General features: G+C 48.7%; 1 protein-coding gene across 1 annotated transcript; it reads left to right on the forward strand.

Annotated features, from left to right (window-relative positions):
- Positions 1–12,427: 12,427 nt before the first annotated feature.
- On the forward strand, positions 12,428–51,247 carry LOC139228902 (transmembrane protease serine 9-like). Its single transcript, XM_070860402.1, has 10 exons — positions 12,428–12,745; positions 15,871–16,021; positions 19,859–20,131; positions 26,976–27,168; positions 28,416–28,558; positions 35,499–35,604; positions 37,940–38,084; positions 40,652–40,796; positions 42,004–42,270; positions 51,006–51,247. The coding sequence occupies exons 1-10, from the start codon at positions 12,447–12,449 to the stop codon at positions 51,147–51,149; spliced, it is 1,866 nt and encodes a 621-aa protein (XP_070716503.1). The 5' UTR covers positions 12,428–12,446; the 3' UTR covers positions 51,150–51,247.
- Positions 51,248–72,089: the final 20,842 nt, after the last annotated feature.

The following is a 72,089-nucleotide window of genomic DNA, read 5'->3' on the forward strand; positions in this document are numbered from 1 at the left end:
AGGGGAAGGAGTAGAGGTGGGGAGGAGAAGCGGGAGGAGGGGAAAAGAGTTGTTTTGTACAGAAAAACCGATGATTTCAGACTAATGTTCGGTTTAAATGTTTTTTATTTACCAAAACCTTGTAGCACATTGGCTCAGATAGCTGCACCATTACATGCTGGTGATTCCTTAACATCAAAGGGTATAATCACACTTAACTTCAGTCAACCTAAACTTTAACTGTCACCAAGGTGATGCCCACCATTGATGTATGACCTGCACACCCAGCAGTGTGTCAACCTTGTAAATGACACCAACGTTCTTTCAGGCAAAGCGATCATTGACATAAGGCTCTTACAGTTTCATGCCACCATGGGCCCTTTCATGCGGTCTACAGGGGGGTGACGGCATGGCTTCAGCGTCAGCCTGATTGTCTGGGCTGGTCAGTGTCCGCCTCCTCATCCTCCTCCTCCTCTCTCTGGTGAGGTGGACTGCCAGACTCATCAGGCAATTCTTGCCCCCTCCTGATAGCCAAGTTGTGTAACATGGAGCACACCACCACGAATTGAGCTACCTGCTCAGGGAGGTATTGGAGCTTACCTACTGAGTTGTCCAGGAGCGCTGCTTCAGCACTGCAATGGTTTTCTCCATGATATTGCGAGTTGCTCTGTGGCTCCCGTTGTATCGCCTCTCGGCCTCGGAGTGGGTGTCATGCAGGGGGGTCATCAGCCAGGTGGCGAGGCCATATCTTTTGTCACCAAGCATCCAGCATTGACTTTGTGGCTCATTGTTAAACAAGTCAGATACAGTGCTCTCACGCAGGATGTGAGTATCATGGATGCTGCCCGGAAATTGAGCATTCGCTGCCAGTATCATTTGCTGGTGGTTGACAACCAGTTGGACATTCAACCAGTTGAATCCCTTGCAGTTCCTGAAAACCTCTGCATCCTGAAAAGGTGCCCACATCGTGATGTGCGTACAGTCTATTGCTCCCTGCACCTTAGGGAAGTTTGCAATTCTGAAGAATCCTAGAGCCCTCTCACTCTGAGCCTCCCTGGTCATAGGGAAGCTGATCAAGTCCCTCCTGTGTGCTTCCAGCGCTTCAGTGACCTGTCTAATGCATCGATGTGTGGCATGCTGAGAAAATCCGCGAATGTCGCCAGCTGTGGCCTGAAAAGAACCTGAGACATAGAATGACAGTGCCGCGATGACTTTGACCTCGACAGACAGTGCAGTACTGATGGTGCTGGCAGGTTGCAGATCTGCCCTTATCAGCTGGCATACCTCAGTGATACCCTCTTTGTGGAAGCGCAGTCACTGAAGGCAGGTGATGTCGGGCAAGTCGAGGTAAGAATGCTTCTCCTTGCACTTGCGGTGGGTGTAACGTCTGGTCCTCCTCAGCTGTCCATCACGTCTTACATTCGGCGATGTCGAGTCTGCTGCATGTATTTGGTCACCAAGAGAGGGTGAGAAAGGACAAGCCCCATTGTAGTAGCTCTCTGTTTTCCACCGATTGGTCGCAAACAAGGAATGTCCCGACGAAGACACCTCTTCAATTCCAATCGGTCACAGTATGGTCAAGATGTTTTTACAGATGTTCACATCAACTCCAATGACCTGCAGAGTACATCCAGACTCCGCCGAGGTTGAAGCACAGTAGCCTTTTAAAGGACGCGACATGTGATCTAGAACATGGCGTTCATAATGCTGTGATTCGTTCCGGTTAGTTCCACTTTTTCTGGGCGGTTTTTTGGGCAAGCGATATTGTGGCCGATATATGTGTGAGGTGGTGAAATTGACGATGGCCGATCTCATGGCCGCTAGTTTCAGTAAATATGCTCTTTATGACAAAAAAAAGTGGGCGGGTGTTAATATTGAATCTCGGCGTTAAATCCATGTGGAAAGTAATGCTGGGCGATATTATGGACGATGAATTCACCTATTCTGCTAATTCCACCCAAAAAAAGTGGGCGGGCAGTAATATTTTTTCTCGGCGTTAAGCACATGGGGAAATTAACGCTCGGCGATAAGTTTCCGAAAATTATCCGCCAGTTTCCATTTTGTGCCATATGGGTGTTATACGTCATTTCAGCGGTAAAATGGGTGTTAAGTGGGTGTTAAGCATGTAAAAAAAGTGGTGGTTCGAGCCCCATATATCACCAAAAAGGTAGGCTATTGCCCATTTTGCTTCAAAAGTGGAAAGTTGGGCAGGAACATCGCCGGAAAATTGCCAGCCCAACTTACGTGTTACATCGCCGAGGCCATCGCCCACACATCGCCCAGCGCAACTTTCGGCACATTGCCCACACATCGCCAGGCTGATCGCTCGCTGAGAAGATCGCTGGACATCGCTGGAGAAAAGTTGCTTTTACCTGGCCTTCCTCATAGAACTCGGCACGACGGACGCCATTTTAAATGTCGGAGGAAGTGAGGAGGCTGCTTAAACATGGAGCTTATAATTTGTTGAAGGGCCTTTTACTGATAGATCCATTCACACTTATACTTATATTTATATATATGTTTATAATTTATATTTTATTTTTTTTTAGTACAAAGAGCATTTATAAAAACAGTGACAGTGATAGTGATAGGGCCTGTAGCTTCTCTACCATTACTTGTAAATGCTCGCATGCTGGCGTCTGAAGTTGAGTTAAATGAAGGGTTTAGCGAAGGGGCCAATCGAAGAGGTGACAGATTAATGCGGAGGCGGAGGAGGAGAACGTACAGCTGACGAACTTACAGGGAAAAACAATCTTACCTCAACTTGTCTGATAACGCGTGCCTTAGGAGGCTACGCTTCTGAAAGGAGGTCATCGATGACATATGCCAGCTCATCAAGGGGTTCTGCAGACTACCAGCACCATCAGGACCGCACTGCCCCTTGAGGTAAATGTTACTGCGGCATTATCCTTTTATGCATCGGGCTCCTTTCAGGCCTCAGCTGGCGACATTTGCAGTATCTCTTAGCACGCCACACATTGCTCCATTCGACAGGTGACTGAAGCCCTTTACGCTCACAGGATGGACTTTATAAACTTTCCTGTGACCAGGAAGGCACAAATCAGGACTGCTTTGGGTTTCTCGAGAATAGCAAACTTCCCCAAAGTGCAGAGAGCAATAGACTGCACACACATTGCCCTGAAAGCATCTTGACAGAACGCAGAGGTGTTTCGTAACTGAAAGGGATTCCACCCCCTGAATGTGCAGCTCGTTGTTGACTACAACCAAATAATCATGGCAGTTAATGCTAAATTTCCAGGCAGCATCCATGATATGCACATCCTGTGTGAGAGCACTGTCTCTGACCTGTTTGGCAGTCAGCCACAAGGTCATGGTTGGATGCTAGGGAAATAAAGGATATGGCCTTGCCATGACCCCCCTGCGTAATTCCTGATGGAAGCCAAGAAGTGTTACAATGAAAGCCACATAGCTACACGCAATATCATCGAAAAGACAATTGGAGTGCTCAAGCAGTGCTTCAGATGCCCGGGCCACTCTGGAGGCAGCCTGCAGTACCACCCTGACCAGGTCACTGAGTTTATTGTGGTGTGCTGCATGTTGCATAACCTAGCTATAAGGAGAGGACAACAATTGCCAGATGGGGCTGCCTCAGGAAGGAGTGAAGGCGGAAGAGGCAGACGACGAGGAGCAGGAGGAGGAGGAGGAGGCTGATGAGGACCTCGGGGAAGACAATCAGCTTGGCGATGAATCCATGATCCCACCCCTCCCGGAAGACTGGAGAAACCTTGTGGGAGTTACGCAGCTTCAAAGCTGTTGCACCAGTCACAGTCACAGTCACAGTTACAGTTATAGTTACGGTTAGACAACAGTTGCATTTGCATTGAGTTATGTTTCATCCTTGTCTGGTCTGGCCTGGCCATTGTTGTATTACAGTTGCATTCATGTTTTACCTTAACTTATTATTAGAAGACACTGCATAACAATTGTAAAATTCAATAATTTTTTAAATTAATTTAACAATATTGTAACACATTTTTTGGAACTGTAACTCCCACCCTCCCCCCACCCCCAACAATCGCCCAACAACAATAAAAAAGAACAGTAACAATAACAATAACAATAAAACACCCCCCTCCCTACCTGCGACTACGTTTCCCTTCAGAACCTGTACCCCCCCCCGTCCCCCGTATCTTAACCCCACCCCGTTTTGGTCCCAGGGTAATGCGCCGAGTCTAGCGTGCAGTGGGCGACGGCAAGACTTCCTGCTGTGGTGGGGGTGATGGTGGCGCGATCGCCTGTTGTGGGGGTGTTTGGAGGGGAAGACGAAGCTGGGGTATTGTCTTCCGAGTAAGAAGGAAGTGCTTCCTCCTGCTTGTGTGCTGGTGCTCGTGGTGTGTCTGACGGCGGCACCTTGGGGTTCAGTACCACGTCCACAAGGCATCGATGGAGGCGGGTCTGTGCACGCATCTCCACGAGTGTCTGCTGCAAAACCTCCGCTTGGCAAGCACACACCCGGGACATATCTCTCATGAATACCACGAACGCTTGGAGACGCTCACGACTAATCGCAACACTCTCCTCGCACAGTCTGGTCAAGCCCTCTATCCAATCGGCCAGAGGAGGCATGTGCTGACCTCGCTGACCTGACCGCCGTGGGGTTGGTGTGTGCATTACTAAACGCCTTGGTGTCGCCGGCTGCATGCCGCTTGGTCCCGCTACCTCTTCAGTCGAAAACGACAAAATGGCTGCAAGTTCAACTGTCAGAGGGATGCAAGGGGCATCCTCCTCTGTTTCCACAACATCTCCTTCCTCCGCTGGGTCGGTGGTCTCCTCCTCTTCACCACCCATGGTGAATAACACCTGCAATGGGGCAGGTGCAGGTGAGGGTGTGGCCTCTCTTTGCGCCTCTGGAGCTGGGAGGCCTGCAAAACACAATTGAGCTTATTGAGCTTATTAGAACAGAAGGGATTCTTGCGCTGCGCTGGCATATGTGGGAGGAGCAGCATTACTACAGTAAATGTGACCGAAAGACATTACATATTAATGCATCATATGGTAGTACATATGGTAGTACATCAATGTGGCATTCACTGCCCCAGAGAGCTGTGGGGGCTAGATCAGTCGGAGGTAGACAGAATGATATGGGAGTGAAGGTTCATGGGAAGCGGGGAGAGAAGGGGACAGATGGCCAGATGGCCTGCTCCTGCTCTTATTTCTTATGTTCTTATGTTGTCAACCTAAGAGTAGCACAGAGGCTGCATGCATAACATGACATCATTCGTATATTATAATTAAATGACATTACATTACTTTAACACTCGTTGACACATTACTCACGTGATACATGGGAGGGTTTTGCAACATCACGGGTGGTGGCTGAGTGACTGTGGGTCCCCATAAGTGCCGCTGCTGCTCCTCGATGGATCAATGGCTACACCTGACCAGGGTCTCCTCCAGTGCGTCTCTGCTCAGAGCGGTTGTTAGATATCTTCCTCTGCAAATGTGAAAAGAGCATGACATAAGCTAATTGACTAGGTAATATCATGGAAAGACAACAGTTTCCAACGTTATATGCCAATAGGGTTTGTATCCACAATTGATGCACGGTTATAACAACGATCGGCGTGTTTAGGAGCTAATGCTTGACACTTACATCTCTCTCGACTACGATCTCCATTGAACTCGGCAATGACAGGAGCTAATGTACAAAAGTATCCCAGGGCAGACAGTGAGCAAGGGCAGCTCTCCCCCAGTCCAGGCTGGGTCACTGTGTAAGTGATAGCAGCCAGAGAGACTTAAAAAGGGCACAGGTTCATAGCCCTGTCCAGATCTTAGCAGGGAATATATATGTAATATATGTAAGAATAACAAGCTTAAATTCAATCCAGGAGATTTATTATTATAATTACAATTTGCATCATTACAATATAAAATCTATACTTACGCTTGCCGAAGCAACCAGGCTGTTCCAGCGCTTCCAGCACTGGCCGGCACTGGTCGGACCCCCTCGCCTCATGGGAAGCCGAGGAGACGACGTCCACAATCTCGGCCCAAATCTCTCTGTAGACCCGGGGTGGAGGTTTCCCACGCCTACCCCGGGTTAATTGGGCCCACCGGGAGTGCACCTCCTGGACGAGGGCCGCATTAGCCTCGTCTGAAAAGGGCGTCGCCCTCCGCCTCCCCCCACCCCTCTCCACATCATGCACACTAATTTCACTGTCTGATGATGACATTTTCACTTTTTAATCTCTTTTTATCTCTTTTGTATATCCCTTTCTCTCACTCTGCTTTCCTATCTTTCTCTCACTCTAGGTTCCTCCTCTCTCTCTATCCTCTCTCGCTCTCTCCCTCCCTTTGCCTTCTGTGCATGTGTGGATGACCCCTGACCTCCCGAAATGCGGGAAACCTTCGAGACCAATCTTCCATGTGGGACCTTATCAAAAGCTTTGCTAAAGTCCATATACACTATATCATACACACTACCCTCATCGACCCTCCTAGTTACCTCCTTGAAAAATTCAATCTTGTTAGTTAAACAAGATTTCCCTTAACAAATCTGTGCTGACTGTCCCTGATTAGTCCTTGCTTTTCTAAATGTAGATTTATCCTGTCCTTCAGGATTTTTTCCAATAATTTTCCCACTAGTGAGGTTAGGCTGATAGGCCTGTAATTACTTGGCCTATCCCTTTCTCCCCTCTTAAACAGGGGTACCACATTAGCAGTCCTCCAGTCCTCTTGCACCCTGCCTGAATCCAAAGAGGACTGGAAAATTATGATTAAGGCCTCTGCTATTTACTCTTTTGCTTCACTCAACAGCCTGGGATGCATTTCATCCGGGCCTGGGGATTTATACAATTTCAAAGCTGTTAAACCCCTAAGTACCTCCTCTCTCACTATGTTTATTTCATCCAGAACTTCACACTCCTCTCGATAACAGTATCTGCATTGCCTCTTTCCTTTGTGAAAACAGATGTAATGTATTCATTAAGAACCATACCTACATCTTCTGCCTCCACACACAGATTACCCACATGGTCTCTAATAGGTCTTACCCTTTCTTTAGTTATCCTTTGCTCTTAATATATTTATAAAACATCTTTGCGTTTTCCTTAATTTTACTTGCCAAGAATTTTTCATGCTCTCTCTTAGCATTCTTAATATCCTTTTTAATTTCACCTCTGAACTTTCTATATTCCTCCAGAGTTTCTACAGTATTTAGCCGTCGGTATATGACATGACCTTCACTTTTTTTCTTTATCCTCCCCTGTAAGTTCCTAGACATCCAGTGGGCTCTAGAATTGTTATTCCCACTCTTTTTTGAAGGGCACATGTTTGGCCTAAGCCCTCCAGATCTCCTCCTTGAATGCCTCCCACTGTTCTGACACTGATTTACCCACAAGTAGCTGTTTCCAGTCCACTTTGGCCAAATCACTTCTCAACTTAGCAAAGTTTGCCTTTCCCCAATTTGGGACTTTTGTTCCTGGTCTATCCTTTTTCTTATCTATAACTACCTTGAATCTGACTGAATTATGATCACTGACACCCAAGTGCTCTCCCACTAATGCCCCTTCAAGCTGCCCAGCTTCATTCCCCAAAACTAAATCCAGAACCGCCCCCTCCCATGTTGGGCTTGTTACATACTGACTAAAAAAGTTCTCTTGAATGCATTTTAGGAATTCCACACTCTCTATACCCTTCACACTATATTTGTCCCAATCAATGTTAGGATAGTTAAAAACCCCTACTATTACTACCCTATGGTTTTTGGACTTCACAGAAATTTGCCTACATATTTGCTCTTCTAGCTCCCTCCCACTGTTTGGGGATCTATAATACGTGCCTAGAAGTGTGATCACCCCTTTTTTAATTTTCAGTTCGACCTATATGGCCTCATTTGATGATCTCTCTAACATATCATCCCTTCTCACAGCTGTAATAGAGTATTTAATCAATACCTTGCCCCCCCCCCTTTTACCCCTTCTCTGTCCTGTCTAAAAATCCTGTAACCAGGAATATTGAGCTGCCAAACCTGCCCCTCTTTCAGCCATGTCTCTGTACTGGCTATAATATCATACTCCCAAGTATCTACCTGTGCTCTCAGCTCATCCGTCTTATTCATTATACTCCTTGCATTGAAGTATATACCATTTAGCACAGGAAGACCTCCTTGATTACTACTTACTAACTTTGTTTCCTCTGTCTTACAGATTCACTTTCTACATTCTTAGTTTCCAATTTCAGCTTTGCTTCCTTCCCTATTGAATTTGTTCTCAGGTTCCCATTCCCCTGCCAAGCTAGTTTAAACTCTCCCCAACAGCAGTAGCAAAACTCCCCACAAAAATATTGGTCCCGGCGCTGTTGAGGTGCAATCTGTCCGGTTTGTACAGGTCCCATCTCCCCCAGAAGCGGTTCCAATGCCTCAAAAATTTAAAGCCCTCCCTCCTACACCAACTCTCCAGCCACGCGTTCATCCTCTCTATCCTTCTATTCTTGTACTCATTAGCATGTGGCACCGGCAGTAACCCAAAGATTACTACCTTTGAGGTCCTACCCTTTAAGTTTTCTCCTAGCTCCCTAAATTCTGCCTGCAGGACCTCATCTCTTTTTCTACCTATGTCACTGGTCCTGATTCGGACCACAACCTCTAGCTGTTCACCCTCTCCCCCTAGAATGCTCTGCATCCGCTCTGTGACATCCTTGACCCTGGCACCAGGGAGGCACCATACCATTCTGGAGTCACGTCTACGGCCACAGAAACACCTCTCTATTCCCCTAACTATTGAATCCCATACCACTACATCTCTTTTATTCTTTGTCCCTCCTCGCTGTGCAGCTGAGCCACCCGTGGTGCCTTGGACTTGGCTCTGGCTGAACTCCCCAGAGGCACCATCGCACCCATCGGTGCTCAGAAGAGAATATCGGTTGGAAAGCGAGATGGACTCGGGGGGGACTCTGCACTACCTGTCTAGCCTTCTTCCTCCATCTGGTGTTCACCCACTTCCCCTCTGCCTACATGTTTTTAAGCTGCGGCGTGACCACCTCCTGAAACATGCTATCCACATAGTTCTCAGCCTCACGGATGCACCGTAGTGACTCCACCCGCTGCTCCAGCTCCGAAACGCGGAGCTCGAGTAGTTAAAGCTGGAGGCACCTCCTGCACACATGGTTGTCCAGGCTGCGCGAAGCGTCCAGGACTTCCAACATGCCGTAGGACATGCACTCCACAGGACTGAGCTGCCCTGCCATCCATCTAATTAGATTTATCTGTTATAAAAGTGAAAGAGAGATAACTATCAATCAACTGTTCGCCGACCTCCAGGCCTCCCGCTCCTCGCCGACCTCCCGCTCCTCGCCGACCTCCCGCTCCTCGCCGACCTCCGGGCCTCCCGCTCCTCACTGACCTCCCGCTCCTCGCCGACCTCCAGGCCTCCCGCTCCTCACTGACCTCCCGCTCCTTGCCGACCTCCGGGCCTCCCGCTCCTCGCCGACCTCCCGCTCCTCGCCGACCTCCGGGCCTCCCGCTCCTCACCGACCTCCGGGCCTCCCGCTCCTCGCCGACCTCCGGGCCTCCCGCTCCTCGCCGACCTCCCGCTTCTCGCCGACCTCCGGGCCTCCCGCTCCTCGCCGACCTCTGGGCCTCCCGGTCCTCGCCGACCTCCCGCTCCTCGCCGACCTCCCGCTCCTCGCCGACCTCCCGCTCCTCGCCGACCTCCCGCTTCTCGCCGACCTCCGGGCCTCCCGCTCCTCGCCGACCTCTGGGCCTCCCGGTCCTCGCCGACCTCCCGCTCCTCGCCGACCTCCCGCTCCTCGCCGACCTCCCGCTCCTCGCCGACCTCTGGGCCTCCCGTTCCTCACCGACCTCCGGGCCTCCCGCTCCTCGCCGACCTCCGGGCCTCCCGCTCCTCGCCGACCTCCCGCTCCTCGCCGACCTCCGGGCCTCTTGCTCCTCACCGACCTCCCGCTCCTCGCCGACCTCCGGGCCTCCTGCTCCTCACCGACCTCCCGCTCCTCGCCGACCTCCGGGCCTCTTGCTCCTCACCGACCTCCCGCTCCTCGCCGACCTCCGGGCCTCCTGCTCCTCACCGACCTCCCGCTCCTCGCCGACCTCCGGGCCTCTTGCTCCTCACCGACCTCCGCTCCTCGCCGACCTCCGGGCCTCCTGCTCCTCACCGACCTCCCGCTCCTCGCTGACCTCCGGGCCTCTTGCTCCTCACCGACCTCCCGCTCCTCGCCGACCTCCGGGCCTCCTGCTCCTCACCGACCTCCCGCTCCTTGCCGACATCCGGGCCTCCTGCTCCTCACCGACCTCCCGCTCCTTGCCGACATCCGGGCCTCCTGCTCCTCACCGACCTCCCGCTCCTTGCCGACATCCAAGCCTCCTGCTCCTCACCGACCTCCCGCTCCTCGCCGACCTCCAGGCCTCTCGCTCCTCGGCGACCTCCAGGCCTCTCGCTCCTCACTGACCTCCGGGCCTCAGTGCTTGGGTCTCAGTTATTCACAATATATATCAATGATTTGGATGAGGGGACCAAAAGTAATATATCCAAGTTTGCTGAAGATACAAAGCTAGGCGGGAATGTAAGTTGTGAGGAGAATGCAAAGAGGCTTCAAGGGGCTATAGACAGCCTAAGTTAGTGGGCAAGAACATGGCAAATGGAATATAATGTGACGAAATGAGTTGTTATCCATTTTGGTAGGAATAGCAGAGTATTTTTTAAATGGTGAGAGATTGGGAAATGTTGGTGTTCAGAGGGATCTGGGTGTCCTTGTACACAAATCACTGAAAGTTAACATGCAGGTACAGCAAGCAATTAAGAAAGCAAATGGTACGTTGGCCTTTATTACAAGAGGATTTTAGTATGAGAGTAACGATGTGTTACTACAATTATATAGGGTCCTGCTGAAACCTGGAGTATTGTGTACAGTTTTGATCTCCTTACCTAATGAAGGATATATGTCACAGACGGAGTGCAATGAAGGTTCACCAGACTGATTTCTGCGATGGGGGGGAGTTGTCGTATGAAAAGAGATTCAGTAGACTAGGCCTATATTCTCTAGAGCTTAGAAAAATGAGAGGTGATCTCATTGAAACATAGAACATTTTTACAGGGCTTGACAGGGTAGATGCAGGGAGGATGTTTTCCCTGGCTGGGGAGTCTAGAACCAGAGGTCACAGTCTCAGAATAAGGGGTCGGCCATTTCGGACTGAGATGAGGAGAAACATCTTCACTCAGAGGGTGGTGAATCTTTGGAATTTTCCACCGCAGAGGGCTGTGGAAGCTCAGTTGTTGAGTATATTCAAGATCGAGATCGATAAATTTTTGGATATTAAGGGAATCAAGGGATATGGGGATAGTGCTGGAAAGTGGAGTTGAGGCAGAAGATCAGCCATGATCTCATTGAATGGCGGAGCAGGCTCGAGGGTGCAAATGGCCTTCTCCTGCTCTTATTATGTTTTTATGTTCTTATGACTCAGGCTAATGCTGCCAGCTACAAATTACAGATACACAATAAATTGCAGGCAATAGGGTAGCTGTTGCCCTGTATCTTATCGGTTGCCACTGACAGTATGTGCTCTCAATTAACTCTAGTTCTGAATTAATTGTTACTTTTATATTTGGCTTAGTAGGATGCTATCACCATTGGTTTCTGACATCCATATCTTGAACATCCAAAGGCAACCTCCCAAACCAGTGTCCTCTACCATCTAGAAAGACAAGGCGCATGGGTACATCAACACCTCGAAGTTCCCCTCCAAGTCACACACCATCCTGACTTGGAAATATATTGCTGTTCCTTCATTGTCGATGGATCAAAATCTTGGAACTCCCTACCTAACAGCACTGTGGAGTAGCTTCACCAGATGGACTGCAGTGGTTCAAGAAGGTGGCTCACCACCACCATCTTAAAGGAAATTTGGGGTGGGCAATAAATGCTGGCCTTGCTAACGATGCCCACATCTCAGGAACAAATAAAAAACAAAGTAAACTTGTAGCAATGCCTAAGGCAGGGCACTGAGAAGACTTTTTTTAACCAACATCCTCCTGACACACCATACCCTATGAAATGCTGGCAGCCCACATTAGAGATGCAGTGCTTCAGCTCCTTAGGCTCAGTGGCTGTGTAACTCAGTGTTTTGTGAAGAGATGGGTTTTATCAAATTGAAACTGATTTGTCATAAAACTGTAAATTCTATTTAAACTAGCTGTATTATAAATCATCCAACCCAATTGTAATCTAACACTGACTTAAGTTGCTCCTTGTTTTAACAGTTATATATGGTCTAAGTTGTTAGCGTCAAACTGTTTCATTTAAAATAAAACCTATAATTTGGGTCAAGACAAGACACCTGCCTATGTAGCAACACATGAACGTTCACTGAACGCCATCTATGTGGCTCTCAGAGGTATAGGAAATACTTCACGGCTTTGCTCTATAACTTAGTAAAACCACTTCCTTGTGCAAACACTATTAGGTTAACGAGCTATTCTGTTAACACTGCCATCATGAACAAAATGCCCAATTTATTTTGCATAGAGGTTTTAATTTTTAAAATAATGTTCTTGACTCTACAAGGCTGTAAGTATCTAACAGGTCCAAAAGTTGTATTTACCAGTCTCACTATTCTATTAACGAATTCTTTATTATCTTCTACTGTAGGTGTCTGCACAGAAATTATTGGGGGCCGTGAGGTTAAACCTAATTCTAGACCGTTCATGGTGTCAATCCAGCTCAATGAACAACACATTTGTGGAGGCGCATTGATCGCACCGAGATGGGTATTGACTGCAGCACACTGCCAAGAGTAAGTTTATATATTCCTCTTATTCTGTGTGATGTCGATGTTATTTGCAGGGAATATTGAGGAATAACACTACTTGTACTTTTTTTGTGAATGTGTCGAAAACACAGGGACACAGACAGAGGACAGTGTCTGGAAACTTTTGTGTGATGTCTTTGCAAAAATAAATGTGCTAGAATGTTTTTCTGCTCCCCTTCCTCAACCATAAAGACAATGTGGTAGGATTTCCAATCCGACATCTGATTAGGCATTAGTCAAGTGATGCATTATTAGCCCTTGTGTGCTCACTCACCTAATTTTCTGACGTTTATACTGTGGGCTTAAATTAGAAGCTTATTAGCAGGGCATGGGAAATTGTCATACAATAATGTCACACAGGTTGAGATCTTTTAAGGGTCGGTGACTATATATGCGAACAAAAATATTGGTAGCCTTTATAAAAGCTGCTAATGTTGTTTAGGTATATTTCAACCTTTGCAAATACTGTTAGGATACAATAATGTCTGGCTCTCCAAAGTATCCAGATCCTTCTGTCTGTGATTAGCATCTTCACTGTTGTTTGCAGTCCCTTGTAATTTGGTATCATCTACAAATTTGGAGAGTTTTGTTTCTATCCTCACTTCCAGGACCCTTATATACATTGTAAAGAGCAACGTCCCAGCACTGTTACCTGAGGCACTCCACTAGTTATCACCTTCCATGTTGCTTCAGCTCCATGTACAACCTTACTCTGTTTCAACCAATTTTCAATGTTGTGTCTTCCAACCTTGTGGAGCAATCTCTTCTGTGGCACTGTATCAAAAGCTTTGCTAAAATACAAATAAACGATAATCACAGCCAGCGACACCCACATCCCAGGAATGAATAAAGAAAAAATAATGAATGTCTTATGTGGATACGTAGTCATGCTATCAGGTGGCTTTCATGATGGTACATGGTCATGTTTCTAATCAGTATTTAAGTCCTCATCTGAAATGTTTTTTCTTGCTCCTAGCTATTATTAATAGTGCATGTTCATAATAAAAGAGCAGGAGTTGAAAGGGAAGTAAGTAGACAAATACGAATGGGCGGAGAGGGGAGTTTTGCCTTTGTTTTGAAATTCTTCAATGAAATTTGCAGCTCTGTTTGAACATTCTGCTATCTCAACCTTCCTTTCACAAACAGCCTAGCATTTAATGCTTGACAAGTTTTGAAAAGTTACAAAGAAAAATTCAGTCGTCTTGTGCAGCCACCCAGAAAAGGAGAATATAACATCCTGTTCCTGCATACTATTAAAAGCCAAATAACCTTCTTTCTTGCTATGAATTATTGAATAGTTAACTTTTTAAATCATTCCTATTTGCTAGAATATGTATTACGTATTTCCTCTTCAACAAATTTCAAATACCCAGCAGTCGTTAGCTCATATTGTCCTTATATATTGCAGGCTCTTTTACTTCCCAAGTTTCTTCACTACATTGTTCTCTCGTCTCCTTGTCTTTTCATTACCTCCATAAACTTGAGGTCATCTAAAGCTCTGCTGTGGGTGTCCTAACTCATACCAAATCCTATTTATCCATCACTCCTGTGACCTACATTGGTTCTCAGTTAAAAATTCTCATTCTTGTTTTCAAATTTATCCATGGCCTCGCCCCTCCCTATCTCTATAATTTCCTCCAGCCCTACAACCCTCTGAGATATCTGCGCTCTCCAATTCCAGCTTCTTGCACATCCCCAATTTTAATCGCTCCACCATTGGTAGCCGTGCCTTCAGCTGCCTAGGCCCTAAGCTCTGGAATTCCCTGCCTAAACCTCTCCGCCTCTCTCCCTCTCTTTCCTCCTTTAAGATGCTCTTTGAAACCTATCATTTTGACCAAGCTTTTGATTATCTGCCCTAATATCTCCTTGTGTGACTCGGTGTCAAATTTTGTTTGATAACGCTCTTGTGAAGTACCTTGGGACATTTTACTACGTTAAAGATGCAATATAAAAATACAAGTTGTTGTTGTTCATTGGCAGCATTTCTAAATAATCTTGCAAATGTTATTTTGTTATCCAGTTGCTTCCACACCTCCTTTAGACTTCTATTCTAAACCATTCAAAATCCCATCATTCCCTCATTTTTGTAGATTCCGAGCAATAACCTCATTTGTATCAATCACGCTGATTAGAAACATGCATGTCATCTGCAGTTTACACAGACATTCAGCAGTTCACGCTTAGGGTCCACTGGACCATATTTGCCTGTGAAATCTGCGGGTTCTACTTTCACCCCCAGTACTTACGGAGATCAGAATTGACCACAGCTTGCAGTTATATCAGGTGAGGAGAGAGTTAGCACAGCACAATGCAGGTGTGGAACTGGGAGAGGAGACGAACCAGAGAAGTTTCTGTAAACTGGGCGAAGATTCAGGGAAAAGAGTGGCTCCATGTCATGGTGACAAGCACGTAACAATTGTTTTCAATGACCAGATTTAGTAACTGACAGTACCAATACCTTAGCTCTACAAGAAATGAAGGGAAATTCCCCAAATTGTAATCACAATTTTCTAATACACAAATGATGGAATATTGGGATTGCCTGCAGCTGTAGTTGTGACAAGCTAGTGCCAAAATACACTTTCAGACTAATTACATGAAATAGAACTATGTCAGGGCTGTTTTGAATTGTCAGCTTTTGGGATTGTGCATTATTTTTGAAGCTGTTGATCAGCTTTTTCTAGTTTTTTGGATTGGCATATATGGTGGAGATACCTTTACACTGCATCTAGCCTTTATATAAGTGACCTCGTAATGTTTTGTGCCAACAAGAGGTGGCCATAATGGAAAGTTTTTTATTCTCAAAACTAACATACCTCACCTAGATGAGTACAAAATTCACAAAAGAAAAATACATTAATAAACTTTCGAACTTTGATGCTTATGTTATATGCTAAGGACTATTTGTTTACACCAGTAGTATTACGCCAGTATCAGTGTGGTCTCCTCTATTTATCGCCTTATTATAATTCTTCTGGTTTCTGTTAATCATATAATCCTACTGATAGAAACAGTCAAAAGTAAATTTGTGCAATAATCCTGGATAATTCTAAAATAAAATTAAAATGCATTCTGGAGTTTTGAATAACTCAGTCACCTTTCCATTGCAGGCTTTATCAAATGGAACATTCTAAAGTGGTCCTTGGAGCACATTCACTTTCTAAGACACAAAAGGGAAAAAAGACAATTAAAGTGATAAAGACATTTCCTCACCCAATGTTTGATGAGAGAACTCCAGAAAATGACATCATGCTGCTTCAGGTACCGAACGTTTGTTCAGATAGATATCTAAAGGCAGTCCCACAGTCCCATGCTCCCAGGGTGGGCCAGAAAATCAGATCTATAGGGGGCGAAATTGGGGGTTTTCACATGGGCATGGTGAGAACAGTGCCTCCCACTTTGCGGTGAAGCAGATACGAAGCACGCCGCTCGGCTGTGCACGATAATGACACAGACCCCGTTACTGTTCCAGAAGCTAAATTCATGTGTTACTGCCTGCTGCTGACAACAACAGCTTCAGCTGTCATGTTTCAGTTGGGAGATGGCTAGAGGACTGTTATTTAAAGGCGCCATATTCGGGAAAATATTTAGTCCGCCAATAATGGTTGTTGCTTACTTCCACATAGGCAGACAAGCGTTTTGACAGATTTCACTAATTTTCAGTTGAAAGAGTGTTCTGGCTGTTAAATATTCGTGACTTTCATTAAAAGTCCAACATTTATATAGTTTCAGGGGGACTGTGTTGGCACTTGACCTCCTGCTCCGACGTCACCGTCGGAAGAAACTTAGACAGAGAGAAAGACAGCAAAATATGGCCAGAGGGAGGAGGGTCAACAGGGCTGTCAACAGGAGATCTTACCCACCCAGGGTATTCCAGCAGTAGTTCTCCTACATCAATTTCACTGAGGAGCAGTTTGTTTGAAGGCTGCGCTTCAGCAAGGATGTGGTGACAGAGCTCTGCCACCTCCTGCAACCAGACTTTGAGCCTCAGACCAGGGTGAGGCCGGCTCTCTCTGTGGCAGTCACAGTCACCATCGTGCTCAATTTCTAAACCAGCAGATCCTTCCAGTGTGCAACAATAGACATTTCCAACATCTCCCAGTTTGCTGTTTTTGTTGCATCCGCGAGGTCACAGATGCTATGTACAGAAGGAGAAGGGAATACATTTCCTTCCCCATGACCAGAGCGAAACAGCACAAGCGTGCATGTGCCTTTGCCAGGATAGTGGGCTCCCCCATGGTGCAGGGCGCCATTGACTGCACCCATGTCGCTTATGGGCACAGCATCATAATCCTAACGGGAGGCACAAAGTAGCCTAATTTATCCCCCGAAAAATTTAGTTAGACAAGGAGCTCCAGCTTTGGATACCCTTCTTTTCCCCCTCATCTGTACGTTAAGAACATAAGAACATCAGAAATAGGAGCAGGAGTAGGCCATATGACCCCTTGAGCCTGCTCTGCCATTAAAAAAGATCATGACTGATATTCTAAATCAACTGCACTTTCCCACCCTATCCCCATATCCCTTGATTCCCTTAATGCCTAAAAATCTATCAATATCATTCTTGAATATACTCAATGACTGAACATCCATAACTCTCTGGGGTAGAGAATTCCAAAGATTCACAACCCACTGAGTGAAGAAATTTCTCCTCATCGCTGTCCTAAATGGCCAACTCTTTATCCTGAGATTATGATCCCTAGTTCTAGACTTGCCAACCAGGGGAAACAGCCTCTCAGAATCTACCCTGCCAAGCCCTCTAAGAATGTTATATGTTTCAATGAGATCACCTCTCAATCTTCTAAACTCCAGAGAATATAGACCCGTTCTATAATCGCTCCTCATAGGACAATCCACTCATCAAAGGAATACATCTGGTTATCTTCTTAATCTGTTTTAGTGATGTTGGTTGAGGGATAAATATTCCCATCTCTTCTTAAAATAGTGCCATGGGATCTTTTACATCCAACTAAAAACACAGACAGGGCCTCATCCTAAATATGATACCTATGACAGTGCAGCACTCCATCAGTATTACACTGAGGTGCCAGCCGAGATTATGTGCTCAAGTCTCCGGAGTGGAACTTGAGGCCACTACCTTCTAATTCAGAGACAATCAAGCCCGCTTGATCATCACCTCATCCACCAACCCAAACATCCACCCACCCAACTATTAGCAAACCATGGTTGCAGTGTGTACTATCTACAGATGAACTGCACCAACTCACCAAGACTTCTTCAGCAGCATATCCCAAACTCGAGACCCCCATGACCTAGAAGGACAAGGGCAGCAAATGCATGAGAACACCATCACTTCCAAGTTCCCCTTTATCTCACACACCATGCCGACTTGGACATATAACACCGTTCCTTCATCATCGTTGGGTCAAAATCTCTACCTAACAACATGTTGGGAGCATCTTTACCAGACAGACTGCAGTGCTTCAGGAAGAAAGTCCATCCACCACTTACCTCTTTATTCTGTCAGATTGGCTTCTCAAAAAATCATGAGAAACCCTGCAAAAATGGATCTGATGATCAAAGACTGGATGTTATATTAGACAGCCACCTACTGGTAGATGTTCTTCATAACAAGTACCGAGGTAGTTGAACAAAAATTGAGATTGTTAAAAATTCACAGCAGGGCAATGGGCAGCTGTAAAAAGAAAACAGGTTCACATTTTGGGTGTATGAATATTTGCTAACAAAGAATCTATTCTGTAAATTATCATTAATGTTTCGTCTTTTCAAAAGCACTCCTAGAAATAATTTCACCTGCTTTAAGTTAAAGATGCAAATGCCTGAGAATCTGTTCATCTATGCTAAGGAACAAAACTATGATTTAATAGGAAATATAGACTTCAGGAAGAATTTCTGTAAGGTTCTCCAATCTCCTGCTACAACTCTGAGACAAATGGTTGTTTTTAGCCATTTACACAATTTCACCAACGGTTCCACTAGTCTGCCAGGCATTGGTTTAATGACATAACAAGGATAAATTTACAAGGTTCCAAAGAAATAGAAGGGAAAAATGGAAAAAAATTGGTTATGTATATTATGAATTAGCTGATAACTAGTGCATTATTGAAGGTGCCAAATTAAGGAATAATATCCCATACATAGCAACACTCAGCTCCAATCTAGCTCATTATCAAGTTCAAATGCTCTGTACCAGGAGCATTTTCGAGGAGGGGGTAAATTTCTCTGACCCTTGCCCCCCAAGTAATGCCCAGTTCCCTCAGCATAATGGTCAGAGGGAACTGCGGAATGCCGGGCTCCACCCCTTTTATGCTGCCCTAGGACTTCCAGGTTTTTCCTGGGGAGCTGGAAGCATGTAAATGAGGTGGGCCAGGTGTTGGCAAACCCCCACCTCATTTTCTGAAGCACACGTTAATCTTGGCTGTTTTTACCGTGCATTCACACCTTGTTTCCCACATTTGGAGCGCAGTCCAAAAGTACTTCATTGGCTGTAAAGCGCTGGTGGTTGTGAAAGGCTCTATATAAATGCAAGTCTTTTTTTAACTGTAGTGTCAGTGCAATGCATCCTTATTCATCGGCAAACACCCAAGAAAGGAATTGAAGTCTAATATTTATTGATATTTATTCCTGTTTTTGAGCTGTTTTCAAAAGTCAGATCAATTATGGGAGAAGATGTCTAGAATCTGGTAGTATTTTACAGTTATTATTTGTCTGACTTAATTTGTGTGTGCGGGTTTTGGTATCATGCTAGGAATGGATTTGGATTTTGAACATTCTTGTGAACAGTTATTTTTATGCTTTTTAACAAACTGTATAGAAATGTGGCATCATATTGTCATAGACATGGGTGCACAGGCAATGATCCCAGAAATAAGTTTATTTTCCTGAAGGCTGAGACAAAAAAATTCAGGAAGCTCATACAGCTAATTGCAGATTTAGATTGTGCAGAAAGAGATGACCATAAGCGACTGTGATCACAGAGTAGAGCTCTTGTGAGCTAAAACAATTTAGGACTGAAAATTAAAATCAAATATTTTCAGTTTAATGTGTCACAGTTGACCCGTGACATTTGCAGCAAAACTAATAATCCAGTCTATTTTCTCTGTTAATTTGGGACAGTTGGCCCAAGAGGCTATTCTGAACAAGCATGTGTCAACTCTGAAGCTGCCGAAATCAACAGAAGATGTCAAAGCTGGAACCAAGTGCAGAGTTGCAGGATGGGGAACAACTAATCCTGAAATCCTGAAAGCATCTGATACCCTGAGGGAAGTAAATGTAAACATCATTGACAGAAAGGTCTGCAACAGTAAAGCATACTATGACTATAATCCTATCATAACAAAGGACATGTTATGTGCTGGTGATAATAAAGCTAGAAAGGATACATGTGCGGTAAGTTAGAGTTCTCTCAATTAAAATGAAAATTCCTGGAGTTTCAGGGTACATCCATAACAAGGCACACTGCTAGTTGTTTTCTTTAATTTAAAGGTTATATTGGGCTGGATTTTGCACTGGGAGTAACTGTGTGGCTAACACGTTCACCGTTATTTGTGTGGAAATCGGACAGAAACTTCCGGCAGTTAAATGCGGAAATCAGGAAGCTGCTTTCCGCAATGAGCTGCTTCTCCAGAAGCTGTGTGATAACAATATCTCGCTGACTGGTTCCCCATTCCATTCAAATACATTGAATGGCGTGAAGTTGCAATCGCAAATTCCCTGAAGAGGGCACCAAGCTTTTTCGATAGTTGGCTGGCAGGAACTTCCAGTGCAAAAGCCGATAGAAAATCTGTGAAAGTGCAAGTATAACAAATGGCTGGCCTCCTTTGTTCACTACTGACTGCAAAGTCCATCCCATTATTGCGATCACGGGCTTCAGATCAAGGCTGGAGGGGGTTGGCGTCAGATCGGATCATGGAACAGGCTTCAGATCAGGGCTGAAGTGGGGGCGGGGAGATTGCCGATCGTGACAGGGGTAGACAGAGGCCGTCATAGGCAGGAGGAGGCTAAAGGTGCCTTTGAGGGACCAGAGGCAGAGCATTCCTGCTCCTTCTGGCTCACAAGAAGTGCGCACTTCTGTAGCCAGTGACTCCCGCCTCCATTTCACTGTCGGATTTCCTGAGCCCTGGGAAACCCAGCTGATAAATTTAAATCATGCTCCCAATTGCACCGTAGGAGCCTCAAGATGCGCCACAAGTATGCTTCACAACCCATCGCCGTAGAAACAGCTAAGTGCCGATTTGTGGACGCATTCCCCTTTTTTAGGGTTAACCCCCCCCCCCCCGACCTCCTCCTTTCTGTCGTGAGGTGGCTGAGAGTCTGCATTATTAATAAGCCAATTGTTGGCTCACATTCCTAAATGGTCTGGTTTTGGTAGGGTGTGTCAGAAATGAATTTATAAAACAAATATTGAGTATATATTAGTAAAACAATCTAGATTAGGTAAGCATGAGTCAAATCAAAGGGTCATTTAACGGTATATTTTTCCTGCCCTCCTCTTCCCCAGCAATGCAGAGAAGCAGTATATCACAAGACATAGTAGCAGCATCAGTATTTCCTATCCTGGGCCACTAACATGGCCTGGGGACATCTCCAGCAGTGTCTAGCTCTGGCAGAAGAGGAGTAAACAAGCAGAGGTTCAGGCCTTCGGCTGTGCATCAGGCCTCCAGAATAGGGGCCTTCTGGATGATGATTGGGTTCAGAAGCCAGAAGGTTCCAGTTGCCTTTAGACATTCTGGTGGTGTTTTAAAATTTAAGAAAATGAATTTAACCTTTCTGTCCGGCTTGTCTTGGGGACCAATGTCAGAATCACTGCAGACCCACCAGGTCCAAGGGAAGACTAGAGTGGCAAGTTTCACTGGATGGCCGTGCGCTGGAGCACCCCAGGAGCATTTGTTCAGAAGAACATAAGAAATAGGAGCAGGAGTAGGCCATACAGCCCCTCGAGCCTGCTCCGCCACTTAATACGACCATGGCTGATCCGATCATGGACTCAGGTCCACTTTCCTGCCCGCTCCCCATAATCCCTTATTCCCTTATCGGTTAAGAAACTGTCTATCTCTGTCTTAAATGTATTCAATGTCCCAGCTTTCACAGCTCTCTGAGGCAGCGAATTCCACAGATTTATAACGCTCTGAGAAAAGAAATTTCTCCTCATCTCAGTTTTAAATGGGCGGCCCCTTATTCTAAGATTATGCGCCCTAGTTCTAGTCTCCCCTATCAGTGGAAACATTCTCTCTGTATCCACCTTGTCAAGCCCCCTCATAATCTTATACGTTTCGATATCACCTCTCATTCTTCTGAATTCCAATGAGTAGAGGCCCAACCTACTCAACATTTCCTCATAAGTCAATCCCCTCATCTCCGGAATCAACGTCGTGAACCTTCTCTGAACTGCCTCCAAAGCAAGTATATCCTTTCGTAAACATGGAAACCAAAACTGCACACAGCATTCCAGGTGTGGCCTCGCCAATACCCTGTACAACTGTAGCAAGACTTCCCTGCTGTTATAATCCATCCCCTTTGCAATAAAGGCCAAGATTTCATCAGATTCCTGATCACTTGCTGAACCTGCATACTAACTTTTTGTGTTTCATGCTCAAGTACCCCCAGGTCCCGCTGTATTGCAGCACTTTGCAATCTTTCTCCATTTAAATAATAACTTGCTCGTTGATTTCTTTCTGCCAATGTGCATGACCTCACACTTTCCAACATTATACTCCATCTGCCAAATTTTTGCCCACTCACTTAGCCTGTCTATGTCCTTTTGCAAATTTTGTGTGTCCTCCTCACACATTGCTTTTCCTCCCATCTTTGTATATAGAAACATAGAAACATAGAAAATAGGTGCAGGAGTAGGCCATTCAGCCCTTCTAGCCTGCACCGCCATTCAATGAGTTCATGGCTGAACATGCAACTTCAGTACCCCCTTCCTGCTTTCTCGCCATAACCCTTGATCCCCCGAGTAGTAAGGACTTCATCTAACTCCCTTTTGAATATATTTAGTGAATTGGCCTCAACTACTTTCTGTGGTAGAAAATTCCACAGGTTCACCACTCTCTGGGTGAAGAAGTTTCTCCTCATCTCGGTCCTAAATGGCTTACCCCTTATCCTCAGACTGTGACCCCTGGTTCTGGACTTCCCCAACATTGGGAACATTCTTCCTGCATCTAACCTGTCTAAACCCGTCAGAATTTTAAACGTTTCTATGAGGTCCCCTCTCATTCTTCTGAACTCCAGTGAATACAAGCCCAGTTGATCCAATCTTTCTTGATAGGTCAGTCCCGCCATCCCGGGAATCAGTCTGGTGAACCTTCGCTGCACTCCCTCAATAGCAAGAATGTCCTTCCTCAAGTTAGGAGACCAAAACTGTACACAATACTCCAGGTGTGGCCTCACCAAGGCCCTGTACAACTGTAGCAACACCTCCCTGCCCCTGTATTCAAATCCCCTCGCTATGAAGGCCAACATGCCATTTGCTTTCTTAACCGCCTGCTGTACCTGCATGCTAACCTTCAATGACTGATGTACCATGACACCCAGGTCTCGTTGCACCTTCCCTTTTCCTATTCTGTCACCATTCAGGTAATAGTCTGTCTCTCTGTTTTTACCACCAAAGTGGATAACCTCACATTTATCCACATTATACTTCATCTGCCATGCATTTGCCCACTCACCTAACCTATCCAAGTCACTCTGCAGCCTAATAGCATCCTCCTCGCAGCTCACACTGCCACCCAACTTAGTATCATCCGCAAATTTGGAGATACTGCATTTAATCCCCTCGTCTAAATCATTAATGTACAATGTAAACAGCTGGGGCCCCAGCACAGAACCTTGCGGCACTCCACTAGTCACTGCCTGCCATTCTGAAAAGTACCCGTTTACTCCTACTCTTTGCTTCCTGTCTGACAACCAGTTCTCAATCCACGTCAGCACACTACCCCCAATCCCATGTGCTTTAACTTTGCACATTAATCTCTTGTGTGGGACCTTGTCGAAAGCCTTCTGAAAGTCCAAATATACCACATCAACTGGTTCTCCTTTGTCCACTTTACTGGAAACATCCTCAAAAAATTCCAGAAGATTTGTCAAGCATGATTTCCCTTTCACAAATCCATGCTGACTTGGACCTATCATGTCACCATTTTCCAGATGCACTGCTATGACATCCTTAATAATTGATTCCATCATTTTACCCACTACTGAGGTCAGGCTGACCGGTCTATAATTCCCTGTTTTCTCTCTCCCTCCTTTTTTAAAAAGTGGGGTGACATTGGCTACCCTCCACTCCATAGGAACTGATCCAGAGTCAATGGAATGTTGGAAAATGACTGTCAATGCATCCGCTATTTCCAAGGCCACCTCCTTAAGTACTCTAGGATGCAGTCCATCAGGCCCTGGGGATTTATCGGCCTTCAATCCCATCAATTTCCCCAACACAATTTCCCGACTAATAAAGATTTCCCTCAGTTCCCCCTCCTTACTAGACCCTCTGACACCTTTTATATCCGGAAGGTTGTTTGTATCCTCCTTAGTGAATACCGAACCAAAGTACTTGTTCAATTGGTCTGCCATTTCTTTGTTCCCCGTTATGACTTCCCCTGATTCTGACTGCAGGGGACCTACGTTTGTCTTCACCAACCTTTTTCTCTTTACATACCTATAGAAACTTTTGCAATCCGCCTTAATGTTCCCTGCAAGCTTCTTCTCGTACTCCATTTTCCCTGCCCTAATCAAACCCTTTGTCCTCCTCTGCTGAGTTCTAAATTTCTCCCAGTCCCCAGGTTCGCTGCTATTTCTGGCCAATTTGTATGCCACTTCCTTGGCTTTAATACTATCCCTGATTTCCCTAGATAGCCACGGTTGAGCCACCTTCCCTTTTTTATTTTTACGCCAGACAGGAATGTACAATTGTTGTAATTCATCCATGCGGTCTCTAAATGTCTGCCATTGCCCATCCACAGTCAACCCCCTAAGTATCATTCGCCAATCTATCCTAGCCAATTCACGCCTCATACCTTCAAAGTTACCCTTCTTTAAGTTCTGGACCATGGTCTCTGAAATTACTGTTTCATTCTCCATCCTAATGCAGAATTCCACCATATTATGGTCACTCTTCCCCAAGGGGCCTCGCACAATGAGATTGCTAATTAATCCTCTCTCATTACACAACACCCAGTCTAAGATGGCCTCCCCCCTAGTTGGTTCCTCAACATATTGGTCTAGAAAACCATCCCTTATGCACTCCAGGAAATCCTCCTCCACCGTATTGCTTCCAGTTTGGCTAGCCCAATCTATGTGCATATTAAAGTCACCCATTATAACTGCTACACCTTTATTGCATGCACCCCTAATTTCCTGTTTGATGCCCTCCCCAACATCCCTATTACTGTTTGGAGGTCTGTACACAACTCCTACTAACGTTTTTTGCCCTTTGGTGTTCTGCAGCTCTACCCATATAGATTCCACATCATCCAAGCTAATGTCTTTCCTAACTATTGCATTAATCTCCTCTTTAACCAGCAATGCTACCCCACCTCCTTTTCCTTTTATTCTATCCTTCCTGAATGTTGAATACCCCTGAATGTTGAGTTCCCAGCCCTGATCATCCTGGAGCCACGTCTCCGTAATCCCAATCACATCATATTTGTTAACATCTATTTGCACAATTAATTCATCCACCTTATTGCGGATACTCCTTGCATTAAGACACAAAGCCTTCAGGCTTGTTTTATTAACACCCTTTGTCCTTTTAGAATTTTGCTGTACAGTGGCCCTTTTGGTTCTTTGCCTTGGGTTTCTCTGCCCTCCACTTTTCCTCATCTCCTTTCTGTCTTTTGCTTTTGTCTCCTTTTTGTTTCCCTCTGTCTCCCTGCATTGGTTCCCATCATCAACAAACTTGGCTACGTTACACTCGGTCCCTTCTTCCAAGTCGTTAATATAGATTGTAAATAGTTGGGGTCCCAGCACTGATCCCTGCGGCACCCCACTAGTTATTGATTGCCAATCCGCGAATGAACCATTTATCCCGACTCTCTGTTTTCTGTTTGTTAACCAATCCTCTATCCATGCTAATATATTACCCCCAACTCCATGAACTTTTATCTTATGCAGTAACCTTTTATGTGGCACCTTGTCAAATGCCTTCTGGAAGTCCAAATACACCACATCCACTGGTTCCCCCTTATCCACCCTCTTCGTTACATCCTCTAAGATTCCCCTTCAGGATAATTATATAGGTGGTGCTACTGCCGAGTAAGACTGCAACTTTGGTCCCTGGCTGTTGGGATGGCTGATCGACAGACAGAGCAATGTTTTAAATTGGCCTTAGTTTCCCTGAAGAAAAATCTATCAAGTTTGCTGTACTAAACCAAAATTTGCAGATCCATGCCGCAAAGTTCACATGTGTATATGTCAGGGGAGGCCAGGGTCTGGTTCAGCTGTGATATTTCCATAGTTAAATTGCCTTCCAAACTCATTGTTTGGGCCTATTTGTAAAGATTAGCCCTTATACTGGGGTGCTGCCAGGACCCGTGGAACTCTACCCCAGCACATCGCTACTTTTAGAGGGGAAGGTGGGAAAATTAGGGAAAGAAAACTACTTAGAAATAAGGCATTACATTTCCTCAGGACTCCCACCATAATTTCTGCACGAGTCCAACAAAATTCATCGGAAAATGAGAGGGACCCAGTTGCCGTGGATCCCTGTCTATTTCAAGATTTCCTGGTCAGGTCTGTGAAGGATGGAACCTCTGTCCACCCCTTAGAAGACCAATGGTGTCGGCGGCAGCCTTAGCGACAGAGCTAAGATAGTGTATCCCTACCCCAGGAGTACCCGTTGCCCTGCTCAGTCAGGACTTGGCATTGGACAGGAGGTCAGTGTGCAGCGTGAAATGGGACAGATCAGTCCAGATGACTTTAATGGGCCCAAGGGGAGGAGTCCAGATAAGGGGAACAGTCTGGATCCTCAAATAAATAACACAAACTTAAGGATCAGACCAGGGTTGATCTAGAACTAGAATTTAAAAAATAATTATTCTGTAACTAAACCAACACACATCCATGCATTATAAAATAAAAATAGAAATTGCTGGGATTACTCAGCAGGTCAGGCAACATCTGGGGAGAGAGAACCCTCAGGTCGATGACATTTCTTCAGAACATACATCCATTTATGTTGTATTACATACTTCCGAGGTATTTTTTTGTCAATAACATTTAATGTATTTTGTTTCAGGGAGATTCTGGTGGGCCACTATTATGTATGATGAAGGCCAAAAAATACATGTACAAGGGCATTGTTTCAGGTGGAACAGACTGTGGAGTACCCACCAGACCTGGCATCTATACCCGTTTATCTGAGAAATACCTCAACTGGATAACAAAGATTATCAGGATTAAAAACCATAACATAACAAAGGATCAGATCTAATGGTTAATTTATGGATAATTTGCAATGCCTTTCCTTTAAATGACAGAATTGCTGTTTACTTGAAATAGCCTTTTGAATATTTTTGTTGTATTTTTCCCAAGATTTCAAACATTGCATAAATGATTGCTGTAGAATTCTGTAAACTGAATGATAAAATGTGGAATTGGAGAATGGCTCAGTATAATTGAACATGTATCAGTTTGACAGACTTTGAATAATTGAGATATTGGGCCCAAGTTTCGAGCCGCGCCTAGAACGGCGCAGTCCCGACCTGGACGCCTGTTTCTCGCGCCACAAAGTGCGCCTAAAAAAACCTCCAGATTCTCCTCCTCCCTGCGGGTCCTCTGGCCCTCGACGCAGCACAGCAGGAGCTGTAGGGGGCGGAGCCAGGTTCCTGCGCTGAACACAGTGCTGGGACCTCTGCACATGCGCGTTACAGTGGGCGCGCATGTTCAGTAGCTCCAGGCGCCCAAAACTGTGTGGGAGGGGCCGAAGCACGCAGCCCCTAGCCCTGGCTGAATGGTCTCACTGGGTCTGCGTGCATAAGGCTCCTCCCACGGCCAGCTCCTGCTTCCTCCCGACCCGACTCGACTCCCGCTTCCCGCCTCCGGACCGGACCCGACACCGACCTGACTCCCGCTTCCCCCCCGCCCCCGGACCCGACCCGACTCCCGCTCCCCCTCCCCTGCCCCCGCCTCTGGACCGGACCCGACACCGACACCGACCCGACTCCCGCTCCCCCCCGCCCCCCCCCCCCGCCTCCGGACCGGCGCCGACACCGACACCGACCCGACTCCCGCTCTCCCCTCATTATTTTTGGTATAAAAAGTTTATTGCAGTGAAACATTTCTGTTCATCCTACATGATATAACTACAGTGTAATTTTTTTATGAAAACTAAGGATTGCACAAAACTAGATCAAGAACCAAGTCAACTGAAATTTGACTTATCCAGACTTATCACAGGAGGAGAAATTGGAACTCATTGCACCCAAAATGGTGGCAGGGGAAGGTCCAATTTTGAGGAGTTATGTTCCGCAATGTAAGGGAGCTGCAATATGTCCAATGCCATTTTGGCTTGGCCAATATTAAGGCATCCCTAGCAACCTTAAACCACTAAACATCTTTTGATGCGTCCTTTTCGAAAATTGGTCAGCGCTGAGCAGAGCATGCACCAGGAAAAGCTCTTCTCAGTTTTGCCCGTTCTTGCTGTGGCCAAACAAAAAGGTAAATTTCTTTCCGTTAGCTTACCTTCATGCTGAGGAGATCTACCAGAATGGTACCAAGGATGAGGGTCTTCAGTTATCTTCACTGGTGTTCGCCCTAGAGCAGAGAAGATTAAATGAAGATTTAATAGAGGTGTTCAAAATTATGAGTGATTTTGAGAGAGTAAATCGGGAGAAACTATTTCAGTGGCAGGAGGATTGGTAACCAGACTTAAGATAATTGCTTTACCTAGCAAGTTTCATGATCTGGAATGCATTACCTGAAAGAGTGGCGGAAGCAGATTCAATAGTAACTTTCAAAAGGGAATTGGATCAATACTTGAAAAGGAGAAATTTACAGGGCTATGGGGAAAGAGCAGGTGAGTGGGAATAATTGGATAGCTGTTTCAAAGAGCTGGCACAGACACAATGGGTTGAATGGCATCCTTCTGTGCTGCATGATTCTATAAGGAGCAGGAGGAGCAGAGTGCTGCCTTTGTGTCAGAGACTAATGAGGAAAAATTGCAGTAAAACATTTTTAATTTTTAATTCACTTTTAATTATAAACTGTTTCAGACTGTTAATTTGAACTAAACTATGTAAGACCCACGGGATAAAAGAGCACCATCCATGTGTGAACATTACATAAGCAGTTGAAATTCATTTGTGCCATATTGCAGTAGAGCATCTCATTTACATGGGTGTCTACATCTTTAGGAGGCCCCCTTACAGAGGCACCCCTCACCCCGCCCATCCTGTGTAAGAAGCCACATAGAAAGAAAAATCACCCTTCTCTGGCTTGGAACCCCAAACCTGGATGAGGCCCATCTATGCCATGGTATGCCACATCACACTGGGCTTCTCCAGGGACCAAGGAAATTCCAGGCTTGGGATTCTCTGGATTCTAAAACAGGAGAGGAATATGGGAATTCCTGACCATAGGGCCTAGGTGGCTGAAGGGATGGATGCCAATGGTGGGGCAAAGGGAGGGGGATGCACAAGAGACCACTGTAAAATGAGTTTTGGGGGATTAGAGAAATAAGGATGAGGAAGCCCTGAAGGATATAAACAGGAAGATCAGAATTTTTAATTTGAGCTGTCAGGGGACCAGGTGTCAATATAGGGCAGCGAGAACAGAGTGGTGGGGCTTGATGCAATAGGTTACAAGCAGCAGAATTTTGGATGAGCTACCCTATAGATAGAGGTACCTAATTCAGTGAATGCCACTCCAGGATTCACCATATTTGGAAGCAAATGAGAAGTTCAATGGCATCAGATGAAATGTGAAGGTAAGTGTATTCTTCCTTCCTATAAGGTAAGGACCCAATGTAAATGTTCACCTATTGCACCCTAACAGAGACAATCCCATATAATATTTTAAGGTTTACCTGCTGAAGAGTATGGGCATGAAAAATACCACATTGGAACAGGAGTAAGCCATTTAGCTTCTTCAGCCTATTCCGCCATTCGACGAGATCATGGCTGATCTGTGACCTAACCCGATGGGCTCAAATTTCCACAGGAGTTGCGCCGCTTTTTGTCGTGCAGTGTAAGTCAATTAGTTAGGTTTTTTTTTAGTTTCATTTTTTTCCTCCAAAAGGGGGCGTGACCAGCCACTTATGCCAGTTTTGGCCATAGAAGCAAATTTGGCCAGCTAAAAGTTACTCCAAACTAACTTAGGCCAATGTATGTGGCCACTTTTGTAGGCACTGAAAAACCTTACCTACATTTAAGAAATCAGAATAGGTAGCCAAAGATAGAGCGAGGGAAGGTGAGTTAGAGGATTCTAAAGCACTAAACACCTTCACAGCTTTAGCACAACATCAAAACAACTTCAACACAACATCATCAAAAATAAAGGAAAGATAAATCAGCTACTGAAAATAGAGCAGTCCTGCCTTGCCGACTACAGAACGCACCGGCTAGCCCTTCGGCCAGGGCTAGGGGCGGCAAGCACGCATGACTGTAGGGGTGAGGGATGTTTTTTTTTGCTGTTGTTCCTAAATGTTGTGTGGTGATAAAAGAACATGATTCAGTTTTAATGCAAAAAATCTTTTATTGGAAAGTTTCCAATGCACTTCAACAACAACAACAATAACAGCAAAAAAAGGCTGCACCCATCTCTCAACCACATATCGGGGAATGTGCACATCCTCATAGTGTCGGTGATGGTGGTGGTGGGGGGGAGGGGAGGTGGGCTGGGGGCCCGGCTTGGATCTCAACAGAGGCTGGTGTGGGGATTGCAGTGGGAGTGGCATTTGATTTCAGGCCTGTGTGCCCATTGTAGTAGCTAGTTCCCTCATGGCCTCTGCCATCATTTGCACTCCCTCTGACATGCCTGCCCTCAGTTCCCGTCTCATTGGTGATATTTCTCCCGACAGTGTCGCAATCTCATCATGCACCCCACTGACAGCGGCCACGAGTGATCGAGTAAGGGCATTGGTCTCCTCACCCAATGACATAACCTGATGTACATCTGATGAAGGCTGCATCTCAGGAGAGACTGGTCGGCTTCTCCTTCCCCTTGCCGTGGGTCTCCATAGCGGCATCCTTCCAGTGCAAGGCGCAGGCTGGGACGGTGGGGCCCTGGATGTTCCAACCTGCTTTCCACCACCGCCACTGGGACCTACAACCTCATAAGGTGTGAAACCAAGGAATAGCAGAGCTCATGGAGGTGTTTGGCAAAGCGATGCCCTGTACCATGGACTGATCCATATCACGATCAGCATTCTCCCGTGAACGCAGAACCATGGACCCCTTCTCCCCCCACCCACCTTGGTCTGGAGCAGATGCACCTGGATCTTCTTGTTGATCTTCAGGATGTTCAGGATTATCTTCTTGTTCTGCAAAATACAACTGATCAGTCAAATGGTTAGCAGGAAAGGAGGGGGCAGAATGGGTGGAATGAGTAGTCTCACGCATAGCAGGCCAATCAGCAGATTGATTTGAAGGGTGACGATGCATTTTCATGATTGACCTTCACCCTCGCGTGTGGACCCAGCTTGTGCAGAGCTGATTCTTTTTCTGCAGGTGCGACTCAGCAAGGCAGCGACCCTGGGTTCCAGTGGTGGTAGTTGCCGCAGATTTTCTGGCCCTCCTACTGTTCTAGTTCTCTCCCTTTTGTTGTGGGCCAATTTCTTCTGCAAAGATGAAAATATAATTTTTGCCACATGGTGAGCTTCTGATGGATGGGACATATACAGATGATCACAGTAACAATTGCAATTCCATTTAAAACTTACACTCACTACTTGACCAACATCCTGCCATTTCTTTTTACACTGGCTTCCAGTTCTTACAGTCTTCGCCCCTGCAGAGAATTCTTCTCCAACTAGGTTCCAGCGTCTCCTCATTTCTTTGGGTGGAACTTTTGTGGGACTACTCTTACTGATATGCAGCTCCTGCCATCTGTCCTCAATGGGAGTGATTAGTTTCTCCACCTTCTCATGCAAGAAGTTCTTCGTCCTTGTTGCACGCTCTTGTGTCATTGGTGTATTGGATTTACACTCAGATGATCTTGAAAACACACAGTTCTCACCTTTCATGCATCTATGCAGCACTCCTTTCCACTCCCTCGGCCACCCAAAAATCACAATTCACATCTTATCTTCTAATATAGCCCACTGCCAAAGCTGCTGAAGCACTGAGGACGCTCTCCCTTTAAATGGCCGATTGCCAAAGTTCCTGCCCCATTGCGCATACGCGCACGCACAAACGGTCATGCTTCCTTCTGCCGGCACGCGAGGACACGCCGGGTCCAAGCCCTGCCCCTCTGCTGGCTGTGCTGAACAAGCGCGGCCCAAGCTCCGCCCCCCGCAGGTTTCTCAGTGCCACCCATGGGACCACAGAGATCCAGGAACGGCCAAATTATCCCGGTAAGTTTTCGGCGCGTTTTTTCCCCCACGAAGTTGCCGCACCACATCTAACTACTCCGCTCTAAACGACTGGGGAAATTTGGGGCCCATATATCCACCTTTGCCCCATATCCCTTAATATCATTGTTATAAAAAATCAATCACTCTCAGATTTAAAACTAGCATCAATTGCTGTTTGCGGAAAAGAGCTCCATACTTCTATTACCCTTTGTATGCAGAAGTATTTTCTAACTTTACTTTTAAAAGGCCTGGCTCTAATTTTTAGACTATGGCCCCTCATCCTAGACTCCCCAGCCAGCAGAAATAGTTTCTCTCTAACTACCCTATCAGTTTCAGTTTCAAAAATCTATCTAGCTCAGCCTTGAATATACTCAATGACCCAGCTCCCACAGCCCTTTGGGGTAGAGAATTCCAAAGATTCACAACCCACTTAGTGAAGAAATTACTCCTCATCTCAGCCTTAAATGGCCGACCTCTTATCCTGCAACTATGACACCTAGTTCTAGACTCTCCTGCCAGAGGAAACAAGCTCTCAGCATCTACCCGGTCAAGCTCCCTCAGAATCTTGTTTCTATTCTTATATGGATATAGAATCTTATATGTCTATTCTTATCCATCTAATTGTAGCCAGTGAATCACTTGCAGTGGCTTCTCTTCCCGCTCCCTCATTGTTACCTTTAGTGTTCCCAAGGATCTTTCCTTGGCCCCTCCTATTTCTCACCTACATGCTGCCCCTTGGTGACATCATCCGATAACACAGCGTCAGTTTTCACAAGAACGCTGACGACACTTAACTCTACCTCACCACCACTTCTCTCAAACCCGCCGCAGTCTCTAAATTGTCAGACTGCTTGTCCGACATCCAGTTCTGGTTGAACAGAATTGTTTTGCAATGAAATATTGGGAAGACTGAAGCCATTGTTTTTGGTCCCCACTACAAAGTCTGTTCCTTAACCATTGACTCCAACCCTCTCCTTAACATCTGTCTGAGGCTGAACCACATTGTTCGCAACCTTTGTGTCATAGTTGACCTAGAAATGAGTTTCTGACCACATATCCGCGGCATAACTAAGACCGCCTATTGCCCGTCTCCGCACTTGCCTCAGCTCATCCGCTGCTGAAGCCCTCATCCATGCATTTGTTACCTCTAAACTTGATTATCCAACGCACTCCTGGTTGGTCTCCAACATTCTACCCGATGTAAACTTGAAGCCATCCAAAACTTGGCCGCCCGTGTCCTAACTCGCACCATATCCCGCTCATCCATCACCCTTGTGCTCGTTGACGTACATTGGCTCCTGGTTAAGCAACCCGTCAATTTCAAAATTCTCATCCGTGTTTTCAAATCCCTCCATGGCCTCGCTTCTCTCTATCTCTGTAATCTCCTCCAGCCCCTCACACCATCCCCCTCTCTGAGATATCTGCGCTCCTCTAATTCATGCCCTCTTGAGCATCTCTGATTATAATCACTCAACCATTGGTGGCTGTGTCTTCTGTTGCCTATGCCCTAAGCTCTGGAATTCCCTGCCTAAACCTCTCTGCCTCTCTACCTCTCTTTCCTCCTTTAAGACGCTCGTTAAAACCTATGTCTTTCCTGCCCTAATTTCTCCTTGGGCTTGGTGTCAAATTTTTTGTCTTGTAATACTCCTGTGATACATCTTGGGACATTTTACTACATAAAAGGAACTATATAAATACAAGTTGTTGTTGTTGTCAATTAGATAACCTCTCATTTTTCTAAACTCCAGAGAGTACAGGCCCAATCTACTCAATCTCTCCTCATAGGACAACTCTTTCATTCCAGAGATCAATCTAATAAACCTTTTTTGCACCGCCTCTAAGGCATGTATGTCCTTTCTCAGATAAGGAGATTAAAACTGTGCACAATACTCCAGATGTGGTCTCACCAAAACCCTGTACAATTGTAGTAAGACTTCCTTACTCTTGTACTCCAACCTTCTAGGAATGAAAGACAACTTTTTATTTGCCTTAATAATTGCTTGCTGTATCTGCATGCTAACTCTCTGCATTTCCTGTGCATGAACACCTAAATCTCTCTGAACACTAACATTTAATAGTTTCTCACCATTTAAAAAATATTCTGTATTTCTATTCTTCCTACTAAAGTGAATAACCTTGCATTTCCCCACATTATTCTCCATCTGCCACCTTATTGCCCACTCACTTAGTCTATCTATATCCCTTTGTATCCTCCTCACAGCTTACTTTCCCACCTAGCTTTGTATCATCAGCAAATTTGCATACATTGCACTCAGTCCCCTCATCTAAGTCATTGATATAGATCGTAAATAGCTAAGGCCCAAGCACTGATCCTTACGGCACCTAACTAGTTACAGCCTGCCAACTGGAAAATTACCTGTTTATCCCTACTCTCTGTTTTCTGTCCTTTAACCAATCCTCTACCCGGTTTTCTGTCCGTTAACCAATTGCTATCCATGCTAATATATTAACCCCAGCCCCATGAGCCCATACCTTGCATAGCAACCTTTTATGTGGGACCTTATCGAATGCCTTTTGGAGATTCAAATATACTACATGCACTGGTTCCCCTTTATCTAGCCTGCTAGTTACAGTCTCAAAAAACTCTAATACATTTTTTAAACACGTTTTCCCTTTCATAAAACCATGTTGACTCTGCCAAATCATATTATGATTTTCTAAGTGCCCTATTACCACTTCCTTAATAAGGGATTCCAGCATTTTCCTGACGACTGGTGTCAGGCTAACTGGCCTGTAGTTCCTCATTTTCTCTCTCCCTCCTACTTAATTAAATCTATGAGAAATCAACTAATTGTAATATATGAATGCTTTGCTAATCTAGTAATAGTTTCATATTTTTCATAAGATTTAGGTATGATTACCAAAGGGTTTGTATCTATTGAGTTTGAAAATGTTGTTTACCTGTGTTTTTATTTTTTTATTCTCTGTCTCTTTCAATTCTACCCAAATGAGATAGGTTCTCTACCATGTATATACACATTGTGTATGGTTGGTCATAATATTTATGAACTTGTAAGAGCTTCAGTAATAGACTAGTTATGTTACACATTTTGTACTGATACAAAGTGCTTTTGTCTTTACTGTACCCAATGCATAATTTATTTTTGAAGTTAGTTTCTGGATTGAGATTTTATGCACACATTAGATTTCAAGGATCATGACCTTTGAGAAATGTTCAAAGTCATAATAATATAAATGGCCAACCACATCCTCTAATCTGTGTTAAAGATAAAGAACATTATCACTCGGTCTTCACCCACATACGGACCGATGAAAATGCTGTTCCCGGCTCTGTTCAGCTCTGCAACAATTATTTTCTTTCTACTACCGGGCTGTAAGTAAAAACATAGAGTTTCAACACTTTTATATGTTGGCTGAGAGCCTTCTTTTTATTTGTTATTATACTTAGTTTGATATATTGGAAGATTTATTATTAACCTCCACACTGGAAACCTTCTGAAAATCGCAAATCAAAAAAGCTCGTATGAAGCGTATGTGTACATTGTGTATGGTTGATTATAATATTTCTAAACATCTAAGGGTTTCAGTAATAGGTCAGTATTGTGACACATTTTGCATTGATGCAAAGTGCTTTTGTCTTTATATTGCTGCACAATGTGTACTGTGCCTTGATGTAAATTCATCAAACTGATACTTGAGCACATAGTGGCCCCAAGTTTCCACATGATTTGCTCCTGATTTTTAGGAGCAACTGGTGGGAGAACGGACTATCTTAGAAATCGCAATTCTCCACATTTTTTTTTCTGCAGTTCTAGTCAGTTAGAACAGTTTCACTTTGGAACAGAATTTTTTCCGGCCACTGACGCCTGATTTCAAGGTTTCCACAGTGAAAACGTACTCCAAACTAACTTAGAATGGAGCAAGTGAAGATTTCTGTAGAACTGAAAAAACCTTGTCTACACATTAAAAATCAGGCGCCGGTTACAAATTAGGCGTCCGGAATGAGGTGGGGGGGGGGGAAGGAAAGTCATTAAATTCTACAATAAATCCTTATTTATACTTATACAAATATTATACAAATAAATCCAACCTGAATAAACATTTATAAGCAAAGAAAAGGTTAAATAAACCATCTTCCTACCTGTGTGAAAGTGTTTCAGGCAGGTTCAGTCAGCTCAGCCGTGTGGCGTCATTCCCGCGAACGGGAGGGAGGGAGGGCCCGACCGACGGCAGGGGGGGGAGGCAGGGAGGAGGCAGCCGTTCCCGACGGCGGGCGGGCGGGGAGGGGGAGGGAGTGAGGGCCCGACCGACGGCAGGGGGGGGAGGCAGGGAGGAGGCAGCCGTTCCCGACGGCGGGCGGGCGGGGAGGGGGAGGGAGTGAGGGCCCGACCGACGGCAGGGGGGGGAGGCAGGGAGGAGGCAGCCGTTCCCGACGGCGGGCGGGGGGGGGAGGGAGTGAGGGCCTGACCGACGGCAGGGGGGGGAGGCAGGGAGGAGGCAGCCGTTCCCGACGGCGGGCGGGGGGGGGGAGGGAGTGAGGGCCCGACCGACGGCAGCGGGGGGGAGGCAGGGAGGAGGCAGCCGTTCCCGATGGCAGGGTGGGGGGAGGAGGCAGTGAGAAGGCTGCAGGAAGCCTCACAAGTTCAGCAGCCATTCCCGACGGCGGGGGGGGGGAGGCCGTCGGGAAACGGCTGCCTCAACTTTCTGAGGCTTCCTGCAGCCTTCTCACTGCTGCAAGAAGCCTCAGTGCTGATGGCAATGTGCTTTTATTAAAAAATGTTCAAAAATTAAACAGCTACAAAGAACTACAAAAATGGCCGAGTGCCAATGTTTCCTTCACACTGCGCGTGCGCAAACGCTCCAACGCGCACACGCAGGGTTGCCGGCACGAAAAAAACTAATTTAAATAGTACCCGCACCCTCCCACTTACAAAATCGGCGCGAGTGGCAGGCTCCGCCCCCTGGGCACCGCGCCAAGCTGCCATGGAGCTGCAGGGTGCTCGAGAATAGCGCGTTTTTTTTCAGGCGCCGTTTTCGTCGCGAAAAACAGGCACCCAGCTCGGAGGGGCGCCCGTTTTGTAGCGTGTGGAAACTTGGGGCCAGTGTGAGGCCAATTCAAGGCAGTAGAATTGCAACCAGTTGAAGCTAAGCTTAAAATGTTTAGATCTAATTTTCCGAGACCCTATGAGCAGATCTCTGCAGTAGAAAGTTCTGCTGTTTCTGGCCAGTAGGTGATGCAGAGCCAGGGATATTAAATGAATGTAGAAACCTTACATTGTTTTAATCACATAGCTGTTCTCCCATGTCTAGTATATGTTTAAGTGATTTGTCTATTCCACACGTATGGTGATTGTAATTAATTAAATCATCAAAAATATGAGTATTTGCTTGGTCAGTGCTTCAATGCTGGGTATGTTGGCCTGATCGAGAACACTGACGGTGGTGTGTCTGTCCTCCCAGGGCATTTGCAGGATGCAGGCCTACATATAAGGCAAGTGTGATTGACTCAATGCCCTCAGGGCAACTAAGGATGTGCAATGAATACTACTTGCCAGTTTTGTCCACATCTAAGGAATAAATGAAAGAAAAATACAAATGTGTAAAATGTCAATCAAATGCATTACCTTTGATTTTTTGATCATGAAGTGTCTGCAGCCTTCCCCTTCCCTTGTAGAACATCTATTTATTTATATTTTTTATCATTATAGACAACTGTGTGAAAATTATTGGAGGCCAGGAAGTTGTACCCCATTCAAAACCTTACATGGTGTCCATCCAGTTTCAAAATAAACATAAGTGTGGAGGAGCTTTAATCAAAACCAGCTGGGTACTGACTGCTGCACACTGCCAAAGGTAAGCTACAACAGATAAATGTATTTAAAAATAGTAATGTTACTGTGTGTAAAAATATTACAAGTTATCCCTTCGAGAAATTATCATGAACATGTGAAAAAGTACAGGGAAAGGTCAGTTGACCCATTGAGCCTGAACTGTCCCAGTTCTTAACCAGTAACTTACACATATCATCACCTCCATTCCCTCCTCACCCCCGTGCAGTTATGCATTCTCCTGGGAGAGTGAAAAAAGTAAGGAAATCCTTTGGCCAATTTAGGAAAAATCTCTGAGAGATTCTTCTCTGATCCACAAGTCCAATAAAGCAATCACCAAGAGACCACGATGTCTGGGCGACACATCCCCCAATGAACCAGGTCCCTTCTATATATTTTTTATTGAACAAAGATTTGCTACAGCTACCTTTCGAATGCTTGCAATCAACCCACACTCACTGCACATGCCGATAACTTATTCCAGAGGTTCCTGCGAAAAAAGGTATCTTCTAGCATCTAAACTCGTTCTATGCTTTTGTAATTTATACTTATGGTCCTCTGGTCCTCCTTAACCTATCTAACTCAAACAGTTTATCCACTTGGACAAGTCGAACCCTTTCATTTTTTTAAATACTTCAAACATATCTCATCAAAGCCTATGCTATTCCAAAGTAAAAAGCACTAGCTCTCTGTCTGTCCTGATAAGTAGATCTCTTATGCAAAATCTTTAGTTCAGTATAAGTTCATGTCATGGTGATTCTACTATGAAAAATAAAAAAGATATTAAGAAAATAAATTCCCATTTCAGTTTTCCACTGAATATCCAACCAGCAAACATGGGAAAACAATGAAGAAGTCATGAATTAACTCAATAATGCCTCCCACCAACATTGCCTGCTACCCTTCCCTGGAACCCTACCTTCCACCTGACCTATTGCTCACTCCCCAGCCTTTCTGTCTGAAGCGCATCAGCTATTGACTGTCACCTCAGCCTGTCCTTCTGCTGTTACCGGGCCTCCCTTCCTAAACCCATGAGGCTGCAGGACATTACCAGTAAGTGTAAGTCTCGAGGAATGATAGGCAGACTAAAAGTCTGTTTCCAAGTACAGAGTAGAACCCAGGAATTCATAGGAGTTATTGTGATTGTATGACTGTATGGAAGTTAAGACACAAAAATCTAGGCTGACATTCCAGTGCAGTACTGAGGGAGGGCTGTACTGTCGGAGGTGTCGTCTTTCGGATGAGACGTTAAACCTAGGGTCCGTCTGCTCTCTCAGGTGGACATAAAAGATCCCACGGCACTATTTTGAAGCAGAAATAGTGAAGAAATAGTTATCCCAATGTCCTGGCCAATATTTATCCTGCAATCAACCACTAAAAACAGATTATCTGGTCATTATCACATTGCAGTTTGTGGGAGCTTGCTATGCACAAATGGGCTGTTGTGGTTCCTACATTACAACAGTGATTGCACTTCAAAAAGTACTTCATCGCTGTAAGGTGCTTTGGGATGTACGGTGGTCGTGAAAAGCGCTATATAAATGCAAGATTTTTTTTCTTTTTTAAACCTCTCTGCCTCTCTCTCCTCCTTTATGACACTCCTTAAAACCTACCTCTTTGGCCAAGTTTTTTGTCATCTGTCCCAATATCTCCCTTTGTGCTTCGGTGTCAAATTTTGTTTGATAAGGCTTCTGTGAAGCACTTTGGGCCATTTTATTAAGTTAAAGACACTATATAAATGCAAGTTGTAAATGTAACAACAAACAATACTCGTCATCAAATTGCAAAGCTTACATGAGAAAACTGAATAACCTATAACACTGGGTGAGAAATGAAGGCTTAACTTAATGCCTTCAAAGCATGAGAATTACAATTGTACTACCACTTTCAACTGCAAAGAAAGAGCATTGGCTCTCATATGTGAAAAAAGTTCAAGTAGTTTCAGGGCTGAGCCAAGACCAGCAACAGATTTCCCTATCCAGTTAAGAACTTGATTTATATCAGCCTACTTCAGTAAGCTTGCAATGTGGAGAAAACTGTTCTACACTAATTTAGTTTCACTTTCATTTCATCTACACCAAACTGCACAATGAGCAATAACATCAGCATCTTATTTAAATTTGAAAATAAGTTCAGTGAAGTCCAGTTAAACCTAGGTTGTATTTAGATTCTGCATTGATCCCCACTTACAACAAACCTTCACATCTAATTACTGTATTACACGAGAGAGGAGGCTGCAAAAACCACCATTAGCTTAAAAATCAGTGGGGGTGAAATCACATTATGAAATATTAGTAAGCAATAACTGTGTAGAAGATTCCTTTGTCGACTGTTAAACAAAGGTATTAGCCCAATTTAACACTTTCATTAAATCAGAGGACAGCGAATTTGCATACAAGCACGTTTAACACATTTGATATTAGTATCGCACATTGTGATTGCAATAAAGTGAAGGTGACTGTATGTTTCCCAAGTCTCAGTACTATTATTGTCTGGTTCAGTCATTCATCCTACAGCGCCATCTGAACTACAGAAAATGTTAGTGAAAGTAACTAACCTGATTTTCTTTGTATCATTTTACAACAATAACAGTAAATTGAAAAACACCCGAGTAGTTCTTGGAGCTCACTCACTTTCAAATGAAGGCGATGGAAAGCAGATATTTGCCGTTAAGAGAATGATCCCACATAGTTTGTATAACTCAAAATTAAACACTAATGACATCATGCTTCTTCAGGTAAGACTATTATAATGTCTTTTTGTTTCTGATTATAATGTCTTAGAAATTTGTCCGCATCTTCCTTTAGTCACTAAGTGGGTGCAGGGAATGATCCCAGTACCAGAACGAGTGGGTTCGAGGCGCACCTGATAATGAGCCGCAGGCCTCGGTTAAATGAGACCGATGAGCGGCGGACACCTGCTGGAGATCCCGAGGCAGCTTGCTGGTAGAATTGAATTTTGGGTCACCTAGAGCAGCCCTCAGGCAGGTCGTTAAAGGGGATGCGATTGTGAGGCGTGACCGGGAAAGGGAGGGCAAGTGGGAGGGAGTGGGGTAACGAGGTAGTGTACAGGAAAGAGGAATGAGCAGTGGCCCGCAGAGGCTCATGATTTAATGTGACATCCCAGGAGGAGCACTCCTGATGCTTTTGGCTCCACACTCAGGTAAGTATTTTTAATAAACTTACTTCTTTGGTAGCTGCCTGTGTCAGGTCTCTTAAGGACTGCCTGTCAGGCTGCATGTAGACCTGGCTTTCCTGAAGGTAGCCAGCATGGCACCCACTGTGTTCAGGGCAACTCAATTTTGTAGATGTATCCTCAAACAGGCATTGGGCTCGGTATTGCAAAAGACATAACCCCAGTTTTAGGCACGAGTCCCGGTCCTATTTCTTTGCTTTTACCCATGTGGTGGGCAGCGCACTTCCAGCTCATAATGAGTACGTGCTGCCTGCCTGCCACATTGGAAATGTAGGCTCCCATTTTGAAAAATATCTGCTGTTAGAAGTCAAAGCAATCAATTCAAACATTTGCAAGTATAATTTTTTGTAAAACAAAATAAGAAATTAATCTTTCCAATAACAAATACTATGAATAATCACTTTAAAAGCTGGTCCTTGTATTGAAATATTCTAATAGTGAGTATATAACCTAAATGTGTTCAGTAACTGATGGAAGTATTGGGCAACTGTTGCTAATATAGTACAAGTCAAAACCTAGCATTAACCTGTGTAATGTTTCATTTTTTTTCTTTGGAATAAATTGCAACAATAAACAACAGCACACAATTATGCAGTGGCTGTTCAAAACTGGCTCAATAGCTACCCCTGTGTTTTGCAAATAACATAATTTTACAAAATCTAAAACACGCCCAGTAATCAAAGATGGGTTTGTCTTTGAAAAAGCTACACGAGTAAATGAAATATGTTCTTTTAAAAATGTAATTCCAGCTTAACGACACAGCGACTCTGAACAAGTTTGTGAATGTACTGAACCTACCTAACTCTGAAATGGATATCAAAGATGGAGCCATGTGTAATGTTACAGGTTGGGGGTTTACCAGATTTCGAAATGGGAAGATCTCAGACAAGCTGCAACAAGTGAATGTAACCATCATAGACAGGAACTTGTGTTCTGAATATTACGCCTATCACCCTGCAATAACAAAAGACGTGCTCTGTGCTGGTGACAAAAAAGGAGCAAGAGATTCCTGCTATGTAAGTATTTGTAAAGCATTTTGGGACATTATGCAGTCCTAAATACAAGTTTTTTCTTAAAACCTAACCTCGTTCACCTCTCTTAATCTCTTCTTCTTTGGCTTGGCATCAGTTATTTTTCTTATACCTCTGTGAAGTGCCTTGAGATAGTCTTCTCTACTGAAGGTGATTCATAAAGGAAATTGTTGTTGTTTAATCAGGACATCTAACCTCAGGTCCTGCCACTGCACCTTCTCTTTGTGATAGCAGCAATCCTGACATTTAATTTTCATCTGCTGCTTATCTGAAAAAGTGTTAAAAATGTGTGGTTTCTAAACAAGACATCAGGGTCACTGCAGTTTCATGCTGAGGACAGAGTGTGCTAGACATATATTGGCTTTACTACTTGAGATTAAGCTAGTTGCTTTTTTGGTCCACTTTCTGCCCCTACCCTCCTTTCCTGAAGGTATTGACTCCTTGTTCCAAACAAAAAAAATATTTGGCAAACCAAGCTCTGACCTAGTGCTGGATATGTCAGTTCATCCATCTTGCACTTTATCAGTTCATCTGTTTTGCATTTCAGTAACTGTACAAAGAAGCTTGCAATTAGCTACAACATGCAATGTTGCACAGAAGAAAGCAACAAGCAATGGCTCTGCAGAGACCTAATTGGATCTCACACATCCCATCTACAGCCAGTGCAGGTCCAGTCGTCTGCACTTACAGCATTAACATTGGCTATGGCATTTCTTTTTCTAATATTGAGTAATGGAGGTTCAAACAACATCATAAACCATCAAAATGAAGCACACAGCAGTTATAAAGCCTTTATATACCTTTTGCTAATAAAGAGGTATTAATCTTCAGCAAAGTTGTTTATCATCTACTGTGGCAGGTGGCAATGCACTTTATGAAGAATACGGCATTGCATGGTAAAAATGCCATGTCACTTGCACACAATGTCACTGAAACAAAAAAAATCCTTTCTTTATCGTTCTGTCAACTTTTTTCCCCTTTGATCCTCTCCTGGATATATTGATTTCTCGCTGGGTTACAATTCTGTGGCCACTGGATGCCCTCAAAGTACCTTGTCCAAGTGATCATTCTTCATATGTGAACCTATACAATAAGTGATAGCAGGCTATTTCACCAATCAAGCTCAATATGGCCCTTATACAGAGTTCACAACATGCACTTCCAGCAGGCGCTATTATATCGTGATCAGAAGAGGGAACACTAGCCAATTTTTGCCTGTCAAACCCAAGCACAGCAATGTCAAACCTAACACAGTGCTGATTGGGACCAGCTAGCTCAATTTAAAAAAAAAATCATTGTCTTAATCAGCTGACGGAGGCAGCTATTGAGTCAAACATTATATTCTTGTGTGACAGCCAGTGGCTCAGTTGATAGCACCCTCGCCTCTGAGTCAGTAGGTTAAGGGTTTAAGTCCCAGTCCAGAGGCTTGAGCACAAAAAACTAGGCTGACACGCCAGTGGAATACTGAGGGAATGCTGCACTGTTGAAGGTGCTGTCTTTCAGATGAGACGTTAAACCAAGGCCCCATCTGCTCTCTGAGCTGGATGTAACTGATCCCATGGACAGCATCAAACAAGAAATAAGGGATGTGTGCAATAAAGGTACAGCAGTAATCATGGGTGACTTTAATCTACATATTGGGCTAACCTAACCTAACTGGTAGCAATGCGGTGGAGGAGGATTTCCTGGAGTGTATTAGGGATGGTTTTCTCGACCAATATGTCGAGGAACCAAGCAGGGATCTGGCCATCCTAGACTGGGTGATGTGTAATGAGAAGGGACTAATTAGCAATCTTGTTATGCGAGGCCTCTTGGGGAAAAAGTGATCATAATATGGTAGAATTCCTTATTAAAATGGTGAGTGACAAAGTTAATTCGGAAACTAGGGTGCTGAACTTAAGGAAAGGTAACTTCGACGGTATGAGGCGTGAATTGGCTAAAATAGACTGGCAAAGGATACTCAAAGGGTTGATGGTGGATAAGCAATGGCAAACATTTAAAGATCACATGGACGAACTTCAGCAATTGTTCATCCCTGTCTGGAGTAAAAATAAAACTGGGAAGGTGGCTCAACCGTGGCTAACAAAGGAAATTAAGGATAGTGTTAAAGCCAAGGAAGACGATAAAAATTGGCTAGAAAAAGCAACAAACCTGAGGACTGGGAGAAATTTAGAATTCAACAGAGGAGGACTAAGGGTTTAATTAGGAGGGGGAATATAGAGTACGAGTGGAAGCTTGCTGGGAATATAAAAACAGACTGCAAAAGCTTCTATAAATATGTGAAGAGAAAAAGATTAGTAAAGACAAACGTAGGTCCCTTGCAGTCGGATTCAGGTGAATTTATAATGGGGAACAAAGAAATGGCAAACCAATTGAACCAATACTTCGGTTCTGTCTTCACGAAGGAAGATACAAATAACCTTCCGAAGGTACTAGGGGACAGTGGGTCTAGTGAGAAAGAGGAACTGAAGGATATCCTTATTAGGCGGGAAATTGTGTTAGGGAAATTGATGGGATTGAAGGCCGATAAATTCCCGGGGCCTGATAGTCTGCATCCCAGAGTACTCAAGGAAGTGGCCCGAGAAATAGTGGATGCATTGGTGATCATTTTCCAACAGTCTATCGACTCTGGATCAGTTCCTGTGGACTGGAGGGTAGCTAATGTAACACCACTTTTTAAAAAAGGAGGGAGAGAGAAAATTATAGACCGGTTAGCCTGACATCAGTAGTAAGGAAAATGTTGGAATCAATCATTAAGGATGAAATAGCAGAGCATTTGGAAAGCAGTGACAGGATCGAACCAAGTCAGCATGGATTTATGAAAGGGAAATCATGCTTGACGAATCTTCTGGAATTTTTTGAGGATGTAACTAGCAGAGTGGACAAGGGAGAACCAGTGGATGTGGTGTATTTGGACTTTCAAAAGGCTTTTGACAAAGTCCCACACAAGAGATTGGTGTGCAAAATCAAAGCACATGGTATTGGGGGTAATATACTGACGTGGATAGAGAACTGGTTGGCAGACAGGAAGCAGAGAGCCGGGATAAACGGGTCCTTTTCAGAATGGCAGGCAGTGACTAGTGGAGTGTCGCAGGGCTCAGTGCTGGGACCCGAGCTCTTTACAATCTACATTAACGATTTAGATTAAGGAGGGAGAGAGAAAATTATAGACCGGTTAGCCTGACATCAGTAGTGGGGAAAATGTTGGAATGAATCATTAAGGATGAAATAGCAGAGCATTTGGAAAGTAGTGACAGGATCGGACCAAGTCAGCATGGATTTATGAAAGGGAAATCATACTTGACGAATCTTCTGGAATTTTTTGAGTGTAATATCTTCAAGTTTGCGGTGTGAGCTGTGAGAAGGACGCTAAGAGGCTGCAGGCTGACTTGGACAGGTTAGGTGAGTGGGCAAATACATGGCAGATGCAGTATAATGTGAATAAATGTGAGGTTATTCATTTTGGGGGCAAAAACACGAAGGCAAAATATTATCTGAATGGGAGCAGATGAGGAAAAGGGGAGGTGCAACGAGACCTGGATGTCATGGTTCATCAGTCACTGAAAGTGGGCACGCATGTACAGCAGGCAGTAAAGAAGGCAAATGGTATGTTGGCCTTCATAGCTAGGGGATTTGAATATAGAAGCAGGGAGGTCTTAATGCAGCTGTATAGGGCCTTAATGAGGCCTCACCTGTGTTCAGTTTTGGTCTCCTAGTCTGAGGAAGGACGTTCTTGCTATTGAGGGAGTGCAGCAAAGATTCACCAGACTGATTCCAGGGATGGCTGGGCTGTCATATGAGGAGACTGGATCAACTGGGCCTTTATTCACTGGAGTTTAGAAGGATGAGAGGGGATCTCATAGAAACATATAAGATTCTGACGGGACTGGACAGGATAGATGCGGGAAGAATGTTCCCGATGTTGGGGAAGTCCAGAACCAGGGAACATAGTCTTAGGATAAGAGGTAGGCAATTTAGGACTGAGATGAGGAGAAGCTTCTTCACTCAGAGAGTTGTTAACCTGTGGAATTCCCTGCCGCAGAGAGTTGTTGATGCCAGTTCACTGGATATATTCAAGAGGGAGTTAGATATGGCCCTTACGGTTAAGGGGATCAAGGGGTATGGAGAGAAAGCAGGAAAGGGGTACTGAAGGAATGATCAGCCATGATCTTATTGAATGGCGGTGCAGGCTCGAAGGGCTGAATGGCCTACTCCTGCACCTATTTTCTATGTTTCTATGTTTCTATTTCGAAGAAGACCTCCGGAGTTATCCCCGGTGTCCTGGCCAATGTTTATCCCTCAGTCAATATCACTAAGATAGATCATCTGGTCATTATCACATTTCTGTTTGTTGAAGCTTGCTGTGTACAAATTGGTTGCTGCACTACAACAGTGACAACATTTTAAAAAGTACTTCATTGGCTGCAAAGCACTTTGGTACGTCCAGGGGCCTTGAAAGCCGCTTTATAAATGCCAGTCTTTCTTTCTGCTCTTGCTCTTTTCCGACCTTGCAGTAAACTCTGACTGATGTTTAAGTACAATAGTTGTTATTTAACATCTGCAAAATGTTATTTTATGAAAAGCTAAAATTATCAGAGTAGTTGAAGATATTTTCACACTTAGTAAGCAGATTGATCTTGGCATGTCTTGCGAACTTACGAACATAAGAACAATGATGGACAGGTAAAGACCATCTGGCCCATCGAGCCTGTCCCACACAATAGCCAATTTGGGAAAGAAAATCTGGGAAATTCCTCTCCGACTCATCTAGGTGATCGAAACTAGTCCAGGAGATTACTCTGACCATTAAATTCCCTGCAGTACTTACCTTCTGGCAGAGTTCATCTTTGCCACAGCCAGAAACAAATCCACCTTTTGCTTGAAGGAATTCAGTGAGTCTGCATCCACCACATGAGAGGGCAGCTTGTTCCAGAGGTCTACTCTTCTCTGTGAGAAGAACCATCTCCTGACATCTAATCTAGATCTAGCCTTATACAACTTAAATGTGTGCTCTCTGATCCTGCCCAACCTATTTAATTGAAATAAATGATCAGTTGGAACACTGTCTATTCCCTTCATTTACTTATAAACCTCAATCATATCCCCCCTGCTCTAAGGTAGAGTCTCAACTCTTTTAACCTATCTTGTTAACTAAGATGCTTAAGAATTGGAATTAGTCTCATGGCCTTCTTCTGCACCCTTTCCAGTGCCTCAATATAACCCACCATGTGAGGAGACCAAAACTGTACACAGTATTCCAAGTGCAGCCTGACTAAGGTCTTGTACATGGACAAAACAGTACGCCTCGTCTTATACTCAATTGTCCTATGGATACATCCCAACACCCTATTTGCTCTAGCTATCGCTGTACGGCATTGTTCGTGTATCTTTAAGGATGTATGCACTATAATGCCCAAAGCTTTTTCTATCGCCACCATCTTTAATGCCTTTCCCTGTCGGGTGTATGAATGTTGAGCATTTGCCCTGCCCACATGCATAACACTGCACTTATCTAAGTTATATATCATTTTCCAGTCCTGAGCCCAGTGTCCCAACACATTAAGATCTGCCTGAATCAGACGAGCCTCTTCTACAGTTCTAGCACTCGCACAGATCTTGGCATCATCTGCAAATTTGCAAATTGTGCCGCCAACCCCTGAATCCAGATCATTAATAAAAATAATAAAAAGCAACAGTCCCAACACTGATCCCTGCGGAACACCACTGGTGACCAGTCTCCAAACAGATCCAAATCCATCTATAACTATTCTTTGCCTGCGTCCTGCCAGCCAGTTCTCTACCAGCTCAGTATATTTCCACTAATACCAGAGGCTCCGATCTTATAGAGAAGCCTCTTGTGCGGTACCTTTTCAAAAGCTTTTTGGAAATCTAAGTAGACAATGTCTACTGGGCTTCCCTCATCCACCAACTTTGTAACTTCTTCAAAAAAACAATTAGATTTGTGAGACATGACCTCTTTTTTATGAAGCCATGTTGGGTGTCCCTAATATGTCCCTCTCTATCCAAGTATTCACATATTGCATCCCTTATGATTCTTTCAAGCATCTTCCCTATTACTGATGTTAAACTGACGGGCCTCCTCCTTGTTGGGAAGTGACTGATTATTCACACTGGAGCTGTGCTGGAAGTGTTACTATATATTGAATTACAGGCTATTTAGTTAAACAGGTTTATGCTGGTGATTGTACTCCACACGAGCCTCCTCCCACCTTACTTCATCTCATTCTATCAACATAATCTGTTCTCCCTCATGTACTTATTTAGTTTCTCCTTAAATCCATCTATGCTGATTGCCTCAACCACTCCATGTGGTAGCGAGTTCCACATTGTCACCACTCTCTGAGTAAAGAAGTTACTCAGTTCTAGTTCTTATTGGAGAAAGGGGATCTGATACCGCATGTAAAAGAGAAAGCTACATCCAGCAATAGCCTACAATAACACAGCGAATGTAAGCCCTGTGTGAATGACATTCAGTACGATACAATCTGCATCTAACACAAGTTATTTTGTTGTACTGGTTGTCCAAAAATAGCTTGACACTCCAATCAGGTTTCCTGTGCATTGGTAAAACTTTCTAGTGGAGTTCAACTTTCCTTGACAAATATTAGTGAAATAGAACATCAGTATTGCAAATATCTTTGTGGAAAATGTTCTTTTAATGTAAGCTTTAATACTTTTATTGAATTGAATTCATAAACTGAACCCAAAGTTAAGCTGCTTACGATTGGAACTAAATTGATCCACTGTGTCAAGGTTAATAATCTGATGCCCGAGACAATTAGGTTGGCAATAATCCAGGCTGCTTCTAATAATTGACTGGCCAACTTGGCTTATTGCTGAGACCTGGACAGATAGACTTGCCACAGGGGGCTGGGATTTTTTTCTCTTGAATCCAAATAACCCTACAAGCTAATATCATAAGAACATAAGAAGATAAGAAAATAGGAGCAGGAGTAGGCCATACGGCCCCTCGAGCCTGCTCCACCATTTAATATGATCATGGCTGATCCGATCATGGACTCAGGTCCACTTCCCTGCCCTCTCCCCATAACCCCTTATTCCCTTATCAGTTAAGAAACTGTCTATCTGTCTTAAATTTATTCAATGACCCAGCTTCCACTGCTCTCTGAGGCAGCGAATTCTACAGATTTACAACCCTCTGAGAGAAGAAATTCCTCCTCATCTTAGTTTTAAATGGGCAGCCCCTTATTCTAAGATTATGCTCCCTAGTTCTAGTCTTCCCCCATCAATGGAAACATCCTCTCTGCATCCACCTTGTCAAGCCCCCTCATAATCTTATATGTTTCGATAAGATCATCTCTGATTCTTCTGAATTCCAATGATTAGAGGCCCAACCTACTCAACCTTTCCTCACAAGTCAACCCCCTCATCTCTGGAATCAACCTAGTGAACCTTCTCTGAACTGCCTCCAAAGCAAGTATATCCTTTCTTAAATATGGAAACCAAAACTGTACGTAATATTCCAAGTGTGACCCTGTATAATTGTAACAAGACTTCCCCACTTTTATACTCCATCCCCTTTGCAATAAAGGCCAAGATTCCATTGGCCTTCCTGATCACTTGCTGTACCTGCATACTATCCTTTTGTGTTTCATGCACAAGTACCCCCAGGTCCCCCTGTACTACAGCATTTTGCAATCTTTCTCCATTTAAATAATAACTTGCTCTTCGATTTTTTTTTCTGCCAAAGTGCATGACCTCACACTTTCCAACATTATACTCCATCTGCCAAATTTTTGCCCACTCACTTAGCCTGTCGATGTCCTTTTGCAGGTTTTTTATGTTCTCCTCACTATTGCTTTTCCTCCCATCTTTGTATCATCAGCAAACTTGGCTATGTTACACTCGGTCCCTTCATCCAAATCGTTAATATAGATTGTAAATAGATGGGGTCCCAGCACTGATCCCTGTGGCACGCCACTAGTTACTGATTGCCAACCCGAGAATAAACCATTTATCCCGACTCTTTGTTTTCTGTTAGTTAGCCAATCCTCTAAGCATGCTAATATATAACCCCCAACATCGTGAACTTTTATCTTGTGCAGTAACCTTTTATGTGACACCTTGTCAAATGCCTTCTGGAAGTCCAAATACACTACATCCACTGATTCCCCTTTATCCACCCTGTTTGTTACATCCTCAAAGAATTCCAGAAAATTTGTCAAACATGACTTCCCCTTCATAAATCCATGCTGACTCTGCCTGACTGAATTATGCTTTTTCAAATGTGCTGCTACTGCTTCCTTAATAATGGACTCCAACATTTTCCCAACCACAGATGTTAGGCTAACTGGTCTATAGTTTCCTGCTTTTTGTCTACCTCTTTTTTTAAATAGGGGTGTTACATTTGCAGATTCCAATCTGCTGGGACCTCCCCAGAATCCAGGGAATTTTGGTAAATTACAACCAATGCATCCACTATCCCTGCCGCTACTTCTCTTATCCTAATACATAGGGTGCTATGATTAGTCAACAACTCCATTATCATTGTATCATATGACCAGGATGGTTCGATGGTGAACTAGATGGACGATGGTCTTTTTTCATTTAGCAATTCTTCTGTTCCTAATTTGGTTTGGAGTCTCTTAAACAGGGCGATGCATTTCCACAGTGACAGACACACAGCTGGTAAAAAGAATCTGATTGCTTGATATCTTCTTGTATTACTTTTGTTTCAGGGAGACTCAGGAGGTCCACTATTGTGTAATGGAAAATTCAACGGAATTGTTTCTTTTGGATGCAAGTGTGGAGAACCCAGAAAACCTGGTGTTTACACGCGACTTTCAAATAAATACCTTTCCTGGATTAAGAAAACAATTTGACGCTGAAACTTTCCGTGATAGTCTAAGATTTATCTGGTATATTGTTTGTCCCTTATTGATTGTTGTAGCTCAAATAGCAAACTATACAAATGGGATAGATCAGGGAATAGTTAAGTGTGTCTGCTAAAATGTTATTTGTTACTCACCAATTGCAAGTTTTTAAAACATTTTTTGCACAACCTTTTTTCACTGGAGCAGAAAAAATTGAGGGGAGACCAGTTAGATATCTTTGAGATTAGGAAGGGTCATGATAAAGTAAATAGTGTTAGATTGCTTCCATTCCTCTGTAAGATGGTACTGAAAAGCTAGCTAATGCCATCTGGACAGCCACTGAGCAGGGCAATCAGAGTTTGACCTACCTGAAGCTGACTAGCTGACTCCTGTTCCGGGAGAGTAGATGGCCGGCAGGTTGATTCAATGAAGCCCGGATGTTAAAATAGCCAAGGCCTCAACCTTATGATGTCAGATGGGTTTGATTCTCACCTTGCCCCCGGCCCAACTGAAACTTGCTCCTAATTTAAATTCACCTCATAATTACTTGAGAGTGGGATATAAGTTCTGTTTCTGCATGCACCAGCCCACAATTATCCACCTATTCACGGGCACAGAAGTGGAATATTTACCACTATATGTTTAGCAAAGCCATGTGACATAATTCACAGGTCACAGTTCTGTTCATAAGATAGAATTTATGCTGGTTAAATATCTGTTAATAGTAAGCTTTGAGATGCTGCATTGGAGCTCTGATGCATTTTAATTGTTTAAAGTCAGCAAAATGTTCTTTTACACACAATAAAAATATGATCTTATGACTTAAAATGTTTTCCTTTGTGTTCCATGCACCACTGAAGTCATGCAGCCTATATTGTTACCCATATCCATCCCTGCACTGGCTGACAACATCAACTTAGTACAGGGTGATCAACTAACCAAAGATAATAAAGTCATTTCTGACTATTAATTCGATTGGTACTCAAAACTTGAATGGCAAAAGTGCTTAAACAAAGGGGACTACAGTGGGATGAGGGCAGATTTGGCTAAAGTAGACTGGAAGCATAGACTAAATGGTAGCACAATTGAGGAACAGTGGAGGACATTTAAGGAGCTTTTTCATAGTGCGCAACAAAAATATATTCCAGTGAAAAAGAAGGGCGGTAAGAGAAGGGATAACCAGCCGTGGATAACCAAGGAAATAAAGGAGAGTATCAAATCGAAGACCAATGCGTATAAGGTGGCCAAGGTTAGTGGGAAACGAGAGGATTGGGAAAATTTTAAACAACAGCAAAGAATGACTAAAAAAGCAATAAAGAAAGGAAAGATAGATTACGAAGGTAAACTTACGCAAAACATAAAAACAGATAGTAAAAGCTTTTACAGATATATAAAACGGAAAAGAGTGACTAAAGTAAATGTTGGTCCCTTAGAAGATGAGAAGGGGGATTTAATAATGGGAAATGTGGAAACGGCTGAGACCTTAAATAATTATTTTGCTTCGGTCTTCACAGTGGAAGACACAAAAACCATGCCAAAAACTGCTGGTCACAGGAATGTGGGAAGGGAGGACCTTGAGACAATCACTATCACTAGGGGGGTAGTGCTGGACAGGCTAATGGGACTCAAGGTAGACAAGTCCCCTGGTCCTAATGAAATGCATCCCAGGATATTAAAAGAGATGGCGGAAGTTATAGCAGATGCATTCGTTATAATCTACCAAAATTCTCTGGACTCTGGGGAGGTACCAGCGGATTGGAAAGCAGCTAATGTAACGCCTCTGTTTAAAAAAGGGAGCGGACAAAAGGCAGGTAACTATAGGCCGGTTAGTTTAACATCTGTAGTGGGGAAAATGCTTGAAACTATCATTAAGGAAGAAATAGCGGGACATCTAGATAGGAATAGTGCAATCAAGCAGATGCAGCATGGATTCATGAAGGGGAAATCATGTTTAACTAATTTACTGGAATTCTTTGAGGATATAACGAGCATGGTGGATAGAGGTGTACCGATGGATGTGGTGTATTTAGATTTCCAAAAGGCATTCGATAAGGTGCCACACAAAAGGTTACTGCAGAAGATAACGGTACGCGGAGTCAGAGGAAATGTATTAGCATGGATAGAGAATTGGCTGGCGAACAGAAAGCAGAGAATCGGGATAAATGGGTCCTTTTCGGGTTGGAAATCGGTGGTTAGTGGTGTGCCACAGGGATCGGTGCTGGGACCACAACTGTTTACAATATACATAGATGACCTGGAAGAGGGGACAGATGTAGTGTAACAAAATTTGCAGATGACACAAAGATTAGTGGGAAAGCGGGTTGCGTAGAGGACACAGAGAGGCTGCAAAGAGATTTGGATAGGTTAAGCGAATGGGCTAAGGTTTGGCAGATGCAATACAATGTCGGAAAATGTGAGGTCATCCACCTTGGGAAACAAAACAGTAAAAGGGAATATTATTTGAATGGGGAGAAATTACAACATGCTGCGGTGCAGCGGGACCTGGGGGTCCTTGTGCATGAAACTCTTTTGAGTTTACCTGAAAATAAACATAAACATTAAACGGTGCCACCCGACCTGGGTGACACTCCAGACATTTACAAGGCCCTTTTTTATTTTCCCCCCTTTTTTTTTTGTGTTTTTCTTTTTTTGGTTTTTTTTTTTGGGCACTAAAATCACAATTTTCCCCAGTGCCCCCTATAAAAGGGAAGGGGGACACTAAAAGCACCGGCAATTAAAACAAATTAAACTTAAAAACGTAAAATCAAATTAAAATTTGGTTGCCGGGCGTGATGATGCACTCCAGTCCCTCCGGTGCCCACCTCTCACGGAAGGCCGCGAGCGTACCGGTGGACACCGCGTGCTCCATCTCCAAGGACACCCTGGACCGGATGTAAGAGCGGAAGAGAGGCAGGCAGTCAGGTTGAACGACCCCCTCGACCGCCCGCTGCCTGGACCGGCTGATGGCACCCTTGGCCGTGCCCAGGAGCAGTCCTACGAGGAGGCATTCGGACCTACCCGCTCCCCTCCGCACAGGGTGCCCAAAGATCAGGAGAGTGGGACTGAAGTGCAGCCAGAATTTCAGGAGCAGCCCCTTCAAATAATGGAACAGGGGCTGCAACCTCGTGCACTCAATAAAAACATGGAACACGGACTCCTCCAGACCGCAGAAATTGCAGGCGGCCTGGGAGTCCGTGAACTGGCTTAAAAATTTGTTGCACGGCACTGCTCCGTGCACCACCCTCCAGGCCAAGTCCCCGATGAATAGTGGGAGGACCCCTGCGTAGAGTGCCCTCCATCGGGGACCCCCACCTCCTCCGGACGGCAAGATGGTACGCCATGGCGTGTCCGGACGGCCGGCGAGGATGGCAAAGTTGAGGGTGTGCAGGAGCAGCCCGTACAGGAAACCCCTCCGCGCGGAACTGAAAGGCACGGAGGGGATTTCCCCGAGGCGGCTCAAGTTGTGAGGCGCCGGCCCCCGAGGGAGGTTCCGGGGTTTGGCGCCGATGAGGAATTCCGTCCGGACGGGGGTCAGTTCGGACGGGATCTCCCCACGTGCTTGAGCCGCCTCGATGCACCTAACGGAGTCAGGGCCCAGAGCTGTTTTTAGCGACTCGATGGCATCGGCCGCGTGGCGGACGTTGGCAGAGTTTAGGCGCCGCGCCAGCGTGTCTGGCGCCATCCAGCCCGCTCCTCCGCCTTCGAGAAGGTCCCTGACCCTGGTCACCTCACCAGCCACAGCCCTCTCTTCCGACCGCCACATGAAACCTCGGCCGTGGAGGTACGGATTCCCGAGCAGCGGCTCCTGCAGGACGGCCGCCACTCCAGCCGGCGGAGAGCTGCGCTTGGTGGAGACTTTGTTCCAGACCCTGATGAGTTCCCTGTAAAAGACAGGCAGCTCCCGGAGGGCGGTCCTGGCACCCCCCAAGTTCACAAACAGGAGCTGCGTGTCATAATTGAGGTCGCGCTGCTGGCGGAAGAAATGTCTCGCCAGAGCACACCACCTAGGAGGGGGCTCGACGTAAAGGTATCTCTGCAGGGTCTGAAGACGGAAAGTCGCGAGCTGGGCGCTGACGCACACCAACGACTGACCGCCCTCCTCAAGCGGGAGACTCAAGACCGCGGCAGAGACCCAGTGCTTCCTGTTGTTCCAGAAGAAGTCCACCAGCTTCTTCTGTATCTTGGCGACAAACGCAGGGGGAGGGGTCAAAGTGACCAGCCGGTACCACAGCATTGCGGCCACCAGCTGGTTTATGACTAGCGCTCGACCCCTGTAGGACAGCACTCGGAGCAGTCCTGTCCAGCGCCCTAGGCGAGCGGCGACCTTGGCCTCCAGCTCCTGCCAGTTCGCCGGCTAGGCTCCCTCGTCGGGGCTAAGGTAGACTCCCAGATAGAGGAGATGGGTCGTGCTCCAGGCAAAAGGCCTGAGCTCCTCCGGCAGGGAGTCCACCCGCCACTGACCCACCAGGAGTCCAGAACATTTCTCCCAGTTGATCCTGGCGGAGGACGCGGCCGAGTAAATCTCCTGGCACTCACGCATCCTCCGCAGGTCAGCGGGATCCTCTACCGCGAGGAGCACGTCATCGGCGTAAGCCGAGAGGACGACCTCCACGCCCGGCCCTTGCAGAGCCAGTCCCGTCAACCTCGTCCTCAAGAGGCGCAGGAAAGGCTCCACGCAAACGGCGTAAAACTGGCCGGACATGGGGCATCCCTGGCGCACCCCTCTCCTAAAGCGAAGGGGCGCCGTCAAGGACCCGTTAACCTTAATCAGACACTCCGCGGTGGCGTACAAAAGTCGGATCCGGGCGACGAAATGCGTCCCGAACCCAAAAGCGCGCAGAGTTCCGAGCAGATAGTCGTGATCCACCCTGTCGAATGCCTTCTCTTGGTCGAGGGATAGGAAGGCGACCGACAGACCAGCCTCCTGGGAACAATGGATGAGGTCCCGGACCAGATGGATGTTATCGTGGATTGTCCGGCCCGGGACCGTGTAGGACTGGTCGGGGTGGATCATGTGGTCCAGCACGGCACCAAGGCGAGCAGACATCGCCCTGGCGAAGATTTTGTAGTCCGTGCTGAGGAGGGAGACCGGGCGCCAGTTCTTAAGGATGCGGAGATCGCCCTTCTTAGGCAGCAGGACGATGACTGCCCTGCGCCAAGAGAGGGGCATCTCCCCGGTCGCCAGACTTTCCCCCAGGACCCGCGCGTAGTCGCCCCCCAGGACGTCCCAGAACGCCCTGTGGAACTCCACGGTCAGCCCGTCCAGCCCCGGGGATTTTCCCCTCGAGAGCCGGTCGAGGGCACCGGTCAGCTCCGCCAGGCTTAGCGGAGCTTCCAGATTTTCGGCGCCCTCCGGGCTGACCTTCGGCAGGTCCTCCCACAAAACTCTACGCGCTTCCTCGCTGGACGGATCCGGAGAGAACAGAGCCCCGTAATATTCACGGGCCCTGTTGTTGACGCCCTCCGGATCCGAGACGAGAGAGCCGTCGTCGGCCAGCAGCGTCAAGAGCTGCTTACGGACACTCTGCCTTTTTTCCAGCGAGTAGAAGAAGGGGGAGCCGCAGTCCAGATCCCGCAGGAACCGGATCCGTGACCTCACGAACGCTCCTCGGGACCCGACGAGCTGCAGGTCCTTCAGCGCGGCCTTCTTCGCTTCGTACACCGTCCGCAGGGCTGGGTCCTGGACGACTTGACCGAGACGGGCTTCCAGGTCGAGCACCTCTTTTTCTAGGCGCCCGACTCTGGCCGCCCGCCTCTTGGTCGACCCCCTCGCGTACTCTTGACAGAAGACGCGGACGTGAGCCTTGCCCACGTCCCACCATAGCCTCAAGGAGGGGAAGCCCCCCTGCTTCCTTCTCCAGTCGGACCAGAATCGACGGAACGAGTCCTGGAACCGCACGTCCTCCAGCAGCCGGTTGTTAAAGTGCCAGTATGCGGACCCCGTCCTCGCGCGGAGCGAAGCGAGCTCCGCCCACACCAGGTGGTGGTCCGAACACGGCACCGGCCGCATGGAGGCCACCGGGACGCAGGAAACGTACGCCCGAGACACGTAAAGGCGGTCGACTCTAGACCATCCAACTCCAGGCCTCACCCAAGTAAAGGCGCTGGAGTCGGGGTGGAGATTTCGCCAGACGTCCACCAAGTCGAAGGACCCGACCAGGTCCCTCAACTTCTCCATCGCCGTCATGCACTGCGGGGCACCGGAGCGTTCCCTCGCCTCGAGGGTGCAGTTAAAATCCCCCCCGAGGACAATGCAGTCGCCGACGTCGACGGAGCCAAGAAGAGCGGACACCTCTTCAAAGAAGCGCGTTTGCTGCGGGCCGGGCTGAGGGGCGTACACGTTCACGAGATGGAGCGGCACGTCCCCCAGGCGAACCGTTACGTGCAGCAAGCGGCCTGGCAAGGGCTCCTCGACCCCCAAGATCTCCGGCTGAAAATGCGGGCCCAGCAAGATGGTCACCCCACTAGAAATGGCGGTGAGGTGGCTCATGCGGACCTCTTCTTGCCATTCCAGGAGCCACGTGGCTTCGTCTCCCGGAACGGTGTGGGTTTCTTGCAGGAAGCACACCGCATATTTCCCCTCCCGCAGGAGCGAAAAATTGTCAAATCTACGGCGTGCCCCTCTGCCGCCGTTGATGTTGAGGCTGGCTATGGTTATCTTCATGGCAAAAGCATAGTGCAACCTCTACCTTAACCTATTGTGGGGGAGGGAGCGGAGTCTTTTGTTGAACTCCGCTCCCTCCGCAGCCCAGCAAGGAGTCCCTCGAGCTCGCGCAGCTCAAGGTGTTGCGCCTTTGTCAAGGGCCCGCCCGCGGCCAAGGTTTTGACGGCGGCGCGGACGGACCCCTTGATCAGCTCTGGCTCGGACCATTTTTCCAGGGCCAGTCGGGCTTGGTCGCAGCGACCCCGGCTCTGGGCCAAAAAGTCCCGGAGTTCCTTTGCAGGAATGAGGATGGTCTCGGCGGCAGCCGCGAGCAGATCCACCGCCTCGCTGGCGGTGGTCTCTAGGTCTTCACCCGCGTCCCCCACCGAGTCCCCGTCCTCCTCCGGGAGGTGGCCGCCAGCAGCCGGCCCATCGACCGCACAAGGTACGGCAAATGAACCGGCCGCTCCAACCGGCCCTGGCTCTGCCCCGATCCCACCCCCAGGATCGTCGGCAGAGGAGTCCCCACTGGGCTCTTTTAAAAATGGTGCTGGGTCGGGAAATGACAGCGGAAGGGGTTCCCCCTCCGCCCCAGGAACCGGGGAACAAGGAGAGACCCGGCCATAGGAAATCCCCAGGCTCCCCAAGTGCACCAGCTCCAAAGTAAGGGGCGAGGGTGGGTGTTCCTCCCCCTCCCCGCTGCCACCCCCCGGCCCAGCATCTACAGTGTCATTAAATTTCTTAATAGTTTGTATTTCTGCCGGGTCGAGCGACTCCCGGGGGAAGTTGGGTATTGGCTGGGCGGGCTCAGGTTCGGCCTTTTCGGCCCCGCCCGCCTCAGTCCTCGGGACGCCCGGCCCGGCGGCTACGCATTCCTCCGCGGTCCCCACGCCCCCCACGACAGGCAGATCTTCCACGCCATCCCCGGGAGGCTGAGGCTGGGCAGCCTCAACTGTCTCACCCTCCCCGGGGACAGACTCTTCCCGCCTACGGCGCTGCTTGGGGGCGCTGGTGGGGGACGCGGGTTACGCGGCGGGCACTGACTCCTCTGCAGAGGGATGTTGTTCCCCCTCCGCCTCAACGGAGCGGCGCCTCCTTTTGTTGCTGGAGGTGCGCTGAGGCGGGGAGACCTCCATGTCTGCCGAGGCCTCCCGCTCCGCGCCCCCCTTTTTCTTTTCTTGCCCGCGCCCGGGCCCCTCTGCGGTATTGGTCAAGGGCTCGGGCACGGGCTCAGGGCACCCCGCGCTCGCCGGTGGCTGGGTTGGGCCGAGCGCGGTGGTCAATCTTTCTGGCGCACTGAGGGGACCCGCCTCTAGATGTTTCTTCTTGTTCCGCGCCTTCTTTCCGTTCGGACGCTCTCCCTCCCCCCAGCCGGAGGCCCCGAAAACAAAGGCCTCCGACGATGCCCGCACACCTACGGCTCCCGGCACGCGGATGCAACTAGGGGGAGGGGTGGCGGCGGGCGCCAGCCTTGGCCGCCTTCGGTGGTTTGGCGGCCTTGGAGGCGGGGCAGTTCTTGCGAACGTGCCCCACCTCCCTGCAGGCATGGCACCGCACGCCGTCCGACGTCCAAAAGACGCGGTAGGCAGTCCCCTCGTGCACCACATTAAAGTTCCCCTCCGTCGTCTCCTCCCGCGCCAGCCGGACAAAGAGCTGGCGGCGGAAGGAGAACACGTGGCGCAGGCTGCTCTCCCTGAGGCCGAGCGGTATGGGGTTGATCCCCGACCTTACCTCCCCCAGTTGGTGTAGGTGAGGGAGGAGGAGCTCAGCGGGAACAAAGGGCGGGACGTTCGATATGATGACCCTCTGCGCGGTGGCCTCGAGAAGGTCCACCGGCAGGAACGTCCCGCCCACCGTGAGCCCCTTTTCGAGGGCCAGGGACACCGCCCGCTCCGACCCCAGGAAGAACACGGCCTTCCCAGACATCTTGGAGGCTGCGACAATGGCCGAGGGGCCGACTACCCCAGCCATCGCCCGCACGCACTCCTCGATGGTCATTGTGGGGTGAGTGTAACTCTTGACCCCGTGTTTTTTAGTAATAAGTGTAAAAGGTGGCAGGGCAGCGGGTGGCGCAGGAGGTGCCGTGGATGTGGACACCGCCTGCGCATATGTCCTCGCTGGCCCCGCCACCGGCGTGGATGGGGTCGCCATCACGGGGTCCCTTTAAGGGCTACACCCACCCCAAAGTCACAGGCCTTAATGGTCTTGATTGGCCTCGTTTGATTTGACCGAGCAGAGGAGCTCTTAATGAGGCACACCTCTCCCCTAGTTGGCAACTGGGGAGGGGCCTTGCTCCCTCTGCTCAGTTGTCTTAATTGTTTTATCTTTTTTAAAAATTAGGAGAAAGGGGCCTCAGAGAGAGAGGGGAGAAACAGAGTAACAGAGAAAGAGAGAGGGGGGTGGGAAGGCGGGGGGACTGCGAGGTCAGGTCTCCCCTCGCAGCTGTGGGTGGGTGCAATCCCCAGATGGCAAAAACACAAACACAGTCTTTGGGATGGTCTTCAGGTGAGGGGAGAAGATCTCTTCACCTGGGGCAGCTAGAGCCAACCAGGCACACACTCCCAACGATGTTTAATTAGGTGATTAGGAGAAATTCTTGAGCCTGGTAGCTCCGGCTATCCCAGGCTAGGCAATTGGGGGGGGGGGGGTTCCAATTGTGGGGGGGGCCTAGTTGTAAGCAAGGCCCCCACACACACTACCACACACACACACACCCCCCGCGATGTTCCGGCCCTCAGTGGTCTTCTTTCCTCCGATACAACAAAGTCTGTTTGGGAAATGCACCAACACCCACCTGCAGAATTGTAGAAACCCCCCTCCTTCCACACTGGATGTTTGTTGTTGTTGTTGGTCTTTTCCCCCTCTCTCCAACTCTTTGCAGAATGGTAAAAGTTGTTTAAAGTTTTCTGTTCTCCTCCTCTCCCTCTGGATGAAAGTTGGTGGTGAAGCCCCTTCCTTCCTTCTCTTCCTGGGCTGGTCTCAGGGCTCTCCAGGCAGGAGCTCAAGTTGATAGCAGCTCTCCTCACTGCTCACAGCTCCAACTGAGCAGGACACGCCTCCACTGCTCCACGATTGGTTCCTTGTGCATGAAACTCTTTTGAGTTTACCTGCAAAAACATAAACATTAAAACCATGCCACCCGACCTGGGTGACACACCAGACATTTTCAAGGCCCCCTTTTTTTTTTAAATTTATTTTTTTTTTTGGTTTTTTTTTTGGGGCGCTAAAATCAAATTTTTCCAGTGCCCCCTATAAAAGGGGAGGGGGACACTAAAAGCACCGGCAATGAAAAACAAATTAAACTTTAAAACGTAAAATCAAATTAAAATTTGGTTGCCGGGCGTGATGATGCACTCCAGTCCCTCCGGTGCCCACCTCTCGCGGAAGGCCGCGAGCGTACCGGTGGACACCGCGTGCTCCATCTCCAAGGACACCCTGGACCGGATGTAAGAGCGGAAGAGAGGCAGGCAGTCAGGTTGAACGACCCCCTCGACCGCCCGCTGCCTGGACCGGCTGATGGCACCCTTGGCCGTGCCCAGGAGCAGTCCTACGAGGAGGCCCTCGGACTTACCCGCTCCCCTCCGCACAGGGTGCCCAAAGATCAGGAGAGTGGGACTGAAGTGCAGCCAGAATTTCAGGAGCAGCCCCTTCAAATAATGGAACAGGAGCTGCAACCTTGTGCACTCAATAAAAACATGGAACACGGACTCCTCCAGACCGCAGAAATTGCAGGCGGCCTGGGAGTCCGTGAACCGGCTTAAAAATTTGTTGCACGGCACTGCTCCGTGCACCACCCTCCAGGCCAAGTCCCCGATGAATAGTGGGAGGACCCCTGCGTAGAGTGCCCTCCATCGGGGACCCCCGCCTCCTCCGGACGGCAAGATGGTACGCCATGGCGTGTCCGGGCGGCCGGCGAGGATGGCAAAGTTGAGGGTGTACAGGAGCAGCCCGTACAGGAAACCCCTCCGCGCGGAACTGAAAGGCACGGAGGGGATTTCCCCGAGGCGGCTCAAGTTGTGAGGCGCCGGCCCCCGAGGGAGGTTCCGGGGTTTGGCGCCAATGAGGAATTCCGTCCGGACGGGGGTCAGTTCGGACGGGATCTCCCCACGTGCTTGAGCCTCCTCGATGCACCTAACGGAGTCAGGGCCCAGAGCTGTTTTTAGCGACTCGATGGCATCGGCCGCGTGGCGGACGTTGGCAGAGTTTAGGCGCCGCGCCAGCGTGTCTGGCGCCATCCAGCCCGCTCCTCCGCCATCGAGCAGGTCCCTGACCCTGGTCACCTCACCAGCCACAGCCCTCTCTTCCGACCGCCACATGAATCCTCGGCCGTGGAGGTACGGATTCCCGAGCAGCGGTTCCTGCAGGACGGCCGCCACTCCAGCCGGCGGAGAGCTGCGCTTGGTGGAGACTTTGTTCCAGACCCTGATGAGTTCCCTGTAAAAGACAGGCAGCTCCCGGAGGGCGGTCCTGGCACCCCCCAAGTTCACAAACAGGAGCTGCGTGTCATAATTGAGGTCGCGCTGCTGGCGGAAGAAATACCTCGCCAGAGCACACCACCTAGGAGGGGGCTCGACGTAAAGGTATCTCTGCAGGGTCTGAAGACGGAAAGTCGCGAGCTGGGCGCTGACGCACACCAACGACTGACCGCCCTCCTCAAGCGGGAGACTCAAGACCGCAGCAGAGACCCAGTGCTTCCTGTTGTTCCAGAAGAAGTCCACCAGCTTCTTCTGTATCTTGGCGACAAACGCAGGGGGAGGGGTCAAAGTGACCAGCCGGTACCACAGCATTGCGGCCACCAGCTGGTTTATGACTAGCGCTCGACCCCTGTAGGACAGCACTCGGAGCAGTCCTGTCCAGCGCCCTAGGCGAGCGGCGACCTTGGCCTCCAGCTCCTGCCAGTTCGCCGGCCAGGCTCCCTCGTCGGGGCTAAGGTAGATTCCCAGATAGAGGAGATGGGTCGTGCTCCAGGCAAAAGGCCTGAGCTCCTCCGGCAGGGAGTCCACCCGCCACTGACCCACCAGGAGTCCGGAACATTTCTCCCAGTTGATCCTGGCGGAGGACGCGGCCGAGTAAATCTCCTGGCACTCACGCATCCTCCGCAGGTCAGCGGGATCCTCTACCGCGAGGAGCACGTCATCGGCGTAAGCCGAGAGGACGACCTCCACGCCCGGCCCTTGCAGAGCCAGTCCCGTCAACCTCGTCCGCAAGAGGCGCAGGAAAGGCTCCACGCAAACGGCGTATAACTGGCCGGACATGGGGCATCCCTGGCGCACCCCTCTCCTAAAGCGAAGGGGCGCCGTCAAGGACCCGTTAACCTTAATCAGACACTCCGCGGCGGCGTACAAAAGTCGGATCCGGGCGACGAAATGCGTCCCGAACCCGAAAGCGCGCAGAGTTCCGAGCAGATAGTCGTGATCCACCCTGTCGAACGCCTTCTCTTGGTCGAGGGATAGGAAGGCGACCGACAGACCAGCTTCCTGGGAACAATGGATGAGGTCCCGGACCAGATGGATGTTATCGTGGATTGTCCGGCCCGGGACCGTGTAGGACTGGTCGGGGTGGATCATGTGGTCCAGCACGGCACCAAGGCGAGCAGACATCGCCCTGGCGAAGATTTTGTAGTCCGTGCTGAGGAGGGAGACCGGGCGCCAGTTCTTAAGGAGGCGGAGATCGCCCTTCTTAGGCAGCAGGACGATGACTGCCCTGCGCCAAGAGAGGGGCATCTCCCCGGTCGCCAGACTTTCCCCCAGGACCCGTGCGTAGTCGCCCCCCAGGACGTCCCAGAACGCCCTGTGGAACTCCACGGTCAGCCCGTCCAGCCCCAGGGGATTTTCCCCTCGAGAGCCGGTCGAGGGCACCGGTCAGCTCCGCCAGGCTTAGCGGAGCTTCCAGATTTTCGGCGCCCTCCGGGCTGACCTTCGGCAGGTCCTCCCACAAAACTCTACGCGCTTCCTCGCTGGACGGATCCGGAGAGAACAGAGCCCCGTAATATTCACGGGCCCTGTTGTTGACGCCCTCCGGATCCGAGACGAGAGAGCCGTCGTCGGCCAGCAGCATCAAGAGCTGCTTACGGACACTCTGCCTTTTTTCCAGCGAGTAGAAGAAGGGGGAGCCGCGGTCCAGATCCCGCAGGAACCGGATCCGCGACCTCACGAACGCGCCTCGGGACCCGACGAGCTGCAGGTCCTTCAGCGCGGCCTTCTTCGCTTCGTACACCGTCCGCAGGGCCGGGTCCTGGACGACTTGACCGAGACGGGCTTCCAGGTCGAGCACCTCTTTTTCAAACGCCCGACTCTGGCCGCCCGCCTCTTGGTCGACCCCCTCGCGTACTCTTGACAGAAGACGCGGACGTGAGCCTTGCCCACATCCCACCATAGCCTCAAGGAGGGGAAGCCCCCCTGCTTCCTTCTCCAGTTGGACCAGAATCGACGGAACGAGTCCTGGAACCGCACGTCCTCCAGCAGCCGGTTGTTAAAGTGCCAGTACGCGGACCCCGTCCTCGCGCGGAGCGAAGCGAGCTCCGCCCACACCAGGTGGTGGTCCGAACACGGCACCGGCCGCATGGAGGCCGCCGGGACGCAGGAAATGTACGCCCGAGACACGTAAAGGCGGTCGACTCTAGACCATCCAACTCCAGGCCTCACCCAAGTAAAGGCGCTGGAGTCGGGGTGGAGATTTCGCCAGACGTCCACCAAGTCGAAGGACCCGACCAGGTCCCTCAACTTCTCCATCGCCGTCATGCACTGCGGGGCACCGGAGCGGTCCCTCGCCTCGAGGGTGCAGTTAAAATCCCCCCCGAGGACAATGCAGTCGCCGACGTCGACGGAGCCAAGAAGAGCGGACACCTCTTCAAAGAAGCGCGTTTGCTGCGGGCCGGGCTGAGGGGCGTACACGTTCACGAGATGGAGCGGCACGTCCCCCAGGCGAACCGTTACGTGCAGCAAGCGGCCTGGCACTGGCTCCTCGACCCCCAAGATCTCCGGCTGAAAATGCGGGCCCAGCAAGATGGCCACCCCACTAGAAATGGCGGTGAGGTGGCTCATGCGGACCTCTCCTTGCCATTCCAGGAGCCACGTGGCTTCGTCTCCCGGAACGGTGTGGGTTTCTTGCAGGAAGCACACCGCATATTTCCCCTCCCGCAGGAGCGAAAAATTGTCAAATCTACGGCGTGCCCCTCTGCCGCCGTTGATGTTGAGGCTGGCTATGGTTATCTTCATGGCAAAAGCATAGTGCAACCTCTTCCTTAGCCTATTGTGGGGGAGGGAGTGGAGTCGTTTGTTGACCTCCACTCCATCAGCAGCCCAGCGAGGAACTTTTTGAGCCGGCGCAGCTCAAGGCCTTGAGCCTTTGATAAGGGCCCGCCCGCGGCCATGGTTTTAGCGGCGGCTCGGACCATCTTTCCAGGGCCAGACGGGCTTGGTCGCGGCGACCCCGGCACTGGACCAAAAGGTCCCGGAGTTCCTCTGCGGGAATGAGGAGGGTCTCAGTGGCGGCCGCGAGCAGATCCACCGCCTCACTGGCGATGGATTCGAGATCTTCACCCGCGTCCTCCTCCGAGTCCCCGTCCCCCTCCGGGAGGTCGCCGCTAGCAGCCGGCCCGTCGACCGCACGAGGTACGGCAAACGGCCCGGCCGCTCCATTTGGCCCTGGCTCTGCCCCGATCCCACCCCCAGGATCGTCGGCAGAGGAGTCCCCACTGGGCTCTTTTAAAATTGGTGCTGGGTCGGGAAGCGACAGCGGAAGGGGTTCCCCCTCCGCCCCAGGAACCGGGGAACAGGGAGAGACCTGGTCAAAGTAATGTTCCAGGTCCTCCAATTACCCCAGCTCCACAGTAGGGGGCGAGGGTTGTTGTTCTTCTCCCTCCCCGCCGCCACCCCCCAGCCCAGCGTGAACGGATTCCATAAAATTGGCATTTTCAGAGTCGAGCAAATCCCGGGGGAAGTTGGGTATTGGCTGGGCGGGCTCAGGTTCAGCCTTTTCAGCCCCGCCCGCCTCAGTCCCCGGGACGCTCGACCCGGCGGCTACGCATTCTTCCGCTGGCCCCACGCCCCCCACGACAGGCAGATCTGCCACGCCCTCCCCAGGAGGCAGCGGCTGGGCAGCCTCGACTGCCTCACCCTCCCCGGGGACAGATTCCTCGCGCCTACAGCGCAATTTGGGGGCGCTGGTGGGGGACGCGGGACACGCGGCGGGCACCGCCTCCTCCGCGGAGGGACGTTGTTCCCCCTCCGCCTCATTGGGGCGGTGCCTCCTTTTGTTCCTGGGGGTGCGCGGAGGCAGGGGGACCTCCATGTCTGCCGAGGCCTCCCGCTCCGCCCCCCCCCTTTTCCTTATCTTGCCCTCGCCCGAGCCCCTCTGCGGTATTGGTCAAGGGCTCGGGCACGGGCTCAGGGCACCCCGCGCTCACCGGTGACTGGGTTGGGCTGAGCGCGGTGGTCAAACTTTCCGGCGCACTGAGGGGACCCGCCTCTAGATGTCTCGTCTTCTTCCGCGCCTTCTTTTCGATCGGACGCTCTCCCTCCCCCCCGCCGGAGGCCGTGAAAACAAAGGCCCCCGACGATGCCCGCGCACCCATGGCTCCCGGCACGCGGACGCAACTAGGGGGAGGGGTGGCGGCAGCGCCAGCCTTGGCCGCCTTCGGTGGTTTGGCGGCCTTGGAGGCGGGGCAGTTCTTACGAACGTGCCCCACCTCCCTACAGGCATGGCACCGCACGCCGTCCGACGTCCAGAAGACGCGGTAGGCAGTCCCCTCGTGCACCACATTAAAGTGCCCTTCCGTCATGTCCTCCCGCGCCAGCCGGACAAAGAGCTGGCGGCGGAAGGAGAACACGTGGCGCAGGCTGTTCTCCCTGAGGCCGAGCGATATGGGGTTGATCCCCGACCTTACCTCCCCCAGTTGGTGTAGGTGAGGGAGGAGGAGCTCAGCGGAAACAAAGGGCGGGACGTTTGACACGATGACCCTCTGCGCGGTGGCCTCGAGAGGGTCCACCGGCAGGAACGTCCCGCCCACCGTGAGCCCCTTTTCAAGGGCCAGGGACACCGCCCGCTCCGACCCCAGGAAGAACACGGCCTTCCCAGACATCTTGGAGGCTGCGACAATGGCCGAGGGGCCGACTACCCCAGCCATCGCCCGCACGCACTCCTCGATGGTCATTGTGGGGTGAGTGTAGCTCTTGACCCCATGTTTTTTAGTAATAAGTGTAAAAGGTGGCAGGGCAGCGGGTGGCGCAGGAGGTGCCGTGGATGTGGACACCGCCTGCGCATATGTCCTCGCTGGCCCCGCCACCGGCGTGGATGGGGTCGCCATCACGGGGTCCCTTTAAGGGCTACACCCACCCCAAAGTCACAGGCCTTAATGGTCTTGATTGGCCTCGTTTGATTTGACCGAGCAGAGGAGTTCTTAATGAGGCACACCTCTCCCCTAGTTGGCAATTGGGGAGGGGCCTTGCTCCCTCTGCTCAGTTGTCTTAATTGTTTTATCTTTTTTTTTTTAATTAGGAGGAAGGGGCCTCAGAGAGAGAGGGGAGAAACAGAGTAACAGAGAAAGAGAGAGGGGGGTGGGAAGGGGGGGGGGGGGAACTGCGAGGGCAGGTCTCCCCTCGCAGCTGTGGGTGGGTGCACTCCCCAGATGGCAAAACACAAAAAACACAGTCCTTGGGGTGGGTCTTCAGGTGGGGGGAGAAGACGTCTTCACCTGGGGCAGCTAGAGCCACCAGTCACACACTCCTAACAATGTTAATTGGGTGATTAAAAAATCTTCAGCCTGGTAGCTCCAGCTATCCCAGGCTAGGCAAATGTGGGGGGTGGGGGGGGTTCCAATTGTGGGGGGGGCCTAGTTGTAAGCAAGGCCCCCACACACACTACCACACACACACACACCCCCCGCGATGTTCCGGCCCTCAGTGGTCTTCTTTCCTCCCCCCACCGATACAACAAAGTCTGTTTGGGAAATGCACCAACACCCACCTGTAGAATTGTAGAGTCCCCCTCCTTCCACACTGGATGTTGTTGTTGTTGTTGGTCTTTTCCCCCTCTCTCCAACTCCTTGCAGAAATGGTAAAGTTGTTCAAAGTTTTCTGTTCTCCTCCTCTCCCTCTGGATGAAAGTTGGTGGTGAAGCCCCTTCCTTCCTTCTCTTCCTGGGCTGGTCTCAGGGCTCTCCAGGCAGGAGCTCAAGTTGATAGCAGCTCTCCTCATTGCTCACAGCTCCAACTGAGCAGGACACGCCTCCACTGCTCCACGATTGGTTCCTTGTGCATGAAACTCTTTTTGGAGTTCACCTGCAAAACATAAAACATTAAACGGTGCCACCCGACCTGGGTGACACTCCAGACATTTACAAGGCCCTTTTTTTTTTTCCCCTTTTTTTTGTTTTTTTTTGTGTTTTTCTTTTTTTGGTTTTTTTTTTGGGCACTAAAATCACAATTTTCCCCAGTGCCCCCTATAAAAGGGAAGGGGGACACTAAAAGCACCGGCAATTAAAACAAATTAAACTTAAAAAACGTAAAATCAAATTAAAATTTGGTTGCCGGGCGTGATGATGCACTCCAGTCCCTCCGGTGCCCACCTCTCGCGGAAGGCCGCGAGCGTACCGGTGGACACCGCGTGCTCCATCTCCAAGGACACCCTGGACCGGAGGTAAGAGCGGAAGAGAGGCAGGCAGTCAGGTTGAACGACCCCCTCGACCGCCCGCTGCCTGGACCGGCTGATGGCACCCTTGGCCGTGCCCAGGAGCAGTCCTACGAGGAGGCCCTCGGACCTACCCGCTCCCCTCCGCACAGGGTGCCCAAAGATCAGGAGAGTGGGACTGAAGTGCAGCCAGAATTTCAGGAGCAGCCCCTTCAAATAATGGAACAGGGGCTGCAACCTCGTGCACTCAATAAAAACATGGAACACGGACTCCTCCAGACCGCAGAAATTGCAGGCGGCCTGGGAGTCCGTGAACCGGCTTAAAAATTTGTTGCACGGCACTGCTCCGTGCACCACCCTCCAGGCCAAGTCCCCGATGAATAGTGGGAGGACCCCTGCGTAGAGTGCCCTCCATCGGGGACCCCCGCCTCCTCCGGACGGCAAGATGGTACGCCATGGCGTGTCCGGACGGCCGGCGAGGATGGCAAAGTTGAGGGTGTGCAGGAGCAGCCCGTACAGGAAACCCCTCCGCGCGGAACTGAAAGGCACGGAGGGGATTTCCCCGAGGCGGCTCAAGTTGTGAGGCGCCGGCCCCCGAGGGAGGTTCCGGGGTTTGGCGCCGATGAGGAATTCCGTCCGGACGGGGGTCAGTTCGGACGGGATCTCCCCATGTGCTTGAGCCTCCTCGATGCACCTAACGGAGTCAGGGCCCAGAGCTGTTTTTAGCGACTCGATGTCATCGGCCGCGTGGCGGACGTTGGCAGAGTTTAGGCGCCGCGCCAGCGTGTCTGGCGCCATCCAGCCCGCTCCTCCGCCATCGAGCAGGTCCCTGACCCTGGTCACCTCACCAGCCACAGCCCTCTCTTCCGACCGCCACATGAAACCTCGGCCGTGGAGGTACGGATTCCCGAGCAGCGGCTCCTGCAGGACGGCCGCCACTCCAGCCGGCGGAGAGCTGCGCTTGGTGGAGACTTTGTTCCAGACCCTGATGAGTTCCCTGTAAAAGACAGGCAGCTCCCGGAGGGCGGTCCTGGCACCCCCCAAGTTCACAAACAGGAGCTGCGTGTCATAATTGAGGTCGCACTGCTGGCGGAAGAAATACCTCGCCAGAGCACACCACCTAGGAGGGAGCTCGACGTAAAGGTATCTCTGCAGGGTCTGAAGACGGAAAGTCGCGAGCTGGGCGCTGACGCACACCAACGACTGACCGCCCTCCTCAAGCGGGAGACTCAAGACCGCGGCAGAGACCCAGTGCTTCCTGTTGTTCCAGAAGAAGTCCACCAGCTTCTTCTGTATCTTGGCGACAAACGCAGGGGGAGGGGTCAAAGTGACCAGCCGGTACCACAGCATTGCGGCCACCAGCTGGTTTATGACTAGCGCTCGACCCCTGTAGGACAGCACTCGGAGCAGTCCTGTCCAGCGCCCTAGGCGAGCGGCGACCTTGGCCTCCAGCTCCTGCCAGTTCGCCGGCCAGGCTCCCTCGTCGGGGCTAAGGTAGACTCCCAGATAGAGGAGATGGGTCGTGCTCCAGGCAAAAGGCCTGAGCTCCTCCGGCAGGGAGTCCACCCGCCACTGACCCACCAGGAGTCCGAAACATTTCTCTCAGTTGATCCTGGCGGAGGACGAGGCCGAGTAAATATCCTGGCACTCACGCATCCTCCGCAGGTCAGCGGGATCCTCTACCGCGAGGAGCACGTCATCGGCGTAAGCCGAGAGGACGACCTCCACGCCCGGCCCTTGCAGAGCCAGTCCCGTCAACCTCGTCCGCAAGAGGCGCAGGAAAGGCTCCACGCAAACGGCGTATAACTGGCCGGACATGGGGCATCCCTGGCGCACCCCTCTCCTAAAGCGAAGGGGCGCCGTCAAGGACCCGTTAACCTTAATCAGACACTCCGCGGCGGCGTACAAAAGTCGGATCCGGGCGACGAAATGCGTCCCGAACCCGAAAGCGCGCAGAGTTCCGAGCAGATAGTCGTGATCCACCCTGTCGAACGCCTTCTCTTGGTCGAGGGATAGGAAGGCGACCAACAGACCAGCCTCCTGGGAACAATGGATGAGGTCCCGGACCAGATGGATGTTATCGTGGATTGTCCGGCCCGGGACCGTGTAGGACTGGTCGGGGTGGATCATGTGGTCCAGCACGGCACCAAGGCGAGCAGACATCGCCCTGGCGAAGATTTTGTAGTCCGTGCTGAGGAGGGAGACCGGGCGCCAGTTCTTAAGGAGGCGGAGATCGCCCTTCTTAGGCAGCAGGACGATGACTGCCCTGCGCCAAGAGAGGGGCATCTCCCCGGTCGCCAGACTTTCCCCCAGGACCCGCGCGTAGTCGCCCCCCAGGACGTCCCAGAATGCCCTGTGGAACTCCACGGTCAGCCCGTCCAGCCCCAGGGATTTTCCCCTCGAGAGCCGGTCGAGGGCACCGGTCAGCTCCGCCAGGCTTAGCGGAGCTTCCAGATTTTCGGCGCCCTCCGGGCTGACCTGCAGCAGGTCCTCCCACAAAACTCTGCGCGCTTCCTCGCTGGACGGATCCGGAGAGAACAGAGCCCCGTAATATTCACGGGCCCTGTTGTTGACGCCCTCGGATCCGAGACGAGAGAGCCGTCGTCGGCCAGCAGCGTCAAGAGCTGCTTACGGGCACTCTGCCTTTTTTCCAGCGAGTAGAAGAAGGGGGAGCCGCGGTCCAGATCCCGCAGGAACCGGATCCGCGACCTCACGAACGCGCCTCGGGACCCGACGAGCTGCAGGTCCTTCAGCGCGGCCTTCTTCGCTTCGTACACCGTCCGCAGGGCCGGGTCCTGGACGACTTGACCGAGACGGGCTTCCAGGTCGAGCACCTCTTTTTCTAGGCGCCCGACTCTGGCCGCCCGCCTCTTGGTCGACCCCCTCGCGTACTCTTGACAGAAGACGCGGACGTGAGCCTTGCCCACGTCCCACCATAGCCTCAAGGAGGGGAAGCCCCCCTGCTTCCTTCTCCAGTCGGACCAGAATCGACGGAACGAGTCCTGGAACCGCACGTCCTCCAGCAGCCGGTTGTTAAAGTGCCAGTACCCGGACCCCGTCCTCGCGCGGAGCGAAGCGAGCTCCGCCCACACCAGGTGGTGGTCCGAACACGGCACCGGCCACATGGAGGCCGCCGGGACGCAGGAAACGTACGCCCGAGACACGTAAAGGCGGTCGACTCTGGACCATCCTACTCCAGGCCTCACCCAAGTAAAGGCGCTGGAGTCGGGGTGGAGATTTCGCCAGACGTCCACCAAGTCGAAGGACCCGACCAGGTCCCTCAACTTCTCCATCGCCGTCATGCACTGCGGGGCACCGGAGCGGTCCCTCACCTCGAGGGTGCAGTTAAAATCCCCCCCGAGGACAATGCAGTCGCCGACGTCGACGGAGCCAAGAAGAGCGGACACCTCTTCAAAGAAGCGCGTTTGCTGCGGGCCGGGCTGAGGGGCGTACACGTTCACGAGATGGAGCGGCACGTCCCCCAGGCGAACCGTTACGTGCAGCAAGCGGCCTGGCACGGGCTCCTCGACCCCCAAGATCTCCGGCTGAAAATGCGGGCCCAGCAAGATGGCCACCCCACTAGAAATGGCGGTGAGGTGGCTCATGCGGACCTCTCCTTGCCATTCCAGGAGCCACGTGGCCTTGTCTCCCGGAACGGTGTGGGTTTCTTGCAGGAAG

This window comes from Pristiophorus japonicus, chromosome 2, assembly GCF_044704955.1.
Source record: "Pristiophorus japonicus isolate sPriJap1 chromosome 2, sPriJap1.hap1, whole genome shotgun sequence".
Taxonomy (NCBI): Eukaryota; Metazoa; Chordata; class Chondrichthyes; family Pristiophoridae; genus Pristiophorus; species Pristiophorus japonicus.

What these genes read in the sequence shown, in the direction of transcription:
- LOC139228902 (XM_070860402.1), top strand. Translation starts at nt 12,447, where the DNA reads ATGAACAAAATGCCCAATTTATTTTGCATAGAGGTTTTAATTTTTAAA. An exon ending in ATGACATCATGCTGCTTCAG is followed by an intron (nt 16,022 to 19,858) that starts GTACCGAACGTT and finishes AATTTGGGACAG; the next exon opens with TTGGCCCAAGAGGCTATTCT. An exon ending in ACTGCTGCACACTGCCAAAG is followed by an intron (nt 38,085 to 40,651) that starts GTAAGCTACAAC and finishes CAACAATAACAG; the next exon opens with TAAATTGAAAAACACCCGAG.